The following is a 72,089-nucleotide window of genomic DNA, read 5'->3' on the forward strand; positions in this document are numbered from 1 at the left end:
TCTTTCCCTTTGTATGCGACGAGTGTGAGTTATCACTGTCGATACTTTTGGTTCTAATGGAATTGTTTTGTGGATTAGCAGAACAATGGCTGGAAGAGGTGGAAGAAACGACGATGCTATCGTTAAGGCTTTGGGCATGATTGCTGGTGTGCTGGGAGGGAATGCAAATGGAGCTGTGATTGGTGCTAACAGACAGCTGAACAGTTTTCAGAGGAACAATCCTCCATTATTCAAGGGTACGCATGATCCTGAAGGTGCTCAGAAGTGGCTTAAGGAGATCGAGAGGATTTTCAGAGTCATCGATTGTGCTGAGAACCTGAAAGTGAGGTATGGTACTCACATGTTGTCCGAAGAGGCTGATGACTGGTGGATGGCTACTAGGGCTGAACTGGATGCTGATGGTGTAACTATTTCCTAGGCTGTGTTTAAGAGAGAGTTTCTGAGGAGGTATTTTCCTGAAGACGTTCGAGGCAGGAAAGAAATCGAATTTTTGGAGCTGACTCAGGGTAACATGACGGTACCAGAGTATGCTTCGAAATTTGTTGAGTTGGCGAAGTACTACGTTCACTACAACAATGATGAAGCTAGTGAATTCTCGAAGTGCATCAAGTTTGAGAATGGTCTTCGTGATGAGATCAGGCAAGGAATCAGGTACCAGAGAATTCGGCAATTTGTCGATTTGGTGGACTGTAGTAGGATCTTCGAAGAGGATAACCTTAAGCTGAAGTCATCTCACTCTCGCGATTTGGTTGACAAGAAAGGTAAGAAGCCTATGGATAGAGGTAAGCCATATGGTAGAGGAAATCCTAGAGTTGGGAATTGGAAGAGGCCTAGTGGGGGAGATTCTGGTGCTCCCGTTAGGTGCTACAACTGTGGTGAGACTGGGCATAGAAGGAATGAGTACAAGAGTTGAGAGAAGAAATGCTTCAAGTGTGGTAAGGCGGGTCATCTTGCGTCTGATTGTAGGATGAATATCGTGACTTGCTACAATTGCGGCGAAGAGGGTCACATCAGTCCACACTGCACTAAACCGAAGAAGGATCAGACTGGTGGGAAGGGCTTTGCTTTGTCTGGGTCAGAGACTACTCCAGAAGATCGTCTGATTAAAGGTACGTGTTTTATCCATGACACACCTTTAGTTTCCATTATTGATACTGGAGCGACTCATTCATTTATTTCATTGGATTGTGCTAAACGATTGGGATTAGAAATATCTGTTATTCATGGAAGTATGGTTATTGACACTCCTGCGTCGGGTTCAATAACTACTTCTTCTGCTTGTTTGAACTGTCCTATTGACATATTTGGTAGAAAGTTTATAATGGACTTAGTGTGCCTTCCTCTTGAACAACTTGACGTTATTTTAGGGATGAACTGGTTGCAATTTAATCGAGTTCATATCAATTGTTTTACGAAGACGGTTATCTTTCCTGAAGAGGTTAGTGTTGAGGATTTGACTATGCCAGTCAAACAGATGAATTTGGTTGTCAATAATGGAGCGGTGGTATTTATGTTGTGCTCTTCAATGGAAGTGAAAGGGGGCGATAATACTGGTGAACTACGAGTAGTGAATGAGTATCCGGAAGTATTTTCAGAAGATGTTAGTGAGTTGCCACCTGAAAGAGAAGTGGAGTTCGCTATAGAATTGATTACTGGAACTAGTCATGTGTCGATGGCACCGTATCGCATGTCGGCATTAGAATTGGCTGAATTGAAGAAACCATTAGAGGAATTGTTAGAAAAGAAGTTTATTCGTCCTAGTGTGTCACCGTGGGGTGCACCGGTACTGTTGGTTAAGAAGAAAGAAGGTTCAATGAGGCTATGTGTTGATTATAGACAACTGAACAAGGTGACAATCAAGAATCGATACCCTTTGCCAAGGATTGATGATTTGATGGATCAGTTGGTTGGAGCTTGTGTGTTTAGCAAGATTGATCTGAGGTCTGGATATCACCAAATTCGTGTGAAGGCGGAAGATATTCAGAAGACGGCATTCCGAACGAGGTATGGACATTATGAATATTCTGTTATGCCATTTGGTGTTACTAATGCACCTGGTGTTTTCATGGAGTATATGAACAGGATTTTTCACCCGTATCTTGACAAGTTCGTGGTAGTGTTCATTGATGACATTCTAATTTACTCGAAGAGTGATGAAGAACATGCAGAGCATTTGAGAATGGTATTGGAGCTATTGAAGGAGAAGAAGCTGTATGCGAAATTGTCTAAATGTGAATTCTGGTTGAAGGAAGTAAGTTTTCTTGGCCATGTAATTTTGAAGAATGGTATCGTGGTGGATCCTATGAAAGTAGAAGCAGTATCTCATTGGGAGACGCCGAAGAATGCTTCAGAGATTCGTAGTTTTCTTGGTGTGGCAGGTTACTATAGAAAGTTCATTGAGGGATTTTCGAAGTTGGCATTACCAATGACTAAGTTAACAAGAAAAGGACAAGTATTTGTATGGGATTCAGAATGTGAGAAAGGTTTTCAAGAATTGAAGAAGAGATTGACAAGTGCTCTGATCTTAATTTTGCCTAATCCCGCGAAGTCTTTCAATGTGTACTGTGATGCTTCACTGATGGGTTTAGGTGGTGTGTTTATGCAAGATAAGCAGGTAGTAGCTTATGCTTCAAGACACTTGAAAATTCATGAAAGGAATTATCCGACTCATGATTTGGAATTGGCGGCTGTGGTGTTTGTGTTGAAATTGTGGAGACATAATCTTTATGGTTCTCAATTTGAGGTATTCAGCGATCATAAGAGTCTGAAGTATCTCTTCGATCAGAAGGAACTTAATATGAGGCAGAGGAGATGGTTAGAATTTCTGAAAGATTATGATTTCGGTTTGAATTACCATCCTGGTAAAGCAAATGTTGTTGCCGATGCATTGAGTAGGAAGTCATTGCATATGTCTATGCTAATGGTGCGAGAATTGGATTTAATTGAGAAATTCCGAGATTTGAGTTTGGTATGCGAAAGTACTTCTAATAGTGTTAAGTTGGGAATGTTGAAGTTGACTAATAGTATCCTTGAGGAAATTAGAAACGGACAGAAATCTGACGTTAGCTTGGTGGATAAGTTGACATTGATTAACCAAGGTCAAGGAGGTGAATTCCGAATTGACGAGAATGGTGTTATAAGATTTGGAGACTGAGTGTGTGTACCCGATGTTGCTGAGATCAGAAAGAGTATTCTGGAAGAAGGACACCGAAGTGGATTGAGTATTCATCCTGGTGCTACCAAGATGTATCATGATTTGAAGAAGTTGTTTTGGCGGCCTGGAATGAAGAAGGAAATTGCTGAGTTTGTTTATGCTTGTTTAATTTGTCAGAAGTCGAAAATTGAGCATCAGAAACCGTCTGGATTAATGGAACCGTTGTTTGTTCCGGAATGGAAGTGGGATGGAATTTCTATGGACTTTTTATCTGGTTTACCTTGAACGATCAAGAGATTCATCGAGGTAAGGGGGGACTCTTCCTTTTAGTATCTCTTATGTGGTCTTAGGTAATAGGTAGCTTGATGTATGGTTTGATTCAATTAGACATTGGGATTGTTAGGTTAGGGTGTTATAAATTGGATTGATATGATGATGATTGTGTGAACTTTTTGGTTAATATTGAGTTTAAATGATGTTTTGTGGTGTATAATTGAATGTATGATGATTATATGTCTGTATGTGATGTCTGGGGTCGATTTTGGACTGAAATTAGGTGGAATCGCAGGGTCTGTCGCAGACCTGAGAATTGCTGAAATCGCAGGTCCGCTGAGCGGAGGTCCCAACGTAGTTCGCTTCTGTTGGACGTCTCTAGAGGTCCGCTAAGCGGAGGTCTGAAGGATTCGCTTCTGCCTTGCGTCGCTGAGCGAACCTTGTTGTGTGTGAATTTTTCTAAAACTTTAAAATGACGTATCTTTTGATCCATGAATCATTTCTTAGTGCCGTTTTGGGCGTTGTGCAAGTAATTGAATGTTTGATGTGATGATGAATTGGTTGTGATTGTTATTATGATTGTGATGAATGCATGACTATTTGAATGATGTTGAAAACATGTACATACTTATTGGTGATGTGGTGTTGAGATGAGTTGTTCATCGTGATTTGGTGATGTTTATAAGTATGTTATGTGTGTTTCATTCATTCATATGCATTTGATGATGGATCCCGTTGATGAGTGGATCGTTGGTGGCTAATTCCCATGGTGCGGAGATTAGTAAGCAGTCATCGTGTGCCCATGGGGGTGTGAGCGATGAGGATAGTCGTGTGCCCATGTGGGTGTGAGCGATATTGAAGGGCAGTATCGTAGAGAGAAGTCCTGTGAATGTGATTCACGAATTTTGGTACCACATGCATAGTGTCAGTTGTGTCATATGCATTTTGTCATAACATGATTGTATGGATTTCTGTGTTTTGTGTTGTAATCTGTTATTGTGTGATTTGATGAATAATAGAGGTGAATCTGAATGTGTATAATTGGGTGAACGGTATATTATGATGCTTGTTACTTATGAATTGCATAATATTTACTAATTGAGAATGAGACTCACCCTTACATGTTGTCATTTTCAGATTGAGGAGTAACGGCATTAGTGATCGGTGAGGATGACTCGTAGAGTTTATCCGTTTATGTTGGGTCGTGTCGGTCATGCTCTGATCTTGTAACACTAGGGGGCGATAGTTATAGAGATTTATGAGAATTCTCTATTTTAATTGGTGTTGGATTATACTTCCATTTGATTATGTTGATGATGTTTCTTATTCTGCTGTGATAAACATAATTGTGTTTTGTTAAATCGTTTCCTAATGAAGCATGACTTGACCATGATTGGTTTATTTATTTTAAATAATTGTGGCACCCTTGTGTTTATGTTTTACTCTGATATAATTGTTTAAAATTGCCGCGGGGTTTAGAAGGGTGTTACATGACCAGGTTTATTGTAGTAAGTGCATATCTTGATACCTATGGACTTGGAAGTAATTGCTGGTTTGTTGGGGGAATCATTGGAGCGCCCCTTGTAATAGGGTTTCTGAACTTGGGCAATGAGCTTGTCTTCAAGGATAGGATTAGCAAGTTGTCTTTCTTGTTGAATTAACAAGGAGAAAACTTTATTTACGGTAGGGAGAGGGGTGAGTAACATGATTTGAGACCTAACCGGTGCATATTGTTCGTTGAGACCCTTCAAGAATCTGATAACGTATTAGTTGTCTCGGTAGGTTTTGATATTCGATCAATTGGCAGTGGCATGTTGGTTCACAATTACAGCTGGGAAGAGGTATGAAGTTGTCGAATTCTTGCCACAACTTCTTCAAGGTGGTGAAATATTGGGTGATACTTCGATCTCCTTGCTTTTGTGCATAAATATCTTCTTGCAGATCCGAAATTCTGAAAATGTCTCCTTGATGAAAGTGTTCAAGGAGTTTGTCCCATATCTCTTTAGCCGAATCCATTCATAGGACACTTTCGGAGATTTCTTTGTCGATTGAATTTATCCACGCCATTACCATGTTGTTGCAGCGAATCCATAGAAGATGGTTAGGATTTGATGAATCAGGTCGAATTAGGGTCCATCAATGAACCCTAATTTGTTCTTGGACATGAGAGCAAGTTTCAAAGATCGTGACCAAGAGTGGAAATTGGTGTTATTCAGAGGTGGGGTGACGATGTCTAAACCTAGATTGTCACTAGGATGCATGTAGTATGGATCTAACATGTCTTATTAAAAAGTGCGAGGACTGGATTGAGTATGGATGGTGTTCGTCGGTTTTGGAGAGTTTTCGGGTGATGATTCTTGGTCATCCGATTTCACCATGGTGGAAGGGACGGAGAATTCGGGTAAAGAGATTTGCGTGCAAAAAGGAAGGAAAAAGAAAAGATTGCAAGATTTTGAAAAACCAGAAAGCACAAAGAAGTAGACACGGGATTTGTGGAAAGGGAATTAGGGTTGGGAAATGAAAATTGAAGGGGAGAAGATGATAGGGTGTTCGTGGTGCTTTCTGAAAGGGAAGATAAGAGTGTAGAAATGGAAAGATAGAAAGGTAGGTGATGAGATATCAGAGCAATCTCAGAGCTCTTGATACCATGTTGACAGTTGGCATTGGAAGCATAGAATTATTCCTTGATGAAAAAATATGTTTATTATTGATAATGAAAAACTGTATATTACCAAATATCATTTAGCCTCTATATAATGGACTATATGACAGTTATAAAAGAGTGGAAAAGAAAATGGGCCTAAAAGAAAATAAAAGCATTAAGTGGGCTGGACAAGTATTTTGACATTGAGCACTAGCATAACTCCATCACATCTTCTCACAATCACAAATGTTAATCCTGCAAAAAATAAGACGTTAACTAAACCTGAGGCGTGTATGAACATTGTTCTTAAGGATTTATCCGCCTCATAAGCGCAAATCCCCCAGGATTCAACAGGCTATTCCCAAATTCTTAATATGAATTTGAGGTATCAGAACAACAAGAAATAATCTTTTAGATAGCTGGAAGATGCAACCAGAAGAAAAGAAATATATGTCATTCACGTTATTTGTTTCCATTTTTTTATCTTCGGTCCAAAAGTAGGATTAGGCGTTTATATAAGAAAGAGAGGAAAAAAATGTTTAATGACTTTGACTAAGTTAAGTCATTATTAGAATAAAATAATCATTAGCTAAATTAAATATTGTTATAAATCATAAATAAATTAAATAATAATAATAATTTTCTTTAAAAAACTATTTGTCACTTAAAAATTAAAAGTAAATTTCTTTAAAACTTTTAAAATATAATTAAAATTTACAACAAATTATTCTCATTTATATTTAAAAAAATTAACTAATGGCAAATCATGTGTCCCTACTCCCTCGTATGAATTGTATGCTCCAAAATGGAAATTCATGTGTGCCTCGTATGAATTGTATGCTCCAACAGACTTGATAAAAAAAAAAAGTGAAAAAATATAAAATAACAAAAGTGTGAGAAAAGTGAAACAAAAAAATATAAATTTTAGCTCCAAAAGAGTGAAATAACTCCATATAAATATTTGTTTTGTGTTCTACTTTTAAGTTATATTTTAATTGACTAATTATAATTATTTATATTTTATTTTGAAAGTTTTTAAAAATACTAAATTTTGCTATTGAAAAATATATACTGTGCCCTATATGTTCTACGTTCTACACTTCAATGACTTCTTTATTACTCTTTCTAAAAAATAATGTGACAAAATTAAAGTATGAAAAAGTATATAATTAGTGTATGATAATTGTTTTTCTTGTATTTAGACATTTTTACAAATAAATTGTGTTTTAAATAATTATTTAATGATATATATATTTGTCTCATGTTCACTTTTATATGCTTCAACTATTTCTTTGATTTCTTTTTAATTAATTTAATATTTCATTTTCGTTTCTTAATTAAATTTTTTTTATTAAGAGACGAAAACGAAATATTTAATATTTCGTTTTCGTCTCTTAACTAAAAAAAACTTTTGGAACAAAGCAATTCCATCAAAAGTACCTTGTTTGATTTGGATGTTGGTTCAGAACAGAATCGCAACAATAGATAACATAGCCAGAAGGGGTATAATGTTGCAGGGTCAAAATAGTTGCGTAGGAGGTTGCGGGAGGGAGGAGTCAACATCACATCTTTTTTCGAATGTAAGTGTTTTGCAGGTGTTTGGAGTAGCATATGCAATTGGCTAGGTGTTTCATCAGCTCTACACATGGTTGGTAGCACATGAGTCAGTTTGAAAATTTGTTGGGTAGGGGAAAATTGACGTCTTTAAAGCTTCTCGTGTTGTGGTCTATGTGTATTTGGTGCATATGGAAGGGTAGGAATCCCAAAATCTTTCGAAACAAAGAAATTCAGATCATAAAGGTGATAGAGGAAGCAAAGATTTATTCTTGGTAATGGCTTAAGATAAAATCTAATTGGATCAAGGATAACTTTGTATTGTGGTGTTTAAATCCTAAGGCCTGCCTCGGTTTAGTGGCAGTATGATCACCCGACGTGTGTGGGTGAAATGCATCGAGGGCTTCGGATTCTGGCTTTTTCGAGCAATATCAGATGATTTGTGTTATTTGAATTTAGGCGGCTGTGTAATCATGTAGGCAATTTTCTGGTGTGCTTATCTCTTGATCGTGCTGGCCTGCTAAGTGGTTCTCCATTTGAAAATTGATTGATGCACCGTCAGTAACAATTTTGGGTGTTGATAGCTTCTCAGAGGCCTTAATTCTCGAGCCTTCTTATGGCTGTTATTATTTGCAAGTCAGTTTTTTCAGGTCTCTTGGTACTAGTTTGGTTAAAGCTATATTGAACATCTCAGCTTGGTTGAATTGTAAAGGTTTTTTTTTGTGTCTGTTAGAGAATCTGTCTGGCGTGTTACCCTTTGGTGTGCTTGTCTGCGTCCGAGGCGGTGTTTGGTTATGTCCACTGTTTTTAGCCCAGCACAGCTCGGAGCAGCGGCTGTTCTTCTTCAAATTCGGGGATCGTTGTTGTTCTTCCACCGTCGAGAGGTTTGTGGATGGCCTGGTTGCTTGACGGCACTGCTATCAGATTAGAGTGGTCGGAAGTATTCAAAATGCTTGTTTGATTTGACCATTTTTTGTTCTGAAGTTTTCTTTTCTTTTATTGACTCTTATTATTGTATCATGCATCAGACTTGTTTAAGCACTTCTGGTGTTGTTTGTTAATATATATGTTTTGGTTGTTCAAAAAAAACTTTAGATACTTATCTATAACCATTGTTTCATTATATAAAAAGGTCTTTGTTGTTAAAAATTAAAAAAAAACGTCAATTTTGGGTATGTGGCGTGACAGATATGTAAATATTAGGAAGAGTGAAAAGAGAAAAGCGGCTAGAGTTTCCATTAAAATTACAAAAAGTATCCGATACAATGTTTACCAAATTAATATATAGTAAAGTATAAATAGACAAGGCCGTCTCAATTAATTAGGAGGCCCTATTCTAATATTTAAAAAGGGTTTTAATGGTTAAAGTTTGAGTCTTGAGGATATGCTTCTCTCAAGGTCTTAGGTTTAAATCTGACTAGGCACAAATTGCCTATAAAAAAAGGCCTTAATGAAATAAGTGTAATTTTTTTAAAAATATAATCATTCTTATTAATAACATAAGTGAAAGACATATTTTAATAAAAAACTTCACAATGCAATTCATTAATTTTTTTAAAGCTTTTTATAATTTAAAATTAATTTTTTTAATCTTTTTAAATTAAATAGACAACTATACAGTTAAATTAAGAATTAATTAAAAATAAGGTTTGAAAATTTTCATTATTCTATCAAATTTAAATTAAATAGACAACTATACAGTTAAATTAAGAGATAATTAAAAATTATAAAGTAAAATTACAAATTAATAAATTAACGAAAAAATAGAAGAAATTAACTATTAAAAGAAAACTTTATAGCATTAACAATAAAAAAATAATTTTTTTGAGTTTAGGGTTAAATATACAACACCCCCTTTAATATTATCGAGATTTAATTTTAGCCACTGATAAAGTCTTTTTTGTAAAACTCCCCTTGCAATTTCCAGATTCTCTCAAATTCACCCTTGATTTCCAAATTGACGCAAAGATTCTCTTTAATTGCCTACGTGGCAGTCCAAGTGGTAGTTTTTATTTCCACGTCATATTTTATGGTATTTTTTATTTACTCGTCATATTTTATGGTTTTTTTATTTTATTTTCACGTCATAATTTTTTTCTTATTTTTTATAAGTTTTAGAGTTAAATAAGTTTTTGGTCCTTATAAATATTGCAGTTTCATTTTTAGTCCTATAAAAAAGTAAAAAACCGTTGCCTAAAGGCAAGGAGGGACTAAAAATAAAAACTGCAATATTTATAGGGACCAAAAACTTATTTAACCCTAAGTTTTATTATGATTAAAGTTTTTTATATTCTTATTATGAATTTATATTTATAAATTAATTATTAAAATATTGTTGATGGGCTTAAACCCAAATATCTTCCATAGGCCCATTACTTAAGGGGATTTAGTTAGTGTTGTATAAAATAGGTATATAAACTCTTAAATTTTATGAAATAATTTCGATGTGGGACTCTTAAATTTGTGTGAAATAATTTCATCATTCTCAGTACATGATAAGGGTACTATAACAAAAATATTATTATATCTCTTACTTTTATACACTTTTCTTAATTTGTGTGAAATGGTGGACTGAATTACTCATTGTGGGAAGGAGGGAGTATATAACATCTCCCTTCAAACTCACGATACATGAAGCATTGAAAGTTTTTCAATCAAGAAACGAAAAATGTTTGATGGATTGAGTTTTTGTGAACAAATCAGCAATCTAAGAAACGGAAGAAACAAACAACAAAGCAACGGTGCCATGTTGAGAGTGATGATGAGTGAGATGACAATCAATCTCGATGTGTTTTGTACATTCATGAAAGAATGAGTTATGGGCAATTTGAATGACACATTTATTATCACATTACACAGGAGTCAGTTCAATAATAAAGACACCCATACCAGAGAGTACCAACGCAACCAAGTTATTTCAGCAGTGGTTGAAGTCATTGCAAGATACTCTGCTTCTGTAGAAGAGCGGGAAACAATATTATGCTTTTTACTCTTCCATGAGATGAGAGAGTCTCCAAAAAAGATACAAAACTCTATAGTAGACTTATGATTAGTAGGATCACTAGCCCAATCAACATTACAGTAAGCACGTAATGCTAAGGAAGAGGTTGACGGGAACAAGAGACTTTGTAACAACGTTTCTCAGAGATAACAGAGAATACGAAGAACAATTGCCCAATGTACTACAGTAAGAGAAATAACAAACTGACTCACAATATGAACTGCATAAGCAATACCAGGTATAGTAATAGTAAGGTACAAAAAAATTTCAACCAAAATACGATACAAGGTGGGATCTGGTAGAATAACTCCATCAAAAGAAGCATATTTTACATTTATCTCAAGAGGGCTATCTGCTGCTCGAGTATCAGATATGCGAGCTTGCTCAAGAATGTAAGAAATGTACTTGGGTTGAGAAAGAAGATTACCTCTATGGAGTAGACAACTTCAACCCCTAAAAAATGACAAAAAGTGCTTAGATAACCGTAACTTCAACTTATTAATCCCATCAACATCATCACCTATAATAATCATATCATCAACATACAAGGGGAGTATAATACGACCATGAGAAGTGGACATGACAAATAAAGCAGAGTCATGATCACTAGGGTGTGGAATCCAAGAGATGTAATCATAGTAGAAAACTTTTCAACTAAGCTCCTGGAGCTTGTTTCAAACATATAAGGCTTTTTTTTAACTTACACACTTCCCCTTGATCATGTGAAACACCTTGAGGAGGGATAATATAAACTTCCTTAAGAAGATCACCATTCAAAAATGAATTTTTTACATCCATTTGAGAAACATGCCACTGAAGAGTAGATGCAACAACAATAAGGGTACGAATAATGGTCATATTGGCCACATGAGAAACATTTCTTCATAATCCATACCATATTATTGAGAAAACCCCTTAGCTACAAGATGGGCTTTATATCATTCAACCGACCCATCAGATTGTTTTGATCTTGTATACCCAACGAGACGTAATAACACATTTCCTAGTGGAAGAGGTACTAAGTCCCAAGTATATGTCTTATGCAAAGCAGCAAGTTCCTCTTCCATAGCCTGCTACCAAAGAGGATCAAGTATAGCTTCTTTATAAGAAGATGACTTAGACAAACCTATGAATAGAAGTTAGAAAATAAGAAAAGGAATTAGAATAAGTGGAAGAAACATAATCAGGAAATTTAGTAGACTTACAATCATTGGAAGGATAACAACGAGAAGGAGAGGGAGGAGGAGGTGTTGTTGTTGTATGTGGAGTAGGATCAACAATCGCAAAAGGTTGTTAGGAATCCCAAGGGACAAAAGAGACATCTACATCTAGAGTAACAATAATATCAACCATGCAGTTTTCAACATTACAATTGCTAGAAATATCATCATCAAAGGAAAAATGATCAATATGATTACGCTCAGAGCTAGTATGAGTATGCAAATCAGAAGAAAGGGAGTAAAATGACATGTGTTCAAGAAAGACAACTTGACCAGAAACATACATTTTATTTTTAGTAGGATCATAACAACGATAAACCTTTTGACCATCCTCATAACCAAGAAAAACACATATTGGAGAACGAGGAGACATTTTGTTACGTTCTACTTGTGGAAGAAGAACAAAACAAGTAGAACCAAAGACTGTTAAATGAGAATAATCAGGAGTACATTCATATAAAGTTTCAAAAGGAGACAAATTTGAGGTGACCGATGATAGAATTCTATTAATGACATGGACAACGATACAAATTGCTTCACCCTAAAACTCACTTGGAACCAAAGAAGACAATAAAAGAGAACATGTAGTTTCAATAATATGACGATGCCTTCATTTTACAAAAGAGTTTTGGATCTTTTGTGAACACTTGCAAACGATTTCTTTCATCCTCTACTTCATTCTTTTTACATTGTTGCATGGATCTGAATCTCAATTTTGGAGATTCCTTATTGTTGAGGGGATTCGTTTTTGAATTTAACGTTTCTTTAAAGATTTGGTTAAGATTTCAGAGGTGTGCAAGGTGTGTGTTGTTGTGACAATTTTTGACAATTCCAGTGGAAAAGAAGGAGGTTCTTCTCTCCAAGTTAACATTGGTAGTGTTTTGGTATTATGATTGTACGAACTCTTTTAATTTTGGCACAAATTTTATTGGGAGACGAACAATTTTAATGGGCAACCATTGGAGAATGGATTAAGCTTAGCGAGGACAATAGCTAAACCACTATAAATCTCAATGTACACACAAAATCTCTCCCCCCTTTTAATTTCTAGAATTGTATGCCATTAGGACTTCTTTTTGTAGTGATCTATTTTAAAGGGGTATGTTTTGTTAGAATTGTTACTTCAATTTTGTCTTGTTGTAAATAAAGATGAAAATTGTGGTTGTAGAATCCATTTAGTGTTATTGTTGTTGTTGTTGTTAAATGACACCTCTTGTGTAATTTTACAATTGTTTAATACAATTACTAGTTTGTATATTTTGGGTTGAATTTTTATGTCAATCTTAATTGTGTTTTGAACTATTAAGTCGTTACATATCAATTCCAATCAATAAGCATAATCTTTTTTACGCTAAAATTTGCTTCCTTCATGCAAAATCACTTTTGTTTTAAAAACTATGATAAAAGCTTTTTAAACCATTTTCAAAAGAATTTTTAATTGGGAGGTTTATTTCACCCCATCTAGATCGTTTCTTATCCATATTCTCACCCAACATGGTAAATTATCGAAGAAAGGAGACTATCGCTATATAATTGATCAAGTGAATGCAGAGTTAGCCTCTTGGAAGGTCACCCAATTGTCGTCTGCACAGAGGGTAACTCTTTCCAAAAGTGTGCTAGAGGCCCTATCTATATATCTTATGATGATGGCCATGATCCCTATATAATGCATAGAATAAGTCCACAGGCTTCAGTGAATGTTCTATAAGGAAAATACAATCGAATTGCAACTCATGGGGCGATTACTATGAAGCCATCTGACCCAAGGTCTCTAGAAATGTATAGTCAAATTACTACTGAAGCTCAATGATAATTATTTTTGGGGAGATGATAAGTCAGCGGAAGTGTGGTCCTATAGTCCGATTGCATGAGGACTCAAGATTAAGGATTTGAATATCCGAACTCCATTTGCGCTGCAACATGTGAATATTGAATATTTATTGAATACTGAGGTGAGTAGAATTTGCCCTTGATGGTTCATTAGCTTCTTACGGAAGTTCTAAAGCACATTGCTTGTATATCCCCTCCTTGGAATAATGCAGACCCGGAGTCAAAATTGGATTTGCTGATGGGATGATTGATTTTATTGTGTCATATATACAGGTATCTCGATGAGGCTCAACATATTGCGATATATAATCAGTGGAAGAGGATTTGGAAAATGAAAGTTTCGGAACGAGTTTGTTATTTCATTTGGTTGTCATGCTATGACAGGTTACTCTCTCCAACTTGAATAAAAGTTGTATGGAGTTGGGTTCTTTTATATGCATGTTTTGTGGGAGTATTGTGGAAGACACGCTTCATGTTTAATAGAGGAATGCTTTATTCACTAGACATTTAGAGCAGTGTATTAAGGGCAACATGAATAACAACATGGGATGTAATATAGATAGAGATTGGGAAGCTTTTTGGGTCGTTTCGTGCCATAGCATTTGGAGTTAGCGCAACAAGGAAAAGCATGAGGATAACTTTGTTAGATCGAAAGATGCAGTCGTGTTTGTTGCAAATTTTGTGCGTGATTATGTTAACACTGATCTAGTTGCAAATAAGGTAGTTAGGCCGTACAAGGAGGTGAAATTGATTTTTTGGAAGCCGCCAAATCTGGGGTGGGTTAAGTTGAATACTAATGAAGCTTGTTTGGAGGATGTGAGAGTAAGGAGTGGGAGTATCATCAAGGATATCAATAGTGAGTGACTAAGAGGATTTGCAAAGAATCTAGGATTGTGTAGTGTGTTAGTGACAGAGCTTTTGGGGGCTTACAAAGGTTTAATGGTTAATAGAAGGTTGAGATTGAGTGTGATCGAGATTAATATTGATTCGATCAAAGTAGTAAATGATTTAAATAGTAGTAAATATGGTAATCCCATTGGTTGAGCTTTGATTAAAAGGATTCGATCTTTATTAGCACTGGAGTAGGAGATTGTCGTTAGACATGTTTATCGTGAAGAGAGTTAGTGTGCTAACACATTAGCTAGAAGTGAAATTGTACTTAGTGAAAATCTGTGTTTTTATGCTACGTGTCCGTCTCATATTAAACATTTGCTTAATGTTAATTTATTGAGGAATTTGGTTCTCCGTTTAGTTTCCTTTTGTTGTTGGGTTTAGGGTTCTCTTTGTATAAAAAAACAAAGAAAGTAAATTAGTGGGTTATGTGATTTTTTTTTTTGAATAACCAGTTTTTAAAAAAAAATTCCAGAAATAACAAGTATTTCAAATAAATTACCAAAATAGCAACTTTTTTTAAAAAATTACACGTTGTCGCCAGGGGGTGGCGACAACACTCCAATCTCAATGATGTCGCCAATGGGCCTGGCGACTATGTAAAAATGCTTAGTGTTGTCGCCACCCCCTTGGCGACAACACCTCCCCCCCCTTTTTTTTTAATTTTTTTGTATAATTTATTTTACCTATTATTTGTAATTATTTTTTTAGTTTGGAAAAATAATATCAATAAATAAAAAAGTACCAAATACATTAACCATTAATCATAATTAAAAAAACACAAAATACATTAATGATAATAATAAAATGTCTATTGACCGCCGCGTGGACCATGGTACGATCCGCACTCAGGTTGTCTAATAACTCGCGTCGAAGGTTCACGAGTTAGGAGTGCTCCACTATTCCTGCGACGACGCCCCCTCTATTTTGTTCCTCTTGTGTTTGAGTCGACAACCCCTCAATGCAATTCGGGTCTACAAAATCTGTGAGCCGTCCTTGACCTCTAGAATTCCCGCTATAGGAAAGACGGGTGCCCGCGGCGCCTTCAAAGCTTTGTCTTGGTGGGTTGAAATTTCTCCTAGTGGGTGCGGCCTCGAAGTTTGTGGTGGTGGGTTCGGTTTGGTTAAAATACATTGGTTGTGGTGGTGTATTGAAGTTCAATGGTTGGTTGGGGTATTGTGATGTTTGTTGGTCGAATGAGTTGTATGGCGGGTATTCTTCTTGTATGCCTATGTCGGGGGTAAGTGGTGGTGATCTGGAAGAGCCCGCCATATTGAGTTCTTGGAAGCGTAGGTGGTGGGGTTGAGTTTGTGGTTGAGTTTGAAATGGTTGTTGGTGGTGGTATTGTTGGGATTGTTGTTGTTGTTGGTAAATAGGTGTTTGTTGGTTTATTGGTTGTTGTTGGTAATTGGGTGGTTGTTGTTGTGGGTAATTTTGTTGTTGGAAATTTGGTTGTGGTTGTTGATGTTGGAAATATGGTGGCGGTTGTTGTTGTTGGAAATTTTGTTGTTGTTGTTGTTGTTGGAAAATATGTGGTTGTTGTTGTTGTCCTCCAAAATATGGTTGTTGTGCTCGCGGGTCTGCCAAATAGAAAGGGTCAGACACAAACATTTCGGTTCACATGAATGGTGAGACTTACCACTGCGACACAAACGGCTTTCTATTTAGAAACACTAACTTAACACGTTTTGCTCTAAATAGCAAAGCGGATTTCTCGTATCTCAAAAAAGAAAATCGAATCCAAAATTAGAGAACCAGTCTCTCAAATATTTTACCAACAACCCTTAGTCGAACCTAACAACTCGGTCAATTTTTATCAATCACAGATACAAACTGACATAGAGGTTCAAAACATGTTCCTTACCCATGAGTATTATGGTTATGATTATCTGGAGCTGTATATAGTGGTTGAACAAATTGTTCCGTCGCAAAATATGCAGTCACAGGTTATTGATCCGGTTGTTGATGACGAACAACAACCCGAAGATGTCATCGATGAGGAAACTGAAATAGAAGATGTCGTTGATGAGTTGGTGAACCGTGATTCCGAAGATGAAGAACAAGTTACAGTACCTGATACACATGCATATTCACCTCCAGCGCACTTCACAACACTTAATTTGGGAGAGGATGAGCCATCGTCTGATATGTTCTACAATCCATATATGAGGTCAGACGAGGAGTTAAAAGAGGGTAACACGTTTCGTTCGAAGGATGATTGTATGCTAGCTTTAAAAAACTGGCACTTAGCGAAATCTGTTTATTTCAAAGCTGATCGCTCAAATCCAGAGAGAGTCACTATTTTGTGCAGAAACCCGGAGTGTGGATACATGCTGAAGGCATCATTTAGGAAGAAATTTAATGCGTGGGTGATACGTTCGATTTCTCAAGGCCACACTTGCGTCAACACAAATATGGCGCAAGATCATCGGAAACTAAGTCATGACATGATATGTCATACCATCATACCTCTCATCGAAGCTGACCCATCACTGAAGGTGAAGACGATTATTTCCCATTGCGTTTCTGTGTTCAAATACAGACCTTCGTACAGAAAGGCTTGGTTAGCAAAGCAGAAAGCAATTGAAAAAATCTACGGCAACTGGGAGGAATCCTACCAACAACTTCCTCGCTACCTGGTTGCACTGCAATTGTATTCACCTGCGACTGTTACTATATTAGAGACACTGCCGGCACAATCCCAAGACGGAACACCTCTCGAAGGTAATGGAATCTTCCATAGACTTTTTTGGGCGTTTCGACCATGCATCATCGGATTTGGTTTTTGCAAGCCGATTATTCAAATTGATGGATCCTGGTTGTATGGGAAATACAAGGGAACATTGCTGATGGCGGTCGGGCAAGATGGAAACAGCAACATTTTTCCAATAGCCTTTGCTCTGGTAGAAGGAGAAACAACTGTTGCTTGGAGTTTCTTTCTGAAGAATCTCCGAGCTAGAGTTGCTCCACAATCTAATCTTTGTTTGATTTTGGACAGGCACGCTTCTATTGACAGCGCATACAACAATCCGGCAAATGGTTGGCACAACCCCCCGTCTAAGCATGTCTACTGTATTAGGCATATCGCACAAAATTTTATGAGAGAGGTCAAAGATAAATTTTTGAAGAACCACTTGGTGAACGCGGGATATGCCTTAAACCAACCTGGATTTCAATACTACCGCAAAGAAATAGCATTGTCAAATCCAGATGCAGGGAGGTGGATTGGCAACATTGACACATCGAGATGGACTAGGTCATACGACGATGGGGCTAGGTGGGGCCACATGACTACAAATCTTGTGGAATCAATGAACGGGGTTTTCAAAGGCATACGAAACCTACCTGTAACTGCTTTGGTTAGTGCAACGTATTTTCAGATGGCAACTTTGTTCGCCACAAGAGGTAAGCGGTGGAATTCAGTGTTACAAACACAACAGGTATACAGCGATGTCTGCATGAAATATATACAACAAGAATCTGCCAAGGGGAACACTCATCGAGTGACAGAGTTCGACCGTCATGGCCACACCTTCAGTGTCAAAGAAACAATTGACCACAACCAGGGGCTGCCACGACAACAGTATCGCGTCTCAATCCCAGATCGTTGGTGCGACTGTGGCCAATTTCAAGCCTATCGCATGCCTTGCTCCCATGTCATTGCAGCATCTTCACATACTCACTTTGATGCATTATCATTGGTATCAGAAATTTACAAGGTATCAACGTTGCTCAACGTATACGACAATTACTTCTCGGTCGTAGCGATGGAGGGATATTGGCCTGTGTACGAGGGGGAAACAATTTGGCATAATGATTTAATGCGTCGGAATAAAAGCGGTCGACCAAACAACAAGCGTATTAGAACCGAAATGGACGCCACTGAAAAAATGCAGAGAAAGTGTAGTATATGTCGTGAGGTATGACATAATAGGAACAAATGTCCCAATCGTGGATCTAGCTCCACAACATAGTTTTTAGGTGCAATGATATTTGTAATTTATTTTATCAATGAAATGGATTTTTTTTCCATTAATTATATGGGTTACAACACACATGACAAACAACAAAAACTAGGACTAGAAATAAATTTTTATCTAAAGGAAACATTTGAAAAGACAACACAACAAACACAACACCACAACAAACAACATAACAAATAATTAAAATCTAGGAAAATATAGCGGTTAAAACAATGTCATCTGTTCCATCCATTATTTGTTCAGTATCAAGGTCGGTTTTCACATCAACCCACCAACGGATCGTCTCTCCGGTCCTAAGTGACACCCTTGTTCTAAGCCTCTGAATCCTTTTTATTTCTTTCCCGGGACTGTACTCCCCTTCTAACTGTGACATCAGAGTCCGCTTCAGGTTGTTGAAGTCGCGGATATTCCAAAACGTCACCGCCATAGGGGGTTTGACCGGGGAAAAAATTAGATGCCCATAACATCTTTTGTATTCCGGCGCCGGCACAAGACGGCTGAATGATGTCTGTTGCCATGAGTGCGGCCTTATGCGAGACATGATCAATAATGTGAAGTGAAAATGGAAAAATTGAAGGAGAAAATAATGAAGATTGATTGCATGATGGGCTGCTATATAGGCAAAAATATTAGGTGTTGTCGCCACCCAAGAAGGCGACCGAGACAACTGGATGCAGCTAAAAAAATTATACAAAAAAATAAAAAAAAGGGGGGGGGGGGGGGAGGTGTTGTCGCCAGGGGGTGGCGACAACACTAAGCATTTGTACATAGTCGCCAGGCTCATTGGCGACATCATTGAGATTGGAGTGTTGTCGCCACCCCCCCTGGCGACAACGTGTAATTTTTTAAAAAAAGTTGCTATTTTGGTAATTTATTTGAAATACTTGTTATTTATAGATTTTTTTTTAAAAAAAATTGGTTATTAAAAAAAAATCGGGTTATGTTGGCAAATATAAAAAATTGATTATGTTTTAATTTAGTATTATAAATCTTCGCAAGGTATTTGAACCCCATCCATACTCACATTAATTAATTATATTATGTTTTAAAAAATATAACAATTAATCAATTTTTTATTTTATGATCCAACAATGGCAACAGAAATAAATCAAATATTTAGAATTTCGATAAAATATTATTTCTCACACAAATTTTAGAAAACTCTTGCACAATAAAAACTAGTACCAAAATACATTCAAAAGTGAACATATGTCGGCTAAAAGACAAAGTTTAGAGTGACCTAACATATTTAATACAGAATATGGTAACTGACCGAAAAGACCCTGCATCCAAATTCATTGACCCTTAACAAAATTCAAAATCGCATTCAATTTCTTATGATGACAGACTTTAATAGTAACAATGACCGTTATACCATACAACAGAAAGATTTAGAAACTATTTATGAAATTGAAAACTGCCTCTCAACATCTTCCTAATCTATTTTCAAACAAACTAAAACATTATTAAATTAGTTGAAACTCAAACAAAAAAAAGTTGCAATTTCATTTTTCTTATCAAACATTACTTCCAAACCAAAGGTAACCAAACAGTTTCTGCTTTTTCTTTTTCTTAAAGCACATATGTTAAATTCTTGTTTTGTCCTTCTCAGAAAAATCCATGTTGTTGTAAGATGTGTTATGAAGTATTCTTCTAATGTTACTTCACACTTTCTCTATACTTACTCCATACAAGATTCCCATACATGCTATAAAATGTACTTTTATAAATTATAATAGAAAAACTATTACAATGTGATTTACTTCATTTTTTTGTTTTGTTTTGAAGAATCATATTTATTGAGAATTTGATTTGTTAGTGTTGAGTATGACTCATATTCGCGGATAAAGTGGGCAAACTCATACCATACGAGATAGAGTAACCATGCCGTTTGGCTTGGTCTCGGCTTGGAACAAGCGGCGAAGAAGCAAGTCTGAAGATCTTTCAGACCCTTGTACGATTCCCTCTTTCTACATTTCTCATTTTTGTTAGGTTTTACTAAATGGTGTGTCCCTATAGCATCAATTTCGTAACATTTTAGACATTCAATGAATTTTTCAGGGATTTATAAACCGGCCGAGTTTTGGCAACTTGAAGATCAAACACCGCCACAATCTAGTAATAGGATGCATGGATCATCTGTTTTCACACTCAAAGAGATGGAAGATGCAACTTGTTCATTTAGTGATGATAATCTTGTTGGGAAAGGAGGGTTTGGTAGGGTCTATCGAGGCATTTTGAAGTCAGGAGAGGTAATATGGTTTTAAATTGCGGTTGAAATTCTATTGAGAGACATCTAAAAATGTAACAGTGCGGTCACAATTATGGTTGCAGACAAAAATTTAAACTAGTAGTAACAATAATATACAATGTTTTTCCCTATGAAGGTTGTAGCTATCAAGAAAATGGAAATGGAAGCAATTAAAGCAGCAGAAGGAGAGCGTGAATTTCGAGTGGAAGTTGACATATTGAGTCTGCTAGACCACCCGAATCTTGTTTCTTTGATAGGTTATTGTGCTGATGGAAAGCATAGATTCTTAGTATATGAATATATGCATAATGGAAACCTGCAAGATCATTTGAATGGTTTGTCATGTACCCAAAATCTACAGGATCTCATAACTTCCTACATTACATGTAACCAATCTTTAATTTTAGGAATGAGGGAAAGGAAAATGGACTGGCCTCAAAGATTAAGAGTGGCATTAGGAGCTGCAAAAGGCCTTGCTTATCTCCACTCAAGCTCTTGTGTTGGAATTCCTATTGTTCATAGAGATTTCAAATCCACCAATATTCTTTTAGATGCCAATTTTGAAGCAAAGGTATAAATAGTTACTTAACTTCCAAGATTGCCAATTTCGATGCAGAATACGGTAACTAACTAACGAACATTTTGTAGATATCTGATTTTGGATTTGCAAAGCTAATGCCAGAAGAGCATGAAATACATGAAACTGCCAAAGTACTTGGTACATTTGGCTATTTTGACCCGGAGTATACATCGGTGCGCGCATAGATAGATTTCATTTGCAACATCATTTTGTTCTTGTCATTTATTAAAGTAGCATTCATAGCCATTTTTATTTCATGAACAGACGGGAAAATTGACTCTACAAAGCGATGTTTATGCTTTTGGTGTTGTTCTTCTAGAGCTTTTGACAGGACGTCGAGCTATAGACCTAAACCAAGGTCCAAATGATCAAAACCTTGTACTACAAGTAAGTGTTCTTTGTTAAAATAAAAATGAATGTTTTTATAAGACAAGTGATTTTAAAATGGTTGGCATTGATATATAGGTAAGGCACTTACTGAATGACCGCAAGATGCTCCGTAAGGTGATTGATCCAGAGATGACTAGAAATTCATACACCATTGAGTCGATATTCATGTTTGCGAATCTTGCGTCACAATGTGTTCGTCCTGAGAGTCATGTGAGACCTTCAATGATTGATTGTGTTAAAGAAATTCAAATGATTATGTATAGAAATGCAAAAGGGTTGGGAATGGTTATGCATAGTTTGAGGATGCTCTAGTGACAGAAATACTTTATTAATTACTATACATACCATTATTTGTGAGTTAGATAATTCATGTTATCAAACTGAATGAATAATGTTTGTCAGAAATCTTTGGCAAATTTGTCCATAAAATAATATTGGAATTTGATAGTGTTATAACAGAATATGTTCCTGCCTTGATTTCAGAGATCCTGCAAAACTAAGAAAACTAAGACTAATCTTGAATCTTAGCCCTTTCAAAATGAGACTAATCTTGTAATTGAAAATTAAATCTGAAATTAAAAACTTAACACTAAAATTAATTTTAGTTTTTGTTGCGGGCTGCTCACAAGCCTTGCAGATCAGCTCATCCCCAGCGTACCGGAAGTTCAAATCCAGCGTAAACAATTCCAGTTCTATCACAGAATAGTTTTTAAATTTTCAAAACTAATAAGAGAAAACCTCTGCAAATCAGTCCGTAATAAATTTAGATTTGACTTTGATTGTTGTTGATTAAAGTGAATTCTTAATTTTAAAAGTTTCTAACAGAAACAAAATTGTTACCACTGAATATTTTTGGTACCCAACCAAACTTCAAGATGGCAAGTAAAAGTAAGACTTGGATGCTACAAAGGTGATAACTTTTTCATCACGTTCAACATAGAAAAGCATAATAACGAGAGATTAATCTGATTCAATTATACTTTGTCCGTAACTGTTTTCATAAGAAAGGAAAAGAAATAAGCCACCTGTGACTGCCGCTACTTATCTGCAGAATATGAAGGCTTGACGACACTGCACGACGGTAGGATCATGATATTTTAAAGGAAATCGATCTAAAAGCCTTAATTAAAAAACTGGGAGTTTCTTATTCCATCCTATTCTTTTCTAACGCATGACACATGCGCGAAATTCTAAAAATACTGAAAACCGAAAATACATTTTCGAATGCGCACCTCCACTCATAATTCATTCCTTTTTAAGAATCGTCCACTTTTACGGTAAAAATAAAATCAGAAATATACTTCCGATATAAATCAAATGCACTTCCGCTTGTCTTCAGAATCCTCTTCATCATCAGACATGACCATATACTCTGGGCTATATGGTCTACTCTCCATCTTACATTAAGGGTACGTTTGGATATCACGAAATGAACGGAGCGGAATGGAATGGAGCGGAACGAATGTACCATTCCATTGTTTGGAAATTTTAGAACGGAATAAGACAAATTATTCATTCCGCCCAAATCGGAGGGGAAGGAATATGGTGGTAAGTGATGGAATGGAATGAAATCCATACCACTCCTTTCTGCTCCGCTCCATCCGTTTTTAAATTATCCAAACAACGGAATATCATTTTATTCCATTCCGTTCCGCTCCGCCCCATCCGATTCCATCAATCCAAACAAAGCCTAAGGTTTTGTTTGGATTGATGGAGCCGAATGGAGCGGAATGGGATGGAATAAAATGATATTCCATTGTTTGGATAATTTAAAAACGGATGGAACGGAGCAGAATAGAGTGGTATGGATTCCATTCAATTCCATCACATACCACCATTTTTCCTACTCTCCAATTTGGGTGGAATGAATAACTTCCCCTTTTCCGTCCTAAAATTTCTAAACAATAGAATGATATCTTCGTTCCGCTCCGCTCTGCTCCATTCCGCTCCGTTGATTTTATGATCTCCAAATATAGCCTAAATTTTATATTCCAAAATGTTCACTTTGTGTTAATTTTCATGATGTTCATGTCTTTTGTACTTTGGCTCTAAAAGTTAGCTATAATTTAATAGCTTAAATATTATCTTTTACACATAGACTTTCTTAATCTCAATAAACTTAGCCAATCTGGATTAGAAATAATAATGATCATAGTAAAGTATCGCATGTTATTTCATATTTACATTTCTATTATTAGGAACTGTAAGTGCATTTATGATTTATATGGGAAGTGCATTGTTGGTTTTACGTAAGTGCAACTTAAAAAAGGTGTATACTAGAAATATACTTTCGGTTTATGAGGGGTAATTTTGGAATTGCAAAGGATTTATCTTTTAGATATGGGGTGAAATAAGAAATTCCCAAAAATTTTGATATGGAAAATGTTGGGCTTTTCTCAATTATTTGGAGAGGCCCAAATAGATATGGGTTAGTGACCCATGTGTGTGTAAGTCTTTGTTGTTATCCAACAAAGAGAATTGGGTCATTCTTTCATTGTGTGAGAGAAACAACAAGAAAAGTTAGAGAGAAAACACTATTCCCGCAACCCCTTTTGTGCATAAATCAGTTCCAGAAAATCCGAGCTTGCGCAAAAACCAACGGTCGAATCGTCCTAAAATTTTGGCTTAACGTTCATGACTCATAGGAGCAAATTCTGAACAGTGGAGATTGAATTCTTAGCTTTGTAAGTCAGTCTGTCGAGTCGATCTTTGAGGTCAGAATTTATTGATGTTTTTGGATTGTTTTGTCTCTTTTTGTTCTTATTGTATTCCAAGATTGATTGTAGATCTTAATGAAGTTTATGTATTGTTCTGGACTGACCCAATTATCAGAATTGGCCAAATCCAATCGTAAGCATGAAAACGGCCCATTCAGCATTGGTCCGCTTACTCAAGCCAACAGGGACCGCATGTCCTCTCTCGCCCTTCTACCGAACACGTTGAACGTTGTCCTTCCCTCATGAAGGGACCATCTGAGCACGTTAGCTCTCCCGTCCCTGCCAAGGGCTAGTTCAACCTGCCCGGATTTATGAGGACTTACTATCTCCTATATTTTGGGCCCTAGAAATGCGCCCAGCTCAAAATATGGCTTGACTAAGTCACACACAAAAGAGAACACTATAAATAGCCCTCTACATCTATAGAGCAAGGTAATTTAAACCTTACCCAAAAAATCTCATACTTTCTGTTATAAATTTGTTCTCTTTCTTACTTTGACATCAGAGTATCTTGTAGGTACAACCCTTTTTTCTCTCAACCATCATTGAAGATCACGCCGTCGTTGCTGGCCATCTGTTCCGACTCTACACGAACAGTGGCGCCGTCTGTGGGAAACATTGCTTCCCCGTTTTCTCTCTCTTACACCTTTTAGATTGTTTTCTTGCACGACCAAGAACCTAGAAACAAAAGCTATCACCTTTCATATCTCATGGCTAGAAACAACGAGAATCTATCTGCTCAGGACACCACACTCAGTCAAATGGGTAAAATCGATGTTGAAATAATTGTGCCTCCACCAAACAATGACATTTCTCAGCCCCGCAATGGCCTCAAGGCATCTCCCTTTTCAGAAGATTCCCGGGATACTCCCACTTTCCATCGCAGAAACACCAGTAGTAAGAATCATCAAGATCCTCTTCCCGAGGACACTTCTCTGATCACAACACCATCCAACGATGACCCCACTGTGGCTGCCATCTTCGCAGCCTTGAACCAGACTAATGCACTAATCCGTCAGCAGAACGACCAGATTAGGGCATTGGAGAAGAAACACTATGCTAAGACCCCTCCCTGCAGACATTCTCGTCCCGAGCAGGAAGCCTTAACATCCAAGAAGCGTCACCATTCTCCACCCCGGTGCGAACACCGTTCTACCCTTACCAAGAAAACAAAGGAAGATCACTTTTCTCACCGACGCACTCCATCACCCTGGTCGAAGGAACGCGCTAGAACGTCTTCCCCTCAGCCCTCAGATCGTCATCGGCAGAGTTTTACTAAATGGTGTGTTCTGTAACATCTCAATTCTACCCATTGAATATTAATAAAATCAGAGTGTAGAAAATTTAATCATACAAGGGATGTCACATTTACTTCACATAAGAAACATACATTAATCATAATTATGCAGATACATAACACTTAGAACCTGGATGAACTTATAGCAACATATTTCAATTCAATTAATCAACTAAACAGCGGAATCATAATTTCTCAACGGTTACAACATCACATATTTTATTAATTGAAAACACTTCGCAACTATTAATATTATTCAACTTCTATTCGCTTAACATATTTTTATTCGACTAAACAACTTCAAAATCAACATGATAATTCATAATTCAACTTAAGGTAATAACAACATTTAAACATAACAACAATCGTCCATCCCCCGAGTGCTACGTATCAGAGCAAGACCCTCTTGACTTATTATAGAGCAACATGAAGACTTCATAAATTAACTTAAAACTCCACAGTTATACTTGAGTACCTGCCCATTTCACATGGTAGGGGAAACATCAGCAGAAGGGGTGAGATATATAACAACTTTCAAATAACAATTATAACAACAAATATAATAACAAATAGCAACGACAATTATAACAATAGCTATAATAGCAATTAGCAATAACAGTTATAATAATAGTTATAATAACCATTACACATCTTTCCAACAATATCTGTCACAACAAATCGTTAGCATAATTTCACACTAAGTCATCGGCAATGCATTACAGCAAAATCATCAATTTAATACAACACTTATCCATCATCACAACAACATCATCAACAACAATTAATCAACTTGAAATGCGACTCATGACAATGCATATGCATGTGGTACCATTTGGAGTAAAACTCCCAACTTAAACATTTGACATTCAGGCCATCGTCACTTTTGCCATTTTCAGGCCGTCGTGTTTGCCACAATTTTTAGGCCGTCGTGTTTTCCATAATTTTTAGGCCATCGTGTTTGCCATAATTTTCAGGACATCGTGTTTGCCATAATTTTCAGGCATGCATTGTAATGGATGCGACTCAATGAATGCAACAATCACATACAACACAACAAAAATCTCATCACGAGACATACGCCTATATCACTGTTATTACCAATTATTAGAGGTAATCATCATCACGAAATGCATAAGCCTATACCGTCACTACAACACTAGTCATAGGCCTACAACATCATCATCGTATCAACAACATAATCATAACAATAATATAATCCAATCACATCACCAACATCACAATATCAACAACGTATTATTACCACAACATAACAACTATACCAACATCAACATAGAACAATTTTTAACAATAGAGTCATTGACAATAGAATAATTTCAAAAATATCAGAAACAACCACCACAAATAACCACACACCACAACAATTTCACACAACCACAAACAGAGGCGATTATACAAATTCAATCCCACATACAATTCATCATAAATCTCATTATAGAGTCAGAACCTCACCCTTACCTTGGATTGGAGATTACTCTATAATTCTACCGGTCGAAGCCTTCTAGCCTTAGCTTCTAACCCTTGCCTCTTTTAATCAGAATCAAAAGCTGAAAATTTTCCCAAATATGCAGCTACAGTGCAATGATGATATCTCGTAGCTCATACCTTATTTTGAAGATCCCAACGATAAAAAGTTAGATATAGGTGTTGCGAACCTACCCTGAAAATTTGGCCATGATCCAACGGTTAACTAATCGGGGATCTTCGATTTAGTGAGATTGTTGCAAGAAAAACGGGAATGAATTTCTCTCATATTTTCTCTCTTCTCTGTAACTTCCCATGACCAATTCCCCAAGACTTTTTCCCTTCTAATTAACCTAATCCCTATCTTAACCTAATTTCATTAAACCTATTGGGCCTAACATTCTCACCCCACCTTTTACTACCACCATCACTTAATTAAGTCCATATAATAAATCTAGTATTTCTTCAATACTATTTCTACAACTTAATTAATTAATTAATTAATCGACTAATTAATCATAACAACCCATGTCAACAATTCTCAACACTCTACAAATTCAACAATTAAATTCGAAATAATTTGAAAATATTTAATTGAATAATTAATTAAATACCGGGCGTTATATGTTCCTATAGCATCAATTTTGTAACATTTTAGACATTCAATGTCTTTCAAGGACTTATAAACCGACAGAGTTTTGGCAACTTGAAGATCAAACACCACAATCTACTAGTCGAATTCACGGATCATCTGTTTTCACACTCAAAGAGATGGAAGATGCAACATGTTCATTCAGTGATGATAATTTTGTTGGAAAATGAGGATTTGGGAGAGTCTATAGAGGCATTTTGAAGTCAGGAGAGGTAATATGGTTTTAAATTGCGGTTGAAATTCTATTGAGAGACATCTAAAAATGTAACAGTGCGGCCACAATTGCGGTTGCAGACAAAAATTTTAAACTAATAATAACAACAATAATATACAATGTTTTTCTCTATGAAGGTTGTAGCTATCAAGAAAATGAAAATGGAAGCAATTAAAGCAGCAGAGGGAGAGCGCGAATTTCGCGTAGAAGTTGACATATTGAGTCTCCTAGACCACCCGAATCTTGTTTCTTTGATAGGTTATTATGCTGATGGAAAGCATAGATTCTTAGTATATGAATATATGCATAATGGAAACCTGCAAGATCATTTGAATGGTTTGTCATGCACCCAAAATCTACCCGATCTCATAACTTCCTACATTACATGTAACCAATCTTTAATTTTAGGAATGAGGGAAAGGAAAATGGACTGGCCTCAAAGATTAAGAGTGGCATTAGGAGCTGCAAAAGGCCTTGCTTATCTCCACTCAAGCTCTTGTGTTGGAATTCCTATTGTTCATAGAGATTTCAAATCCACCAATATTCTTTTAGATTCCAATTTCGAAGCAAAGGTATAAGTAGTTACTTAACTTCCTAGAATGCCAATTTCGATGCAGAATACGGTAACTAACTAACGAGCATTTTGTAGATATCTGATTTTGGGTTTGCAAAGCTAATGCCAGAAGAACATGAAATACATGAAACTACCAAAGTACTTGGTACATTTGGCTATTTTGACCCCGAGTATACATCGGTGCGCATAGCTAAATTTCATTTGCAACATCATTTTATTCTTATCATTTAGTATTAAAGTAGCATTAATAACCATTTTATTTCATGAACAGACGGAAAAATTGACTCTACAAAGCGATGTTTACGCTTTTGGTGTTGTTCTTCTAGAGCTTTTGACAGGACGTCGAGCTATAGATCTAAACCAAGGTCCAAATTATCAAAACCTTGTACTACAAGTAAGCGCTCTTTTTCGATAATATATACACCTTGGTTGTTTTTTTATAAGACACGTGATTTTAATATGGTTGGCATCGATATATAGGTAAGGCACTTACTGAATGACCGCAAGATGCTCTGTAAGGTGATTGATCCAGAAATGACTAGAAATTCATACACCATTGAATCGATATTCATGTTTGCGAATCTTGCGTCACAATGTGTTCGTCTTGAGAGTCATGTGAGACCTTCAATGATTGATTGTGTTAAAGAAATTCAAATGATTATGTATAGAAATGCAAAAGGGTTGGGAATGGTTATGCATAGTTTGAGGATGCTCTAGTGACAGAAATACTTGATTATACATATTATTATTTGTGAGTTAGATAATTCATGTTATCAAACTGAATGGATAATGTTAGTCAGAAATATTTGGCAAGTTTGTCCATAAAACAATATTGGAATTTGATAGTGTTATAACAGATTATGAAAAAATATTGGAATTGAGAATATTGGAATAAAACAATATTGGAATTTGAAAAAATTTGGGAAAACAACACCACATATTTAAAAAAAAATTGATTCCTACAGTAGATACATCTACCTTGGAATTTTTCCAATTAATTGGAAAAATCACAAGTTCCGCAGATGCATCTACGAAACTCTCTATTGTCAAACCCTGTCAAACCTTTCTGTAGATGTAACTACGGAAGATTTTTCTCAATTAATTGAGAATTTGGGATTTTCCCAATTAATCAAACCCCATCAAACTTTTTCGTAGATGTAACTACGGAAGATGTTTCTTAAAACATAGTGAAATTTGGGATTTTCTCAAGGCAAAATCCTAAATTAAGTTACAAATTAATTGGGAAAATCCTAAATTATTTTCTCAATTAATTGGGAAAATATCAAATTAATTAAGTTCATGAAATATTTCGTAGATGTATCTACGGAATATTCTGATTTTTCCAATTAATTAAAAAATCTCACATTTCACTATGTTTTAAGGAGTTCCGTAGATGGATATACGGAAAAAACAATTTTTTTTAAAAAAGTGCTTCCGGAGATGCATAAGCACGAGAGCAGTTTTGTCAATTCGATGGTACGTAAGTAGGACATGAAGTGGGTTAAGAAATGGTCTTTAAATTATTCAAATCGATTTCAATATATTTTAAACAATTATATATGAATATCTATTTATTTTTAAAATAGATCGCTATATATTTTTAAAAAATTATAAATTGATCTCTAAATTTTCAAAATTGTAAATTGATTTTAGTAAATTTTCAAAGTTATTAATTATTATTAGTGGTTAGTTTTTTCGAATTTTTTTATATTTTGAAATTGGTCATTTTAGCATTTAAAACTTTAAATTTGACCATGTTCATGTACAAACATAGTGGTTATGTAGACTCCAAGTCTTTGAACTGTTGGGTAATTATGGAGAGCATCCACATATCTCCCCCTCAAATGTGAGTTCATCCACTATACTCCCTCTTAAGGGAAGCTCTTTCATGTGGACCACTATAAGAAAACAGCTCACATGCGAAGTGTTTTTGTCATGTGATTATCACGTGGCAAATAATTGACAGTTGCGACATGATAATCACGTCACTACATAATTTTGACCTTTAAATAATTTAAATGACGTAAAGTCTATAGGAGTCAGATGTTGTTTTTTGAAAAAAAGGTTGCAACGTGGGAAACCCGTCACTACGTTAAAGTAAAAATAATAAACAAAAAATGATGTAACGTTCACATGGAGGAAGATTCAAAATTTGAAAACATTATTTGTGACGTTTCAAACACGTCGCAAACTTTAAGAGGAAAAATCACATTTTTGTGAAGTGATTGGTGGCAGGGTTTGCAAGCAAACTGAGTAAATAATATTACCATTGGTTTGTTTGCGACGTGAATATCACATGGCAAGGTTGCAACGTAATATTCACGTCACTGATTAACTTATAAAGAAAATCCCTTCGTTTTTCTTTCTAGAAACCAAAGGCTTCATAATTTTTTCTCTCTTCTCTTTCATTCCATTTCAATTTCTTCTCATATCAATTCCATTTTTCCATTCAAATTACTTCCAATCTTGTATCAAAGGTAAGTTTGATTCAATTTCTTAAAATAATTTCATTTTATCAATATCTTATTTCAGGTATAATATTTTCAGTTATTAATTTTATGTTAATTTTTTTGTAAGGAATTGAAGAGAAGGTTGAAGGAGATTGAAGAATTAAAGAGGTTGAAGAAGAAGGGTTGAAGGATATTAGAGAAGAGGTATTTTTGCAATTTTTATGTTAAATTTAATATATTAGTAAAAATAAAAATAGTTTACATTTTTTATTTTTTGAAAAAAAAATTATATATTAATAAAAAAATCTTTTTTTATTAAAGATGCATATAATAGTTATGTATAAAAAATATATTTAATTTTCAAAAATAGAATTATAAATAAAATATTTTAAAAAACGAAATATATTATATATATGTTTTAAAATTGAAAAATACTTTAAAAAAAATATTAAAAATATAATATATTATATATGTATATTTAAAATAAAATAAAATAAAATAATATTTATATTTCTTTAAAGAATAATTTATTGGTTAAGAACAAAATAGTGTGATGTAATATTTTTTTAAGCCTAACATTTAAAAAAAAGAATAGTTTATGTTTATTATATTTTGTTTTAGAAAAATAGAATATAGTAGTGAATATACAAGAAACATTAATTATTATATGTTTATAAAATGTTTACTTAAAAAACAAAAAATTTATGGCTAATATATATTCAATATGTTTATTAATATGTTTAAAATAATTATAAAATTTATTTATAGTTAATATAGTTAAATGTTTATTTATAGCTAATAAAAAGACAATGATTGTATAAATGTGCAGTATGAAATATTATTAGTATTATTGTAGTTGGATGTACGATAGATTGTATCCAAGAAGATGTACACTTAAACCCAATTTTATAGAAGTTAATGGGTTTATCACGTGGGCGTTTGCTCAGGAATATTGTCAAAGCGACGGAGGAGTTAGGTGTCCTTGTCTTAAATGTGAATGTAGACCTTTAATTAGTAACCTAGAGGAAGATGAACTAGATTCTGATAATGAGTTCATAGGAAATAATTATGCTCTTTGTAATGATGAAGGCCTGAAGATATATGCAAGAAAAGGATGGAGATTTTGCTATGATGAGGGAGGAAGCGCTTTCAAGTAATCTTGAGTATGACATCAGACATAATGTTCAACACATCATTCATCTGAAGGAAGCTGTTAGGGAAAGATTCTCTGCTAAGATATCTGAAGTTCTCATTAACAACATCTTTTGGAGTATGTTATATAGGGAAAGTGTATGTACCAAAGGAGGTTGGCTTTGGAAAGTGAGTTTGGTAAAGATACTTTAGACTTCAAGAAAGTCAGTTAGACGAGGAATATTGCTGATTTTGGAAAATGCTATGAGGTGCTGGTAAATGAATTCATTGTTAACATTTCTAAGGAATATGTCAGTAAGATAAGATGGTTTTCTTATTTTCCTTGCTCCTGGTGATTTTTTAGATGTTTTTTGGTCAAAATTATGGCTAAACAGGGGGATAAATAGAATAGTTGTTGGTTTGTACTCTGGAGGGGAGTTTTGGATGCATGATACATGGGAAGTGCTTCTGACAGAATTATTGTGACAGGGGGAGCATAGTGCCTGTGTGCTGAGGTTAACTTTTTCTCAGTTGTGTTTGGGTTTTGCTATGATGTTGTTTTTGTGATGTCAGACAAGATGTCATGACATCTGGTCTCTAGTGGTATTCTGAATTATGTGAAAGTTTCAATTATCTCTGTGTTTGAGGTTGGGTCTCTCTGTAAGGGTTTATTGTGTGCAACTCTGATTGTTTTTGTTTGCTGGATTTTCAAGTTTGTATGATGTTTATGTATCTTGTATTTTGTATTTGTGGCTGTTTTTGTTTGTATCTTCCAAAGGTTGTTTTAGCCAAAATTTGGCAAAGGGGGAGATTGTAAGTTCCTTGGTTTTATTACTGACAAAATTTTTTCTAAAATATGGTTCACAGCAGATGTTGTGACAGATGTCTGGACATGTTGGTAAGACATCTCAAAAGACAGATGTTCTGAAAGATGTCGTAACATGTTATACCAAAACATCAGGACAATTTAGGTTTTTAAATCTTAGAAGAATTTTTTTGTTATTATGAAGATTCTGTATGATGTTTGTACTCATACAGTCGCAGCTAAGGAATGATTTTTTAGGAACATTGCAGATTTGATTTGGTTTCATAAAAAAGATATTGGAGATTTTTTAGGAAACTTTGAAGATTTGTTCCTATTTTTGTGGAAAAGGTTTTGCAGAAGATTTACGACGGGGAGATTGGATTTACGTGAAGAGTCCAAGCCCATACTGCAAGAGTCTATTTATAAGGACTTGCTAGACCTAAAAACACTTGGAGAAGCTGTGTACATGAGATAAGGGTTTAGTGTTTTTAGTATGTTCTTTGTTTATTGTAATCCACTCGATTATCTCTTTGATAATTAGAGTTGGACTGGTTTTTATTGTTCATTGTCAATCACTCACGAGCTCTTAAGCAAGAGTGGATTGTGTGCCAAGTTTTTTATTGTTCATCAGTCAAATGCTTTTAAGCAGAATTAATTTTGTCTTGGAAGAGTGTCTTCTATCTTTTGGTTATTGTTGAGAGTTTGTCACTAGTTTGTGACTGTCAGGAAGTGAGAGTGAGTTCTCATATCTAGGAATATCCTGGGTAGAAATTGCATTAGTAGTGATTAGGTGAGAAACTTGTAAACAGGTGTTGTTTAAGGTTTCAAAATGATACTATTAAATTGGACTTCCTTCATGGCTTCGTAGCCCCCAGATGCAGGTGATGTTGCACCGAACTTGGTAAACAATCACTAGTGTTATTTTACTTTCAACAACCTATTTTATCTGCATAATTGTTCTTGTTCTTGTTGTTACTGATTTGATCCCAGTGTCGTAACATCTTGTTCCACATCTGGTATTTGTGTGCTAGAAATTTAAGATATAATTGAATATATGATCCATTATTTATGCAGGATTAAATTAATTATATTAGCATAGAAGAGTATTAACATAGATGTGTATTTTCTAAGAAATGCATGGTAGTTGAGACGTACACAATTTATTTTTGGTTTATTTATTCATAATAGAAAAGTGGAGCCCTAGTTATAGTTACACCAGAATGATATTTCATCCTTTGCTCACTATGAGCTACACCTCTTTATAGCATACATGCATAATATCTTATCACTTATTAAAAGCATCCAAAATTAAAGATGGAGGACCCACTATTTGCTGGCGGCTTCTTTACTCTTTTTGAAGAGGATGAGCATTTGCAAAGTAAGATTGTTTTTGATTTTTTAGGAGTCTGTCAACCTCTTGAGAAGATCCAGGAAATGCAAGCTCTTTCACAGGTCTCTGTATTTGGCTTATGACATTGTCCTCCTCACCTTAAAATTTTTAATCACCCAAAAAATTAATATTTAATTAATTAATTTCATTATTTATTCAAGTAGAAGAAAACATATTAGCACACATATAAAAAAAATTCTACATCAAATTTAATTAAATTTTTGTTTGCTTGGAAAATAATTTTATTTCTATTTTCTTTTCAAATTTTAATATTATATTAATTTTTTTAATCAATTGTAACCTTATCTTATCAATTATCATACATATATATTAATAAAAAAATAAATGAAAGATACGATTAAATGTAAGAGCATAATTATAATTTTTTTACAAAGAGAATAAATAAGAATATAGTATACCTGCAAGGAAGTTTCTCTGGTTGTTCTCGGCATTAATACCAAATCCAATCAATTTGAGATCCGAGGAGGCATTTATGGCAATTGGATGACCTGCTGGAATCACAAAAACATCACCTGGAGACAATCTAGCTTTGTACCTTTGCACTTGTTTGCTTATCTCTTCTTCTCTTTGTTCCTCTTCATCATCATTTTCTCCTCTTTGTTCTTGTTGATTCTCATTTCTTTGACCCACAAGTTCAAAATCTCCTTTTCCTTCATTAACTGTTACTATCACAATGGCCCTTGAATTGTAGTTTGGCAACAATAAAGATCCCTAAAATAAAATTTGAATTAAAAAAATGTAACTATAGCTCTCAGTTATCTAAATAAAACATGATATGAAATATATAAATATCTTGTCAATGAGATGTCAACTTAATGATATGAGTTTGATCTTATAATTTATACAAACAAAATTCAAATCCCTAAAAATAATTAAATTATTATCAGTATCTTTTTAATAAATAATAATATATAATTTATTATCTAGTTAATTTGTATATGTTATAAAATAGTTTTGTTATACCTCCTTAATCTCCACGGAATTGACAAATATGTCTATGTCTTGAAGTTGTGGATTTTTCTCTGGGGTGATCTCAAAGAATTTACCAAACTTGTTGGAATAGATAGGATTGCGACTTTTCAAGTTGAATGGTTCAGATTCTGATGATACACTTTTTTTGGAGCTAGACTTTGCATTTTTGCTAAGTTCCTCAATTTGTTCCCTTGATACTTTGACTATTACATCTTCTTCGTTGATCTTTTGCCTCCTATCCCTAAGGATTCTTCGATGTTGTGGATCTTGTTCCTTCTCTTCTAAAAGAACCTTTTCTATCTCCTCGTAATCGGTCTTTATTTTCAACGATATAAAATAGGAAAAAGTGAATATTTACATGAAGTAAATAAAACTAGTACATAAAAAACGAATAAAGGATGTGTGTTGCATGCTTACGTTGAAAGCTGCCTCTAAAATATTCTTGCTGAACCCAGATAAAAATGACGGTTGATTTTGAGTTCCAGATATTAAGAAAGTCTATTAAAAAATACAAATAAACAATGGTAAGAGTAGAAAAACATTACAATATAATGTGGCAAAATGGAGTCATAACTTTTGTTGTGATGCTATTGTAGATCTCTAAAATTGTTTTATGTGGTGGCATGCAGACAATGTGTAATATGAAAAAAGATAAGCTCTGACTTTATTACCTGCAATTGACCGGGTCTGTTTACTGGGATGGCGAGCTCTAATACTCTAAGATCCTCGTTGTCATCTCTGTTAGCCAAATAAGCAACGGTGCCAGCAGAAAATTTGATGGTATCACCACGTTCAAGATTGAAGGAGTTTCGATCATTGGAATTCAACACTGTGAGAATGGCTTTTCCTGCATATTGCAATTAAGATTAAATCTCTATTTTCAACTTGATTTATCTTCGTAAAAAACAAATTTATAAAGTAAGAAATATCATTATAAAAAAATGTTGATGATCATTTTATAATCTATAAATTTGATATGTAATACATTACCACTAAGGACTACAAGGATGGAGTCAGCATCGGTGTATTGTGGAAGAAAAAGAGTGTGAGGTTTGGACTTATATTCCAAAAGACGGTAGTTTTGAAGATTTTCAAATATTTGGGAACGTTCATCAAACCTTTGGAGGAGACGAATGTGTCCGTTTTCATTCTCATAAAGAGTTTGAAACCTATTAGATTTAAAGATAAAGGGGTTCTGTCGATCAGATCTAGAAGAGACACAAACTGAGGCCAAAAAAGCAACTCCTAAAAGCATTAAGAGTTTGATGGTTGTAGCAGCCATATTGATTTGAATTTAAGTGTCACTTTGCTTACTATGGATGATGAGATGATGGAGTAATACACTGAAATGAGAGAGTATTTATAACTAAATAAATGAAAGGCGCAAGATTAACATGCACCAACATTTGGCCATAGTGTACCATGCATGTGGACTAGTGTTGAAATGAACAAAATTGAGGTGGATAATTAAAATGAAAAGATTCGTATACGTGTTACTGAGTTTGGGTGGTGGAATTTGTTTGAATTTGATGAACATAGACATTCTTTTGGCTATTATACAATTCCAAGAAATCATACTGCAATCAATCACTAAAAAGCATTATGTAAGTACTTATTTTAATTAACACTGCTATATACATCAAACATAATTCCAAGAAGCTATAATGACAGCTTTGTGTTGTTAACAATTAACTCTCTTCCACCGATAATGTTGTTACAATTATTTAACTATTTACTTTTATTGAAACGAATGCAGATTCTTCTCATTATTTTTGTTTGACCAAAAATTGTATGCACATAAAGTTGCAAATTGAATTACACTTTACAAAAATTACAAAATTCAAACTAATCCTCCAAAAAAAAATGATTTAACCCCCTCACATATATGCCATTACAATTATGTTAATGAACATTGCTAAGAGATAATTTCCATAATTTATTATAATACTAAACAATTATGAATTTAAAATAAAAAATACGAATTTAAATTCATTCAGACAAAATGGTAGTTACTTTACATTAGATCTATATTAGATTATGTTGTTAATATTTTTAATGATTAATACTTAATTTATTAATTAATATAGTAAACATTTACTTATTTATTTAAATAATACATAAATTTAAAAATAAAACTAATAAAATATAAAATCTAAATATAATTAATCAAATAGAAATAAATTAGTTAATATTTAATTGAATTACTATTAAATTAATGTATTATTATTATTTTATTTGAATTAATTAAATACTTTAAATATAAATTGATTATTTTATTTGAATTTATTAAATGTTTTAATAATTAATTTAGTTACTATTAAGTTAATTAATTATAATATAATTTTAAATAAGTAAATATTTTTTATGTGTTATTTAATTCAATTAAATATCATATAATTTATTTCTATTAGATTAATTATATTTAAGATTTACATTTTGTTAATTTTATTTTTAAATTTTTGTATTATTTAAAATAAATATCTTATTTGTATGTTATTTAAAATAAGAATAAGTAAATATCTATTATGAATTATTAAGTGAAGAATTCATCATTAAAAATATTAACAACATTTGGTCTAAGTCTAGATATAAAGTGATTACGATTTAAGACTTGAGTTCAAGCCTCATCAAATTTTGTATTTTTTGTTTATTGTTTAATATTATTTACAAAAAATTTGTATTTATTATTTAATATTATTATAAATCATGGGAATTATCTGTCACCAGTATACATTGATATATATTATTGTTCTAAATTTTGAATTGTCTAATATTAATATAAACCATGAAAATTATTTGTCCCCAATGTACATTGACCTATTGGTAAAGGCATAAGACGTGACTTAAAGTCCCTGGATTCAATTCCTACCGGGAACAATTTTTTGTTTTTTTGTTTTTTTTTTTTTTATATTTTCAAATCTAAATTGTTTAAAATAAAATTAAAATAAAAAATAAAAAATTAATTTTAGTATTTAAAAAATGATAAATAAAAAATAATATCCAACGTGGCAGTCCATTAAAAAAAATATTAATAAATTGACTAATATGATCCGGTTAAATTTTGTAAGTAATTAAATCGAATTTTTTTTATAAAAAATTAATTTAGATTCTATAATTTTTGTGAAAGACAAAATGGATCTTCACTCTTTAATTAAATATTAAAATTTTATTTTATTCATGAAATTTATAATGAGATAGGAGATTAGTTAGTTGGATCTTCACTAATCTTCCATTGACTAATTAATCCATATAGTATTTGTACGTTGTACTTATTACTAAGGGTTCCTCCGAAACCTTAAATTAAAAGATCAAAATTTCATTAATGGCCTACTCTAGAATATAAGTCCTTTGGGACCAAACTTTATTCTAGCATGTGAAAGATTGCAATTTCATAAAATGTGTTCAGAGTAGTAGGGATGTCAACTTGCCTCCATTAGCGGGGATCTCCGTGGGGATTCCCCATTTGGGGCCCCAAAGACGGGGAATTTTTTCCCGCGGGGATGGGGAACAAAGTCTCCTCGAAGGACTTCGGGGACGGGGGTGGTGTAAATATCCCCCGCCCCGTGGAGTCTCCGCCCCGCATAAAATAGTCAAATGTCCTTAATTTATTATAACTATATAATTTTAAATTATTATGTAAGTCTATTTGTCATTTCATATAATTAATCTTATACACAAATTTAAAATATATATGCATTGTTAATAAATGAGTGAGATCTAAATGATTATTTCAAAGCTAATGCCAGAAGAACATGAAATACATGAAACTACCCAAGTGCTTGGTACATTTGGCTATTTTGACCCGGAGTATACATCGGTGCGCGCATAGATAAATTTCATTTGCAACATCATTTTGTTCTTATCATTTATTAAAGTAGCATTAATAACCATTTTTATTTCATGAACAGACGGGAAAATTGACTCTACAAAGCGATGTTTATGCTTTTGGTGTTGTTCTTCTAGAGCTTTTGACAGGACGTCAAGCTATAGATCTAAACCAAGGTCCAAATGATCAAAACCTTGTACTACAAGTAAGTGTTCTTCGTTAAGATCAAAATGAATATTTTTATACGATAAGTGATTTTAATATGGTTGGCATTGATATATAGGTAAGGCACTTACTGAATGACCGCAAGATGCTCCGTAAGGTGATTGATCCAGAGATGACTAGAAATTCATACACCATTGAATCGATATTCATGTTTGCGAATCTTGCGTCACAATGTGTTCGTCCTGAGAGTCATGTGAGACCTTCAATGATTGATTGTGTTAAAGAAATTCAAATGATTATCTATAGAAATGCAAAAGGGTTGGGAATGGTTATGCATAGTTTGAGGATGCTCTAGTGACAAAAATACTTGATTATACATACTATTATTTGTGAGCAGGGCCGTCTTTGAGGGTGTGCAAGACGACCTACAACACAGGGCCTCACATTTTTTCAACATTATTCTATGACAAAAAGGGGCCTACATACACATATTACACGTTTAATTTACGGTTAAATAGGGCCCATTAAAAAAAAATTCATATCTAAACTGAAGCTAGCTTCAACTTCTTACACAGGGCCTCTCAAAAGTTTGAGACGGCTCTGTTTGTGAGTTAGATAATTCATGTTATCAAACTGAATGAATAATGTTAGTCAGAAATATTTGACATGTTTGTCCATAAAACAATATTGGAATTTGATAGTGTTATAACATATTATGTTCCTGCCTTGATTTCAGAGATCCTGCAAAACTAAGAAATCTAAGACTAATATTGACTCTTAGCCCTTTCAATTGAGACTAATCTAGGAATTGAAAATTAATTCTGCAATTTAGAACTTAAAACTAAACTGATTTTAGTTTTTGTTTTGGGTCGTCCATAAGACCCAGGACGATGTTTTTAAATGGACCATTTCTCAACCAATCTCATGGATCTCTTATACACATATTTTTAAAAAAATTGATTCCTACCGTAGATACATCTACCTTGGGATTTTTCCAATTAATTGGGAAAATCACAAGTTCCGCAGATGCATCTACGGAACTCTCTATTGTCAAACCCCGTCAAACCTTTCCGTAGATGTAATTACGGAAGATTTTTCTCAATTAATTGAGAATTTGGGATTTTCCCAATTAATCAAACCCCATCAAACTTTTTAGTAGATGTAACTGGCAAAATCCTAAATTAAGTTACAAATTAATTGGGAAAATCCTAAATTAATTTTTCAATTAATTGAAAAAATCTTAAATTAATTAAGTTCATGAAATCTTCCGTAGATGTATATACGGAATATTCTGATTTTCCCAATTAATTAAAAAAATCTCACGTTTCACTATGTTTTAAGGAGTTCCGTAAATGGATATACAGAAAAAACAATTTTTTTTTAAAAAAATTGCTTCCGGAGATGCATAAGCACGAGAGCAGTTTTGTCAATTCGATGGTAAGTAAGTAGGACATGTAGTGGGTTAAGAAATGGTCTTTAAATTATTCAAATCGATTTTAATATATTTTAAACAATTATATATGAATATCTATTTATTTTTAAAATAGATCGCTATATATTTTTAAAAAAATTATAAATTGATCTCTATAAACTTTCAAAATTATAAATTGATTTTAGTAAATTTTCAAAGTTATTATTAGTGGTTAGTTTTTTCGAATTTTTTTATATTTTGAAATTGGTCATTTTAGCATTTAAAACTTTAAATTTGACCATGTTCATGTACAAACATAGCGGTTATTTAGACTCCAAGTCTTTGAATTGTTGGGTAATTATGGAGAGCATCCACATATCTCTCCCTCAAATGTGAGTTCATCCATTATGCTCCCTCTTAAGGGAAGCTCTTTCATGTGGACCACTATAAGAAAACAGCTCCCATGCGAAGTGTTTTTGTCACGTGATTATCACGTGGCAAATAATTGACAGTTGCGACGTGATAATCACGTCACTACATAATTTTGACCTTTAAATAATTTAAATGACGTAAAGTCTATAGGAGTTAGATGATGTTTTTTGAAAAAAAGGTTGCAACTTGGGAAACTCGTCACTACCTTAAAGTAAAAATAATAAACAAAAAATGATGTAACGTTCACATGGAGGAAGATTCAAAATTTGAAAACATTATTTGTGACGTTTCAAACACGTCGCAAACTTTAAGAGGAAAAATCACATTTTCGTGAAGTGATTGGTGGCAGGGTTTGCAAGCAAACTGAGTAAATAATATTACCATTGGTTTGTTTGCAACGTGAATATCACATGACAAGATTGCAACGTAATACTCACGTCACTGATTAACTTATAAAGAAAATCCCATCGTTTTTCTTTCCAGAAACCAAAGACTTCATAATTTTATTTTTTTCTCTCTTCTCTTTCATTCCATTTCAATTTCTTCTCATATCAATTCCATTTTTCCATTAAAATTACTTCCATTCTTGTATCAAATATCAAATGTATGTTTGATTTAATTTCTTAAAATAATTTTATTTTATCAATATCTTATTTCAGGTATAATATTTTCTATTATTAAATTTAGGTTAATTTTTTTGTAAGGAATTGAAGAGAAGGTTGAAGGAGATTGAAGAATTAAAGAGGTTGAAAAAGGGTTGAAGGAGATTAGAGAAGAGGTATTTTTGTAATTTTTATGTTAAATTTAATATATTAATTTAGTTTTTAATTGGTAGTATATATATATATATATATATATATATATATATATATATATATATATATATATATATATATATATATATATATATATATATATATATATATATATATATATATATATATATATATATATATATATATACATATTTTATAAGAAAAAAATACATATTTTTATGTTATTGTTTTAAAATCAAAATATATTAATAAAAATAAAACTAGTATATATTTTTTATTTTTTGAAAAAAAGAAATTATATATTAATAAAAAAGTCTTTTTTTATTAAAGATGCATATAATAGTTATGTATTAAAAACATATTTTAATTTTAAAAAATAGAATTATAAATAAAATATTTTAAAAAAACGAAATATATTATATATATTTTTTAAAATTGAAAAATACTTTTTTTAAAAAATATAATATATTATATATGTATATTTAAAATAAATTAAAAAAATAATATTTATATTTCTTTACAGAATAATTTATTGGTTAAGAACAAAATAGTGTGATGTAGTATTTTTTTAAGCCTAACATTTAAAAAAAAGAATAGTTATGTTTATTATATTTTGTTTTAGAAAAATAGAATATAGTAGTGAATATATAAGAAACATTAATTATTATATGTTTATAAAATGTTTACTTAAAATATAAAAAATTTATGGCTAATATATATTCAATATGTTTATTAATATGTTTAAAATAATTATAAAATTTATTTATAGTTAATATAGTTAAATGTTTATTTATAGTTAATAAAAAGACAGTGATTGTATAAATGTGCAGTATGAAATATTATCAGTATTATTGTAGTTGGATGTACTATAGATTGTATCCAAGAAGATGTACACTTAAACCCAATTTTATAGAAGTTAATGGGTTTATCACGTGGGCGTTTGTTCAGGAATGTTGTCGAAGCGGCGGAGGAGTTAGGTGTCATTGTCTTAAATGTGAATGTAGACCTTTAATTAGTAACCTAGAGGAAGATGAACTAGATTCTGATAATGAGTTCATAGGAAAGAATTATGCTCTTGGTAATGATGAAGGCCTGAAGAATATGCAAGAAAAGGATGGAGATTTTGCTATGATTAGGGAGGAAGTGCTTTCAAGTAATCCTGAGTATGACATCAGACATAATGTTCAACACATCATTCATCTGAAGGAAGCTGTTAGGGAAAGATTCTCTGCTAAGATATCTGAAGTTCTCATTAACAACATCTTTTGGAGTATGTTGAATAAGGAAAGTGTATGTACCAAAGGAGGTTGGCTTTGGAAAGTGAGTTTGGTAAAGATACTTTAGACTTCAAGAAAGTGAGTTAGACGAGGAAAATTGCTGATTTTGGAAAATGCTATGAGGTGCTGATAAATGAATTGATTGTTAACATTTCTAAGGAATATGTTAGTAAGATAAGCTGGTTTTCTTATTTTCCTTGCTCTTGGTGATTTTTTAGATGTTTTTGGTCAAAATTATGGCTAAACAGGGGGATAAATAGAATAGTTGTTGGTTTGTACTCTGGAGGGGAGTTTTGGATGCATGATACATGGGAAGTGCTTGTGACAGAAGTATTGTGACAGGGGGAGCATATTGCTTGTGTGCTGAGGTTAACTTTTTCTCAGTTGTGTTTGGGTTTTGCTATGATGCTGTTTTTGTGATGTAAGACAAGATGTCATGACATCTGGTCTCTAGTGGTATTATGAATTATGTGAAAGTTTCAATTATCTCTGTGTTTGAGGTTGGGTTTCTCTGTAAAGGTTTATTGTGTGCAACTTTGATTGTTTTTGTTTGCTGGATTTTCAAGTTTGTATGATGTTCATGTATCTTGTATTTTATATTTGTGGCTGTTTTTGTTTGTATCTTCCAAAAGTTGTTTTAGCCAAAATTTGGCAAAGGGGGAGATTGTAAGTTCCTTGGTTTTATGACTGACAACAATTTTGCTAAAATATGGTTCACAGCAGATATTGTGACAGATGTCTGGACATGTTGGTAAGACATCTCAAAAGACAGATGTTCTGAAAGATGTCGTAACATGTTATACCAAAACATCAGGACAATTCAGGTTTTCAAATCTTAGAATAATTTTTTTGTTATTATGAAGATTCTGTATGGTGTTTGTACTCATACAGTCGCAGCTAAGGAATGATTTTTTAGGAACATTGCAGATTTGATTTGGTTTCATAAAAAAAGATATTTGAGATTTTTTAGGAAACTTTGAAGATTTGTTCCTAATTTTGTGGAAAATATTTTGCATAAGATTTACAACTGGAAGATTGAATTTACGTGAAGAGTCCAAGCCCATACTGCAAGAGTCTATTTATAAGGACTTGCTAGACCTAAAATCACTTGGAGAAGCTGTGTGCATGAGATAAGGGTTTAATGTTTTTAGTGTGTTCTTTGTCTATTGTAATCCACTCGATTATCTCTTTGATAATTAGAGTTGGGCTGATTTTATTGTTCATTGTCAATCACTCATGAGCTCTTAAGCAAGAGTGGATTGTATGCCAAGTTTTTTATTGTTCATCAGTCAAATGCTTTTAAGCAGAATTAATTTTGTCTTTGAAGAGTGTCTTCTATCTTTTGGTTATTGTTGAGAGTTTGTCACTAGTTTGTGGCTGTCAGGAAGTGAGAGTGAGTTCTCATATCTAGGAATATCCTGGGTAGAAATTGCATTGGTAGTGATTAGGTGAGAAACTTATAAACAAGTGTTGTTTAAGGTTTCAAAATAATACTATTAAATTGGATTTCCTTCATGGCTTCGTAGCCTCCAGATGCAGGTGATGTTGCACCGACCTGGGTAAACAATCACTAGTGTTATTTTACTTTCAAAAACCTATTTTATCTGCATAATTGTTCTTGTTCTTGTTGTTACTAATTTTATCCCAGTGTCGTAACATCTTGTTCGACATCTGGTATTTGTGTGCTAGAAATTTAAGATATAATTAAATATATGATCCATTATTTATGCAGGATTAAATTAATTATATTAGCATAGAAGAGTATTAACATAGATGTGTATTTTCTAAGAAATGCATAGTAGTTGAGACGAGGTACACAATTTATTTTTGGTTTATTTATTCATAATAGAAAAGTGGAGCCCTAGTTATAGTTACACCAGAATGATATTTCATCCTTTGCTCACTATGAGCTACACCTCTTTATAGCATACATGCATAATATCTTATCACTTATTAAAAGCCTCCAAAATTAAAGATGGAGGACCCACTATTTGCTGGCGGCTTCTTTACTCTTTTTGAAGAGGATAAGCATTTGCAAAGTAAGATTGTTTTTGATTTTTTAGGAGTCTGTCAACCTCTTGAGAAGATCCAGGAAATGCAAGCTCTTTCACAGGTCTCTGTATTTGGCTTATGACATTGTCCTCCTCACCTTCAAATTTTTAATCACCCAAAAAATTAATATTTAATTAATTTATTTCATTATTTATTCAAGTAGAAGAAAACATATTAGCACACACATAAAAGAAATTCTACATCAAATTTAATTAAATTTTTGTCTGCTTGGAAAATAATTTTATTGCTATTTTCTTTTCAAATTTTAATATTATATTAATTATTTTTTTAATCAATTGTAACCTTATCTTATCAATTATCATACATATATATTAATAAAAAAATAAATGAAAGATACGATTAAATGTAAGAACATAATTATAATTTTTTTACAAAGAGAATAAATAAGAATATAGTATACCTGCAAGGAAGTTTCTCTGGTTATTCTCGGCATTAATACCAAATCCAATCAATTTGAGATCCGAGGAGGCATTTATGGCAACTGGATGACCTGCTGGAATCACAAAAACATCACCTGGAGACAATCTAGCTTTGTACCTTTGCACTTGTTTGCTTATCTCTTCTTCTCTTTGTTCCTCTTCATCATCATTTTCTCCTCTTTGCTCTTGTTGATTCTCATTTCTTTGACCCACAAGTTCAAAATCTCCTTTTCCTTCATTAACGGTTACTATCACAATGGCCCTTGAATTGTAGTTTGGCAACAATAAAGATCCCTAAAATAAAAATTTGAATAAAAAAATGTAACTATAGCTCTCAGTTATCTAAATAAAACATGATATTAAATATATAAATGTCTTGTCAATGAGATGTCAACTTAATGGTATGAGTTTGATCTTATAATTTGTAAAAATAAAATTTAAATTCCCTAAAAATAATTAAATTATTATCAGTATCTTTTTAATAAAAAATAATATATAACTTATTATCTAGTTAATTTGTATATGTTATAAAATAGTTTTGTTATACCTCCTTAATCTCCACAGAATTGACAAATATGTCTAAGTCTTGAAGCTGTGGATTTTTCTCTGGGGTGATCTCAAAGAATTTACCAAACTTGTTGGAATAGATAGGATTGCGACTTTTCAAGTTGAATGGTTCAGATTCTGATGATACACTTTTTTTGGAGCTAGACTTTGCATTTTTGCTAAGTTCCTCAATTTGTTCCCTTGATACTTTGACTATTACATCTTCTTCGTTGATCTTTTGCCTCCTATCCCTAAGGATTCTTCGATGTTGTGGATCTTCTTCCTTCTCTTCTAAAAGAACCTTTTCTATCTCCTCGTAATCGGTCTTTGTTTTCAACGATATAAAATATGAAAAAAGTGAATATTTACATGAAGTAAATAAAACTAGTACATGAAAAACGAATAAAGGATGTGTGTTGCATGCTTACGTTGAAAGCTGCCTCTAGAATATTCTTGCTGAACCCAGATAAAAATGACGGTTGATTTTGAGTTCCAGATATTAAGAAAGTCTATTAAAAAATACAAATAAACAATGGTAAGAGTAGAAAAACATCACAATATAATGTGGAAAAATGGAGTCATAACTTTTGTTGTGATGCTATTGTAGATCTCTAAAATTGTTTTATGTGGTGGCATGCAGACAATGTGTAATATGAAAAAAGACAAGCTCTGACTTTATTACCTGCAATTGACCGGGTCTGTTTACTGGGATGGCGAGTTCTAATACTCTAAGATCCTCGTTGTCATCTCTGTTAGCTAAATAAGCAACGGTGTCAGCAGAAACTTTGATGGTATCACCACGTTCAAGATTGAAGGAGTTTCGATTATTGGAGTTCAACACTGTGAAAATGGCTTTTCCTGCATATTGCAATTAAGATTAAATTTCTATTTTCAACTTGATTTATCTTCGTAAAAAAACAAATTTATAAAGTAAGAAATATTATTATAAAAAAAATGTTGATGATCATTTTATAATCTATAAATTTGATATGTAATACATTACCACTAAGGACTACAAGGATGGAGTCAGCATCGGTGTATTGTGGAAGAAAAAGAGTGTGAGGTTTGGACTTATATTCCAAAAGACGGTAGTTTTGAAGATTTTCAAATATTTGGGAACGTTCATCAAACCTTTGGAGGAGACGAATGTGTCCGTTTTCATTCTCATAAAGAGTTTGAAACCTATTAGATTTAAAGATAAAGGGGTTCTGTCGATCAGATCTAGAAGAGACACAAACTGAGGCCAAAAAAGCAACTCCTAAAAGCATTAAGAGTTTGATGGTTGTAGCAGCCATATTGATTTGAATTTAAGTGTCACTTTGCTTACTATGGATGATGAGATGATGGAGTAATACACTGAAATGAGAGAGTATTTATAACTAAATAAATGAAAGGCGCAAGATTAACATGCACCAACATTTGGCCATAGTGTACCATGCATGTGGACTAGTGTTGAAATGAACAAAATTGAGGTGGATAATTAAAATGAAAAGATTCGTATACGTGTTACTGAGTTTGGGTGGTGGAATTTGTTTGAATTTGATGAACATAGACATTCTTTTGGCTATTATACAATTCCAAGAAATCATACTGCAATCAATCACTAAAAAGCATTATGTAAGTACTTATTTTAATTAACACTGCTATATACATCAAACATAATTCCAAGAAGCTATAATGACAGCTTTGTGTTGTTAACAATTAACTCTCTTCCACCGATAATGTTGTTACAATTATTTAACTATTTACTTTTATTGAAACGAATGCAGATTCTTCTCATTATTTTTGTTTGACCAAAAATTGTATGCACATAAAGTTGCAAATTGAATTACACTTTACAAAAATTACAAAATTCAAACTAATCCTCCAAAAAAAAATGATTTAACCCCCTCACATATATGCCATTACAATTATGTTAATGAACATTGCTAAGAGATAATTTCCATAATTTATTATAATACTAAACAATTATGAATTTAAAATAAAAAATACGAATTTAAATTCATTCAGACAAAATGGTAGTTACTTTACATTAGATCTATATTAGATTATGTTGTTAATATTTTTAATGATTAATACTTAATTTATTAATTAATATAGTAAACATTTACTTATTTATTTAAATAATACATAAATTTAAAAATAAAACTAATAAAATATAAAATCTAAATATAATTAATCAAATAGAAATAAATTAGTTAATATTTAATTGAATTACTATTAAATTAATGTATTATTATTATTTTATTTGAATTAATTAAATACTTTAAATATAAATTGATTATTTTATTTGAATTTATTAAATGTTTTAATAATTAATTGAGTTACTATTAAGTTAATTAATTATAATATAATTTTAAATAAGTAAATATTTTTTATGTGTTATTTAATTCAATTAAATATCATATAATTTATTTCTATTAGATTAATTATATTTAAGATTTACATTTTGTTAATTTTATTTTTAAATTTTTGTATTATTTAAAATAAATATATACTTATTTAAAATAAGAATAAGTAAATATCTATTATGAATTATTAAGTGAAGAATTCATCATTAAAAATATTAACAACATTTGGTCTAAGTCTAGATATAAAGTGATTACGATTTAAGACTTGAGTTCAAGCCTCATCAAATTTTGTATTTTTTGTTTATTGTTTAATATTATTTACAAAAAATTTGTATTTATTATTTAATATTATTATAAATCATGGGAATTATCTGTCAGTATACATTGATGTATATTTTTGTTCTAAATTTTGAATTGTCTAATATTAATATAAACCATGAAAATTATTTGTCCCCAATGTACATTGACCTATTGGTAAAGGCATAAGACGTGACTTAAAGTCCCTGGATTCAATTCCTACCGGGAACAATTTTTTGTTTTTTTGTTTTTTTTTTTTTATATTTTCAAATCTAAATTGTTTAAAATAAAATTAAAATAAAAAATAAAAAAATTAATTTTAGTATTTAAAAAATGATAAATAAAAAATAATATCCAACGTGGCAGTCCATTAAAAAAAATATTAATAAATTGACTAATATGATCCGGTTAAATTTTGTAAGTAATTAAATCGAATTTTTTTTATAAAAAATTAATTTAGATTCTATAATTTTTGTGAAAGACAAAATGGATCTTCACTCTTTAATTAAATATTAAAATTTTATTTTATTCATGAAATTTATAATGAGATAGGAGATTAGTTAGTTGGATCTTCACTAATCTTCCATTGACTAATTAATCCATATAGTATTTGTACGTTGTACTTATTACTAAGGGTTCCTCCGAAACCTTAAATTAAAAGATCAAAATTTCATTAATGGCCTAGTCTAGAATATAAGTCCTTTGGGACCAAACTTTATTCTAGCATGTGAAAGATTGCAATTTCATAAAATGTGTTCAGAGTAGTAGGGATGTCAACTTGGCGGGGATCTCCGTGGGGATTCCCCATTTGGGGCCCCAAAGACGGGGAATTTTTTCCCGCGGGGACGGGGATGGGGAACAAAGTCTATTCGAAGGACTTCGGGGACGGGGGTGGTGTAAATATCCCCCGCCCCGTAGAGTCTCCGCCCCGCATAAAATAGTCAAATGTCCTTAATTTATTATAACTATATAATTTTAAATTATTATGTAAGTCTATTTGTCATTTCATATAATTAATCTTATACACAAATTTAAAATATATATGTATTGTTAGTAAATGAGTGAGATCTAAATAATTATTTCAAATTTATTTTAAGTTTGAAATTTTGGTGGTCATGACACTCAATATTATAGATTAAATATTGTTAAAACAATATATTTATCGTAAAGGAATAATTTATAAATTTCTTGTGGTTACTTTCTGAAACTTTTACTGTTAATTTGGTTTAAAAAAATAATAATCATGTCTATGGATCTCCGCATGGAGATCCGTGGGGACCTGTGGAGATCCATGTGGACAGGGATGGGGGACAAAATTTCCCCGTAGCGGAGACCCGAAGCGGGGATGGAGAATAGATTCGATGGTGGGAATTATGATGAGAATGTATCCCCCGACCCTGCCCCGCGCCATTGACATCCCTAATAGATGCAACCACCACGTGATTTAAATTATACATTGATTTCCTTTTGTTTCAAACCTATTTTCTCATTATATATACGAGAGTCAAACTTTGATAAGCATAACATATTCAATACATATATATTTTCAGCTTGATTTTATTTTTTCACTTAACAATGGCTACCAATGGAAAGCTTGAGGTAGAAATTGAAGTAAAGTCTAATGCTGATAAGTTCTGGAGTATTATTAAGGAGTCTGCAGCTATATTTCCTAAGGCTTTCCCAAATGATTACAAAAGCATTGAGATTCTAGAAGGTGATGGGAAGATTGCTGGTTCTGTACGCCTAATAACTTTTGGTGAAGGTGTTTTTAAACTTTATATCCTTATAAATATTTATTATAATGATTAATAGGATATTTGTTGTTTGCATTTTGAACTATTTGCGGTAATTTTTAGGGTCACCACTTGTGAAGATAATCAAAGAGAAGATTGATGTTGTTGATGACTCAGAGAGGACACTAACTTATAGTATCATTGATGGGGATCTTCTGAATTACTTTGAGAAATTTAAGGGATGCATCATTGTAACACCTAAGGGTGATGGAAGCTTGGTGAAATGGTCTTGTGAGTATGAAAAAAATAGTCAAAAGGTTTTTGAAGCAGAAATCATTAAGGAATTTGCTCTTAATTAAGGTTGATGATTATATTCTAATAAACGTGTTGTATGTGTTGGATAACTTAAATTACAAGATATTTTCTAATTGAGTATTAATCTTTTTATAAACATGTGCTACATATATATATATATATATATATATATATATATATATGATCATACTACTAACAAACTAATTTCTAAAATTAACTTCTAGTTAGTAGCCACATACATAGTTAGCATCAAGGTTGTTTGCGAGCCGGTTTGGTTCGATTTTGAGAAAATCCGATATCCGAACCGATTAAAATTATATGAATTGATTTGGATTGGATTTGCAAGTTTTTGCGATGAAATCCAAACCGAACCAAACCTAAAAATAACGGGTTGGTTTAGATTGGATTGATCGGGTAGATTAAAAAATACAAAAATATTTGAAAAAATAACTTATTTACGAAATCTAATTTTCATTATAATATAAAAATATATGGTATTAATTGTGTTTAATCGTAAATATTAGACTAGCAATTTCTTTCTAATTAATAGGTCAAAAATATCAAACAAGAAAAATATTTAACATAAAAGCTTTTGAATTTATAATTAATCACTTGAGTTATTATGATAATAAATGTGTTTCATAGCTCTATACTCATTTACTACAATACACTAATAATTTTTTAATAACAAATTAAAATATAATAATTTGTCCAAATAGAACATTTCAATTTTTTTCTTGAATGCGTGGTAGTAATTTTTATGATAAATAATTATGGTTGGTTTGGGTTGGGTTGGGTTGGGTTGGGTTTGCGGATAGAAAATTGAAAATCGGATACCCGAACCAATTATCATTGGATTTCATTGGTTTGGTTCGGTTCTTGCTCGAACTAAAAAAAGTACAACCCAAACCCTATGGGTTGGTTCGGATTTCAGTTTGGTTCGGATTTACCCGAACCAATGAACACCCCTAGTTAGCATTAATCACATGCATAACTACCATTAATCACATGTTGAATAATTAGTAATCACATACTAAACTATCAGCAACATATGTTGAACTATAGTAACAACTTACTAAACTATCAATAATCACATGATGAATTATCACTAACCACTTACTGAACTATTAGTAACCACATGCTGAACTATCAATAGCCGCATGCTGAACTAATAGTAACTACACATTGAACTATTCGTTTTCACTTATTGGACTATTAGTTACGACATGCTGAATTATCAATAACTACTTAACTACCAGTAACCTCATGTTGAACTATCAGTTTCCACTGACTGAACTATCAGTAACCACATGTTAAACTATCAGTAATCACTTATTGAACTGTCACTAACCACATATTGAATATCAATAACCACATACTTGTTAAATTGAAATTCCTTGTGTCGAAAAGATTTGATTTGATTTAGAAGTGTGGAAACAGCTTGTTACACACATATTTGATTTAGATCTAAATTAGATAGATTTGATTTAGGTCTAAATAGATTAGATTTGATTTAGTTTCAAAATAGATATTTTGGGCTTTTATAGTTTTGGGCTTTTGGCTTAGAGAGAAAGCTAACCTAAATCTATAAATAGAGGGAGTAACCCATATTTTTTGTAATCAAGTCAATTGAGTTGTATTCACAGAATTTGTAGTTGCAAGTGAATAATAAAATTTTCCACAGTTTGTGGGCAGAGAGAAACTCTGCAGAAACCCTAATTTTTTCTTTCTTTAAATTTCCTTTTTTATTTTCATCATTATTATGTGAGTGATAACAATCTTGTTCATTAAGATTGATAGAAATTCATCATAGATATTGGTGGATTTCAAACAATACTTACTTAGTAGTAACCATATGTTGAAAAATTAATTACACTTCTAATACCTTTCGTAATTCATGATTTCTTAAGTTCCTCATTCCCATAAGTTCTTTGAGACCTTCAAATCTTTTCTTCTTCAAGGGTTTTGTTAGAATGTTAGCCACCTGCAAATGTGAACTATTTCCTCACTCACTCACATTTGCATTATTATTCTAACACTCTTTATCTATATCTCTTCAAATGACTGAAAATATCCATAATATCATCATTCATGATCTGAAAAAATTAAAGTAAAATAATTAAAATAAGATATAAAAATACTTGTTTCTTGTTCTATTCTTACAAAATATTATTTCTTACATAAGTACTGATAAAAGTTGTTAATCAGGGAGTGTTCTTAATAACTTTAATCAAATACCTAGGTGAACAAGATACACATATTGAAACTTAAATGAATTAAATTGCTTTCATAGGCTAAATAGTCATTATAATTATTTCAACACTACATGCCACTAGATAACTAGAAAATCCCCTGTTGCGTGGGGGCAAACCTGCAGCCCTAAGAAGAAAGGAGGTTTAAACATCATTGACTTGACCTTATGGGTGAAAGTTGACATTTTAAGAATGCACTGGAACCTGTGTGGGGAATCTGACAGTTTATGGATTAAGTGGATCCACTACTACTACTACGTGAAACAGCATGACATCATGATTGTTCCCATAAAATCCTCTTGCTCCTGGATTCTTAGAACTATATTGAAGCAAAGGCAACATGTGGATCAGCTTCCCAGCTGGAATGACATGAGGCAGAAAAAAGTATTTAAGGAAAATCGTGTCTATCAGGAGCTGAAACCGGACCAACTTGATATGGAGTGGAAGAGTGTGTTCTTCAAAAACTTAGCCAGGCCAAAAGCTAAATTCATTCTTTGGGTTGCTTGCCGCAACAAACTCGCTACAAAAGAGAGGTTAAACAGGTTTGTTCTCATCAACAATAGCAACTGTTGCTTTTGTCGTGCTCAACTTTTTTTAACATAGGTTCAATATAGGATTAAGTCTTTGGTTTGGCGGCGGTCTTTCATTAGTAATATTACATATCCCAATTGTAATTTCTACGAGTTCTGTAAGGATCCAATTTTATTCCTATCGTAGTTCAATTAGTTTGTAATCTTACTCTTTTGTATTCGATTTCGAGAATCTTTAGTTCTCTTCAATATATTTTTTGTTTATTAAACAAAAAACAACATCAACTGTTAAATAGGCTCAATATAAAACTATATTTTTTTTAACATCATGTAATTTGGAACAACTTGTGAAATCTTCATTTCTGTAGCAATATGAGATTTTAGTTATACACCTGAGTAATTGTAAATGATTTAGCTTGGTAGAAGAATATGCTTTAACAAAAAAAAAACATATACTCCAAGAGCACAAGTTAATAAGCTATATATAAAAATATTTTCTTAGAACATGTGCATTTAATATCTTGAAATTTTAAATATGATTTTATTATATTTAATTTTTTTAACTATAGTATCCTTAACATGTGCCCTTAGGGCACATGTTAACATGACCCACAAAACAAATTCTTCATTAAGGGAAGGAGAATGTTTTCATACAACGAAACCACCACCAAGAAAAGAGAATGAGCCAGGTTGAAACTAAACCCATTACAAAATAAAAGTGTTATTAATATAAATTATTAAATAATTTAAATGCAGCATCTCTATATTAGTTATAATTTCTTCAAAAACATTATAAAAAAACTTTAGTTTTTTTAATATAAAAGCATTACATATGTATAATTATTTTATTTTGACTTATTTATCATATGAAATTAGTAATAATTTTATATTATTGATAAATTAAAATTAAAAAGTTAATAATATTTTAATATCTTGACAAAAAAACATTTTCATTAGTTTCTCTTTCAATTTTTTGTTTTTTCTAATTTTCATTTTCTATTTCTTTCATGGTATGAATAGAAACTTTTTATTTTAAGGCGGTTTCTTCTTCTTTTCTGACTTTAATTCTTAATTCTAAAAATATTTTGAGCTTAGATGATTATAGACTTATATTCTTGGTGGGATGTATGTATAAAGTGGTATCTAAGCTTTTGGCGGGAAGATTAAAAGGTGTGCTCAATTCTACTATCTCCATGTGTCAAAGTGCTTTTGTGCCCGGTAGACAATTGTTGGATGGTGTTCTTGTGGCAAATGAGGTGGTGGATTTTGCTAGAAAAGAAGGTAAAAATTGTGCTCTTTTTAAAGTGGATTTCGAGAAGGCTTATGATAAGGTTAGTTGGAGTTTCTTACGATACATGTTTAAAAGAATAGGGTTTGGGGATAAATGGATGAAGTGGATGGCATTATTGGTTTTTAATAGTAGTATGTCGGTGCTTGTTAATGGGAGTCTGTTAGCTGAAGATTTCGTTTTATGTTGATTATCCTTCGAAGGAGTTGAGAATCGAAGGAAAGATGGTTACTGATGGCCATCCCTTAAAAAGTAAAAAAATGGCTACTGATGGTCATGCTTCGAAAAATAAAGACTTCTAAGTTCGATGAAGATAAGTGAACGCTGAAAGATTAATGAAAGCATATGTCTTCGGGACTTAGACAAAATTCATAGAATATGTATTCAAGTATTACTACTTAGCGTGTTTTTTAGTAGTGTTTGTTTAATACACTGCCACGCGTCGAAGATGGACTCAGGCGGGAAGATTTGAAATTCGAAGACGGTTTCGTAACCGTTCAACAACAGATGGCTTCGCTGGAAGTTCTGATGAGAAACGTGGCAGCAGATTAGTATAGGACCGTTAAGGTCGAAACTAGTATAAATAGGAGTCTTAGTGTTAGGATTCTGTGTGTTCATTTTGTACAAATCACTCACATATTTACTCAAGTATCAAGCGTTAAGAGAAAGAGTTCGCTGAGAAAATGTACGTATGACACCACCATTTTAATACATGTGTATTATCTTTTTATTTTTATCTTTCAGAATTACTGCATTTCGTTTACTTCTTGCCATTTGCGTTTCTGCATCTTTACTTTAACGTCATTTACTTTCGAATTACTTTCATGCTATTTACTTTCAAAGTCTTTTATATTTCTGCAGTTTAAGATTCTTTACGTTTCAATTGTCCTTTTACTTTTTTATGTCATGTCACTTCGATGAAGTCACATTTATATGTTACAAAGTGATTGTCAAGAGTATTTGTTCTGTTAATCGAACAACGCTTATTGAAGAAGACAAATAATGAATATGGTTCGAACAAACATTGATAACAATCTTCTTGACTATGTGTCCTAGGATCAATCTAGTCGATCCTGCAAGTAACCAAATCATATTTATTATAGTTTGGAAGACTAGCGGTTGTTTACCGGAAATCACCGTAAACAAATTGGCACACCCGGTGGGACAGTGTCAAGCAGATTGTTTTAATCAATTGCTTTATTTTTGTCTAGACAATATCAAGATCTTGTATGAACCTTAGGAACGGTAAATTAAGGAACAGTGCACAACCGATTCCCAAACGAAGGTACAACAGGAAAATGGTCGTTACGGCCAGTGCAGGGGGTAATCAAGATCCCCCACAAGGTTCAGGATCAGGAGCGGCAAATTCGACTTCTACTCAAGAAACACGAGATGCAACGGGTCCAAATGGATCGAGACCCGCAGATAATTCCCAGACTATGCCTGAAAATAATACAGCACCCTCAGGGACTGTTCCAGTTTCATTTTCGACAACCGCACCCTCATCCACAAGCGCAGAGGACGTATTGTTTGCCTCGACAAATGCTGCAAACAATTTATTTGGTCAAGGCACGAACTCCGCTTTCGAATAGAGACCAAATAATCCATACGGAATGCCATACCCACATGGAACAGGCGTACGAGGGGCAGGACATATATATGCCCCAACTAACAATGCGACATTTTCACCAAATGTTAGTTCAGTGGGTCGAAGTGCACATAACACTGGTTTCTCTACCCAGATGCCTCACTTTACCACAAATAACCAAGCAGCATTTCGACAAGAAATGGATGCAAGCAACCATGATATGGTAGGGGTTTTGGCCAGAGAATTGACTTCAGTTTTAAGCCCACTAATGGCAAATGTTACTACTACGAATAGAGAAAACATGGAGACTTTCCAAAAGATATCATCTCAGATGAATCGAATGGCAGAATTCATGGGAGTAACGCCACCTAAAAGGAAAGACAAACAGCCTTCGAATCAAGAAGAGAGGCCCATTTTAGAACGTGTACAAGACATAGTTCCATCATCTAGGACGGCTACTAGGGATGTAGGCCCCTCACGAAGAACAGAGGTGTTCGAAGGGACTCCAATAATTAACTTAGAAGCTTCAAATCAAAGAACTGTCCCCGTCCGACAAGAAACGGAGGAGGAGCAACCCAGATTAAGGATTGTGGGTAGGAACGAACACCCAGATGAGATTGTTCAAAGAGTCAGAAGAGAAAATCTGGCTACAGAAAATAACTTAACTGCCATGATAGAAAGGGTTATGGCCAACAATGGCCTTAGTACTGGGCTTAGACATCCAAACTATACATCCCCTATATCAGATTATATTATGCAAACAGAATTTCCTAGGGGCACCAAGGTACCCAAATTTACAAAATTTTCAGGCGAAACGAACGAGTCAACGGTGGAACATATTGCTAGATATTTGACGGAAGCAGGAGACTTAGCGGGAAACGAGGATTTAAGGATCAAATATTTCCCTAGTTCACTGACAAAAAATGCCTTCATTTGGTTTACTACTTTGCCACCAAATTCGATAGATGCATGGGCATACTTGGAAAGACTTTTCCATGAGCAATTCTACATGGGCCAAACTAAGATAAGTTTGAAAGAATTGGCCAGTGTTAAAAGAAAATTCACAGAAACAATTGATGATTATTTAAATAGGTTCCGTCTGTTGAAATCAAGGTGTTTTACAACAGTCCCAGAGCATGAACTTGTTGAAATGGCTGCAGGTGGTCTAGATTATTCAATAAGAAAGAAACTAGATACCCAATACCTTGGGGACATGGCCCAATTAGCAGATAGGGTTCGACAAGTCGAACGTGTAACACCCTTCTAAAACCCTGCGGAAAATAGAATAATAATCAGAGTAAACATGAAATACAAGGATGTCACAACTTCTTTAACAGAAAAATACCATAGTCATTTGTCATGCTACACGAGGAACCACTTAACATAATTACAATTCATGTTCAACACAGCGGACAATAATCCATAACATTGCATATTCATTATCCATGCAAGTTATTCTAAAACAATCATAAAACAACAAGACCGACATAATAATTCGTCTCTAAACTATCGTTCCCCAGTGTTACAATCAGAGCATGACTCGACACGAACTACGGGCTAGCTTACAAGCTATCTTCACCCAATCAAGACGCCGCTACATCCTTAATCTGAAATCATCAAAGTAAGGGTGAGTTTCATTCGAATTAATAAGCATTATGCAATCATAAGCAATGAAATCTCATAGTAATTATCATCCACTCAATCATACATATAATCGGAATTATTACAACAAGCAAGCATCATCCAACAATATTGGCCATCGGCCCACAACTCATCAATTTCATCAAGGATCAAGTCATATTAACAACATCTTGTTAATACATCAACCATGTAAAAACACACCAAGGCATAACACTGGATCTCATCCAATCATGTTATAACCAATGCATATGATTCGACTGACACTATGCATGTGGTACCAAAAATTCGTGAATCATATCACAGGACTTCTCTCTTTGATACTGCCCTCTAGTCGCTCACACCCCACATGGGCACACGACTACTGCCTCATCGCTCACACCCCACATAGGCACACGATGACTTCCCGCTAATCTCCGCACAATGGGAATTAGGCTTCCAATGCAAATGATTTATGAATAATGCACACATGACACATACTTACATCTTTATACATCATCATCATTCCGATGCTTAACATCGCTTATCACCTCTTACCAATAAGGTCACAACAAGTATGTACATGTATAAGCATCATTCAATCATTCACATCCATACATCACATCATCACAATTAACATACACATCATATTAATGTTAATTGCCACCATAACCAACATTTTAATATTAACAATATAATAATATTCACAATCACCAATCATCATCATCATACTTCGTACATCTATCATCATTACACACCACGTATTAATTATATAAGACAACTCAACAGTAAGTCACACAGCATGTATCATTTACGACATGTTATACACCAACATCATTCATTGGATATTATAATCCCATCACCAACATAAATACATGCATCAATAGTCATATGAATAAGCACATATACGTATACCATGTTTCAATCATCAATAATTAATTTGAGTTCTTAAAGTAAAGTCGGCTACTGCCCATTTATCAATTCATCAGTTAAAGCATCTCATTAGCTTCGCAACGCCCAAAACGGCACATAAATCGGATACTCAGATCAAAAGTTATGAGTTTTCAAAGATAAAACATTTTTAGAAAAATGCTGCAGGAACCGGGTTGTCCCTACATGGGAACCGGTTCCTGGCAGTCTCCAGAATCACGCCTCGGATTTTTACTATGGGGAACCGGGTTGTCCCTACATGGGAACCGGTTCCCAGCTGCCCAGAATCCATACTTCTTTGTTTTTACAAGGGGGAACCGGTTCGTCCCATACGGGAACCGGTTCCTACGTACCTGCACAGCAAAATTCTCTATTTTGACAGCATTTCCCTATCCCATTTTCCCTAATTTCAGGTACATAGAACATATGACACATATAACATCAATTTTCATATAAACACATAATTCAGACAAATTTTATACAAGTATTAACAACACATAACATGAGCATCAACAGAATCATGTAGTTCATACCAATTCATCAAAACCTAACAAAGTCCCAAACCCGACACGTACGATTGAACTAGACAACAATCCTAATCAATCATACTACCTATAATCACATAAGGAATACTAACCCGAAGAATCCCCCCTTACCTCAGAGTCGAGTCTTCGAAGATCTTCTTCCCCTTTGGCTCTTCTCACTTCACGTGTTCTCCCTTTCTCAGAGTCTGTCTCCTTTCCTCTCCTCTTTTCCCAATTCCTTTATTTTATGAAAAATAAAATAAAATATTATAATGGGCTTGCTTAGTCAACACCCCCTCTTCTGCTAATCACCACTCTAGGCCCAATGCCAATAACTCATCATTTTCCATATAATTCAACCAAATACTAAATTATCTCTAATTAATAATTTAATTTCCAATTAAATTAAAATTAGAAAATATGGGGTGTTACAACTCTCCCCCACTAAAATAGTTTTCGTCCTCGAAAACATACTTCTAGTGAATAGTTCCAAATAGGAGTCCTCCATCTGGCCTTCCTGTTCTCAGTTAACACTTTCTTAGTCGAACCTCCAAGTTCATCTGACATAACCAACATAAGCATACCTCATGCATTCAATCTCAGCTCTTACGTTGCTTTTGACCATCCCTAGATGTACCACTCGCTATAATTCCAACGGCTAACAACAATGAAACTTCGAGGTGTGATCCATACAATACACTCAATAACTGAATAATACAATTACACAATCCATGGTATGATCACAACTGATCAACACTGTAGTAATGGATTCCATTTACCCATGTACTAACCTTAGGCACACTCTTCCAATTGAGCGATAAAGTAATACTTACACTCTTTACCAACTGCTTCCTTCAAGAACTCAATACTCATATTCCTATACCATTGAATTCCAATTGTCTGGCTCCTCTTAGGTCACACCAGAATTACCCAACACGCTACATTCTGCTTTTGCTGCACTATCCTGATTACTCATTGCAACCATCATTATCAATTAGACTTCTAGGTTATACCCAACTCTGGCCCTCTTTACTCATTCGTTCAAGAATCATTCTTTACCATCCATGGTTCTAACTCACCACTCGTCAATACTTACTCGCACTCAAAAACAAATTCCTGATTTACTTCATCTATTAAACATTCCAACTATGGAAATGAGTGCACATCAGTAGTTATAATTACATAGCTCATCATCCTCAATATACCATTGCTTACAAGATAGCTCAACAGAGTCCCACTCTTCACTAAGAATGAAATCCACTTCGTCCTTCGTAGAGTATAATCCTTCATTTCAATTAGAAATCCACACAATACCTTACAACATCACAAGATTATTATAGCATCATGTAATATCAATTCTTCTTCTTAACTTCTCCGAATACCTACTCGTTAACTACGTACAACCGTAAAAGGATATCCATCATCTCGGCAATTATTCAAAAGGTCATAATCCTTTGGCACGACATCCTTACTTCCACGAGATTCTAAACCCAACATATAGATAAACACATATTCCCCATGTAGGACCCCGACATATTAATTCTCACTGCTCACGAGTAGCACTCATAACACCACTTTACATCATACTTTCGCTGTACGACTACGACTACTCGTCTTAAGTCACCGTCCAATACTTTGCACTCCTTCATAATCACTTCCTCATAAGTTCCCACAATATGGTGAGTGGTCATTCTCACATCTCAGCATTCATCACATCTTATACCATTAAGGTAACAAGCAACCTTATACCATCTATATGATTCCGCCTATTATCAACAAGAGATTAAGGGTGATCAAGTCCTCAATTTGTCAATAGGTAGCCGACAATCATATTTAAGCATAAACCGTTGTTACTACATAATAGTGTCTTTTCCGAGTTTGCACCCAAACTCATTAACATTGTCATAGTCTAATAATTCTCTATGGTGTCCTTCTTCTAGAATATTCCTTTTCAGCTCGGTAACATCTGGAACACAACTGCGACTTCTAGACCTCATTACACCATCCTCGTCAATTCTGAATTCACCGTCTTTACCTTGGCAATTCAAGGCCGACTTATCGATCAACTCAACATCAGCTTTCTGAGTTTCTCTAATCTCGTCAAGAATACCATTAGTCAGTCTCAGCATACCCAATCCAACATTAGTAGGAGCACCTTCACATACCAAACTTAATTCTCTGAATTGTTCAATTAAATCCAACTCTTTCACCATCAGCATCGACATTTTTAGGGGCAATCTTGAACCATACCAATAATGTTACCGCAACTTCAAACAAAACCATGGCTGCCAATTCTAAATCATGAGTCAGATAATTCCTTTCCTGCGCTTTCAATCGTCCCGACGCATAAGTTACGACTTACTGGTTTTACATCAATACACCATCCAAACCCATCAACGACGCATCACAATATACCACAAATGGTTCCAAAGTCTATGTCGCTTTTTTTTTCCTACTGATTCCCTCATCACTCAAATCCATTAATACTTAAATCATCCTGATCATCTTATTCATCAACGACATATTCTACTCGACTTCGTTCCGAACAATCGCGGTAATAGGCATTCTTATTCAACACTTGTTCATGCTTCTTTAACTGACATCATCATATCTCCTCTTAGGATCTGTCTATGGTATTTATAACTCTTCCACAATGTAGAACATAATCTCTCCTCTTCGTGGATTCAAACGGTACATTAATCTGACACTCAGAGCTCAAGACATGAATGTTTCCAATCGTTATCCAAGATACAATACCGACACCATGCAACAAAACCCTATACGACATCTCCAAAACTTCTCAATTGGCACATTTAATCTCTAAGATTGCTTCTCAACAAGCCTCCTCATTATTCCTTTATTCTGTTTAACTCTGACACTGACATCCCATGCCGCACCAACGAACAATCTAGTTCTAAGGACAAGTGTAACCGTACTTCACCTCTTTCCAACAGCACCTGGTCACAATTAAATATTGTTACAGCTGCTGCAACCATTTTTATAACAAACTCCATCTCTTTAGCTTTCCGACGCTTCAAACGGAACTCAAATCGGATGTCCAGGACTCCAGTTATGAATTTTCGAAGTTTCATAACGATTCAGCAATCTTCCTGCGATTTGCTTATGGAAATTCTGCTCCAAAACTCATCCTTTCCAAATTAATCTCATTATTAACATTATCTCATCACATCTCTTCGCTTCCAAACTTCTTATAACTTAAACAACACGTTTCATCGCTGAAACTCGATTTCTACAACATCCTGAAACCAAATTCATGTACGCCATCATCAACCTTCTTATCCTTGAGATCACACTCGTCTCTTTGCATTACTCGCACTTCGAAACTTTCTCAACAATATCGATAACCTCTACTATCATCTCAATTACTTACTAGTAATCCTACGACAAGGTCTACGTCAATACTTTCTTTAATCACTACTCCGACAGCGACCTTTCACATAGGCTACTCACACGACAACATCACAGTACGTCAGTAGCACTTGAAGCATCACAACTTCGAAATTCCATTTCTCAGAAATAACCATCATCTACTCCGAGACACTCCAACTGAATAACGACCACAGTCTTCAGCCCAAGTCACCTTCACTTCAGAAAACAATAAGTCTACACTCTTGTACTGCTGCCCTACGCATCACTCTAACATCTTGCATCTGAGACATATCCGAGAAGCATAGCTTCTCCCCCACTAGTCTCAATCCCACTTCTACAGGCAAACAGTTAGAACACATTGAGTACCGACAGTGTTTCACACACATGTCGCATACCGAAAGGACATTAACAACAAGACTCTGGTCACAAGGACCGACTATGCTCTGATACCACTATTGTAACACCCTTCTAAAACCCCGCGGAAAATAGAATAATAATCAGAGTAAACATGAAATACAAGGATGTCACAACTTCTTTAACAGAAAAATACCATAGTCATTTGTCATGCTACACGAGGAACCACTTAACATAATTACAATTCATGTTCAACACAGCGGACAATAATCCATAACATTGCATATTCATTATCCATGCAAGTTATTCTAAAACAATCATAAAACAACAAGACCGACATAATAATTCGTCTCTAAACTATCGTTCCCCAGTGTTACAATCAGAGCATGACTCGACACGAACTACGGGCTAGCTTACAAGCTATCTTCACCCAATCAAGACGCCGCTACATCCTTAATCTGAAATCATCAAAGTAAGGGTGAGTTTCATTCGAATTAATAAGCATTATGCAATCATAAGCAATGAAATCTCATAGTAATTATCATCCACTCAATCATACATATAATCGGAATTATTACAACAAGCAAGCATCATCCAACAATATTGGCCATCGGCCCACAACTCATCAATTTCATCAAGGATCAAGTCATATTAACAACATCTTTTTAATACATCAACCATGTAAAAACACACCAAGGCATAACACTGGATCTCATCCAATCATGTTATAACCAATGCATATGATTCGACTGACACTATGCATGTGGTACCAAAAATTCGTGAATCATATCACAGGACTTCTCTCTTTGATACTGCCCTCTAGTCGCTCACACCCCACATGGGCACACGACTACTGCCTCATCGCTCACACCCCACATGGGCACACGATGACTTCCCGCTAATCTCCGCACAATGGGAATTAGCCTTCCAATGCAAATGATTTATGAATAATGCACACATGACACATACTTACATCTTTATACATCATCATCATTCCGATGCTTAACATCGCTTATCACCTCTTACCAATAAGGTCACAACAAGTATGTACATGTATAAGCATCATTCAATCATTCACATCCATACATCACATCATCACAATTAACATACACATCATATTAATGTTAATTGCCACCATAACCAACATTTTAATATTAACAATATAATAATATTCACAATCACCAATCATCATCATCATACTTCGTACATCTATCATCATTACACACCACGTATTAATTATATAAGACAACTCAACAGTAAGTCACACAGCATGTATCATTTACGACATGTTATACACCAACATCATTCATTGGATATTATAATCCCATCACCAACATAAATACATGCATCAATAGTCATATGAATAAGCACATATACGTATACCATGTTTCAATCATCAATAATTAATTTGAGTTCTTAAAGTAAAGTCGGCTACTGCCCATTTATCAATTCATCAGTTAAAGCATCTCATTAGCTTCGCAACGCCCAAAACGGCACATAAATCGGATACTCAGATCAAAAGTTATGAGTTTTCAAAGATAAAACATTTTTAGAAAAATGCTGCAGGAACCGGGTTGTCCCTACATGGGAACCGGTTCCTGGCAGTCTCCAGAATCACGCCTCGGATTTTTACTATGGGGAACCGGGTTGTCCCTACATGGGAACCGGTTCCCAGCTGCCCAGAATCCATACTTCTTTGTTTTTACAAGGGGGAACCGGTTCGTCCCATACGGGAACCGGTTCCTACGTACCTGCACAGCAAAATTCTCTATTTTGACAGCATTTCCCTATCCCATTTTCCCTAATTTCAGGTACATAGAACATATGACACATATAACATCAATTTTCATATAAACACATAATTCAGACAAATTTTATACAAGTATTAACAACACATAACATGAGCATCAACAGAATCATGTAGTTCATACCAATTCATCAAAACCTAACAAAGTCCCAAACCCGACACGTACGATTGAACTAGACAACAATCCTAATCAATCATACTACCTATAATCACATAAGGAATACTAACCCGAAGAATCCCCCTTACCTCAGAGTCGAATCTTCGAAGATCTTCTTCCCCTTTGGCTCTTCTCACTTCACGTGTTCTCCCTTTCTCAGAGTCTGTCTCCTTTCCTCTCCTCTTTTCCCAATTCCTTTATTTTATGAAAAATAAAATAAAATATTATAATGGGCTTGCTTAGTCAACACCCCCTCTTCTGCTAATCACCACTCTAGGCCCAATGCCAATAACTCATCATTTTCCATATAATTCAACCAAATACTAAATTATCTCTAATTAATAATTTAATTTCCAATTAAATTAAAATTAGAAAATATGGGGTGTTACAGAACGCCTGAAGGCAGAAAAAGCTAGGGCAAATAAAAGTTATAAGAAAGAAAGAGTGGCATACGTCGAAGCCAAGGATGCTGAGAATGAGTCTTTCGATGACTCATATAGCCCTGAAGAAGTCGAAATAGACTTGGCTGAATTGAAAGAAGCGCCACCTTATGCTTGCAAACTGCTAAATCCTGCCAATGGAAAAAATCCAGTAGAAAACGATAAGAATGATAGGTTCCCTAAGAAAACTTATACATTCGACATTACCAAGTGTGATGAAATATTTGATTTATTGGTAAAAGATGGCCAAATGATACTACCTCCAAATTCAAAAATTCCTCCGTTGGAACAACGGAAGAAAAGAGGTTTTTGTAAATATCATGGGTTTTTAGGCCATAAAACTTCTCAATGTTTTCTTTTCAGGGATCTAATTCAAAATGCTCTCAATGATGGAAGGTTGAAGTTTGCTGACAAGACCAAGAGTCATATGAGGGTCGATACCAATCCCCTAAACATTGCTGACGCTAGCCTCTGCGAGGTAGAAGATATCAACATGGTGGAGGTTTCTGAAATCGAGGTTGTGGAGACTAAAGCAATGTTCAATGGAAAGCAGGCTACTAAAAGCCCAAATAGTGACATAATCTTCAATACTGATGTTGAAGAATCTTCCAAGGCAGAAATAACCGAAGCCTCGAAGGAAGAAAACAGCGAGGCCACTGAAGACCTCAGGATGAAACTCCAGAAAATCTAGATCTCTGAAGTTCCTCCAGCAGCGGTTAACATGGTTAGCGCCAGACGACCAGCGTCTGAATTTGGCGAACTAGAGACATGGCTGACGAGGAAAAATGGGGGCATCGAAGTTCCTCCAAGAACTGAAAGCCTCAAAGAATATCTCTGGAATTGCCACGAGAGAAATGGTGGTAAGCAATGGATGTGTCCAAGGTGTTCGATCATGCTGAATCGAAGGGTCGAAGCCAACTTCGAAAGGGTTCGACGTGAAAGGTGGGAACACCCAGGAAGAGAGCCAAATCCCCTACTACAACTGTACCCAAAGATGGAGGAAAGCTTGGTAGGATTTTTGGTCAGATGCCACAAAGAGAACACTGAAGTTGCTCTCTGCCCAAGATGTGGGGCAGTCTATGACGAAATGCTAGCACGGTCATTCGAACGTGTGTATTGCTACATGAGTCAAGAAACTCAGGGGTTGCGTCCCAACCTGTACGGTTTCGACATTTGGACTCCAACAAAGAGGCCCGATAGCCCACATCCTAGGACTCGAAGGGTGACGTTCAAAGTCCCTGCAAATGCACCCAGGGATAGGTGGGTACAAGCTGATGCAAGAACTAACAAATGGCGAAGTTGGGACCAAGGTGGTAGAACTGCAATGGCATATAGGAAACAATTTCAAAGGTCAAATCGAGAGGCGTATCGGTTGGAGAATTATAAAGGAAAAAATCCTATGTCTCGGTCCCAGTGGAGAAGGCATCAGAGAATAAAAAAGGCTCAGAAGGAATACAGGCCAAGAGAAGCTGGAGACTCTAGTAGCAACCAAGTCCCATACCAGGGGGCAAAGTCGAACAAACCTCCGGTGGAACGCAGACTATTCGAAGCTGAAAAACTCTTGGATGAAGAAGACAAGATGCGTTCAAATTCTTGGAAAGAAGAGGATAGAATGACAAATGATTTTGACTCTGATGGAGTGTCATCTATAAACTTGAATTGCAATGTTGTCTCGGTACTCCCTCACGAGTTTAATCAGGAAACTGAAGTAGAAGACTGTGAAGAGGCTGATATCGAAGAAATGGCAAAACACAGACCCGTGTGTTACTATGTGCTGAATAACGGTGCAGTAGAAGAACAGAATGCTTTCTTCGAAAGGCCTGATGAGGGTATGCGAAATCATTTGAAGCCACTCTATATCAGGGCTAAGATTGAGAACGTGGGCATAAATAAAGTCCTAGTTGATGGGGGAGCAGCAGTGAACCTAATGCCTCAATACATGCTAAAAAGAATTGGTATATTCGATACGGATATAAGGCCACATAACATGGTTTTATCCAACTACAAAGGCAAAATAGGACAAACTCTGGGAGTTGTTCAAGTCAATTTGACAGTAGGCTCAGTTACCAGGCCAACCATGTTCATGGTTATACCAGCAAAGGCAAACTACAACCTTTTGCTTGGTAGGGAATGGATTCATGGAGTAGCGGCTGTACCCTCAACCATGCATCAGAGGGTGACAATTTGGAGAGAAGATGGTATAGTGGAGAATATCGAAGGTGATCAGAGTTATTACATGGCTGAGGTCAACCAGGTGAACAAAAACAACTTCGACAGGAACTTGGCAAACATAGGCCCTTGTCATGCTGCTGAAGAGATGTATACCCCAAACAAAAATGCAATGTACTATTTGACTTTACACCCAAATGGATTCCAATGGGATAGGGAGATCATGGATGGTCCACCAGATCCAGCACCATCGGAGAATTATCCAGCAGTACGGCCAACGGGCTGGGTCGATGACATTAATCATGTCTGAGTCTGCGTTCTTCGAAAAGATTTCGGCCTATGTGGCCGAGAACAAAAGAAAAACGGCTCTCGAAGCCGAACTATCAAATACAAAGATAGATACAGTCCTAACCAAAGAAGGAATATCAGAATTGGAAATACGTACGAGTTTCGAACTCCCTGAAGATACGGGTCCAGTTGAAGAGATCATAGGAGAAGAACCAAGTCAAAGGTTAGATGCAATATACGACGAAGAACCGTTGGGATTTGAAAAAGACCCGATGGCGTCGAACATAAAGATGTTGGCCCAAGATCCACTTGAAGAAGTCAATCTTAGAGACAATGATCAAAAGAGAATAACATATATCAGCGCGAAACTAGAACCAGAATTGAAAGCAACGGTCATCAAAATGTTGAAAGACAATAGAGATTGTTTTGCTTGGGATTATGATGAGATGCCTGGTCTCGAAAGAGACTTAGTCGAATTGAAATTACCAATAAAAGAAGGGGAGAAGCCAATAAAACAAACTCCCATAAGATTCGCGCCAGAGATTCACTCGAAGATTAAAGCAGAGGTCGAAAGACTCTTACGGTGCAAATTTATCCGAACTACAAGGTATGTTGAGTGGATTGCTAATATAGTACCTGTAATTAAAAAGAATGGCTCATTAAGAGTATGCATAGACTTTCGCGACCTTAATGCAGCTACTCCGAAAGACGAGTATCCCATGCCTATAGCAGAAATGCTAGTAGACTCGGCCGCAGGTTTTGAGTATTTGAGCATGTTGGATGGATATTCGGGATACAATCAAATTTTTATAGCAGAAGATGATGTATCCAAGACAGCATTTCGTTGCCCAGGAGCAATAGGCACTTACGAATGGATTGTGATGCCTTTTGGTTTAAAAAACGCAGGGGCAACTTATCAAAGAGCAATGAATTCTATATTTCACGACTTCATAGAAACATTCATGCAAGTTTATATAGATGACATTGTGGTAAAATCTACCTCGGGTATGAGTCATCTCGATCATCTGAGCCAATCATTCGAAAGAATGAGGAAATATGGCTTGAAGATGAACCCCCTTAAATGTGCTTTCTTTGTGCAGGCAGGCGATTTCTTGGGTTTCGTAGTCCACAAAAAAGGGATAGAAATCAACCAAAACAAGACAAAAGCCATTATGGAGACCAAGTCTCCCTCCACGAAGAAAGAATTACAATCATTGTTGGGTAAGATAAATTTCTTAAGAAGATTTATCTCTAACTTAAGTGGGACGCACGCAAGCTTTCTCACCTCTACTTCGGCTTAAGCAAGGAAAATTCGAATGGCGTGCTGAACATCAAGAAGCTTTCGATCAGATAAAGCAATACTTGACTTGTCCACCAATTCTATCTCCCCCAAATGGGAAGAAGCACATGCGCCTATATATTTCAGCATCAGATAAAACAATAGGCAGCATGCTTGCCCAGGAGGATGAGAATGGCATCGAAAGAGCCATTTATTACTTAAGTAGAGTACTCAATGATGCAGAGACTAGATATATTGATATAGAAAAACTCTGTCTTTGTTTGTATTTCTCCTGTATCAAACTCAAGTATTATATAAAGCCAGTTGATGTTTACGTTTCATCTCATTATGATGTTATTAAACATATGTTATCTAAGCCAATACTACATAGTCGAATTGGCAAATGGGCTTTAGCCCTTACTGAATATTCATTAATATTTCAGCCTCTCAAGGCAATGAAAGGTCAGATTGTGTCAGACTTCATTGTCGACCATGCGGTGGTTGAGAGTCATCAGCATTGTGTAGATTTGAAACCTTGGAAGTTATATTTCGATGGTTCAACGCATAGAGAGGGAACTGGTATTGGAATGTTGATAATTTCTCCTGATGGAATTCCAACAAAGCTCAAGTATAAAATCGAAGGTCCATCATGCTCCAATAATGAAGCTGAATACGAGGCTTTAATTGCTAGACTTGAGGCTTTGTTAGAATTGGGGGCAACCAGAGTCGAAATTAAAGGAGACTCCGAATTGGTCATCAAACAATTGACAAAGGAGTACAAGTGCATCAAAGAGAATCTGATCATGTATTTTATCATCGCAAATAGGTTGCTCAAGAAATTCGAATACGTAGAATTAAAACATGTACCAAGGGTGAATAACCAGGAAGCAAACGACTTGGCTCAATTAGCTTCGGGATATAAAGTATCAAAAGAAAAGTTGGAAGAGTTGATTGAAGTAAGAGGAAGAGCAATGTTTACTAAACTTTCGCCAAGTGATCTGGAAGATTCACAATTGGGTTATGCCAATAAAGAACAATTCGAGGTACTAAATATAGATTCATTGGCTGACACAGACTGGAGGAATCCAATTATTAACTATCTGAAAAATCCTTCGACGGATACAGACAGAAAAATCAAGTATAGAGCCCTGTCATATTTTCTGATGGGAAATGAATTGTTCAAGAAAACTCCTGAAGGGGTATTGTTGAAATGCTTGGGAGAAGCAGAAGCATACTTGGCTCTGTCGAACGTACATGGTGGGGCATGTGGTGCACATCAAGCAGGGCACAAAATGAAATGGCTCTTGTTTCGTTATGGGATGTATTGGCCTTCGATGCTAAAGGATTGCATAGAGTTCGCGAAAGGGTGCCAAGAGTGCCAAGAACATGCAGGTATCCAACACGCTCCAGCAAACGAACTAAGTACAATAGTAAAACCATGGCCTTTCAGGGGATGGGCACTAGATTTGATTGGAGAAATTCACCCCAAGTCATCCAAAGGGCAAAGATACATTTTGGTAGGAATAGACTATTTCACAAAATGGGTTGAAGCAATACCACTGGCAAATGTGGATCAAGAGGCGGTGATCGAGTTTATTCAGAAACACATTATATATAGATTTGGAATCCCAGAAAGTATAACAACTGATCAGGGATCAGTCTTTACTGGACGAAAAATGCAAGATTTTGCCAGAGAAATAGGTTTCAAGTTATTTACTTCTACACCTTATTATGCCCAAGCAAATGGACAGGTTGAAGCAGCAAACAAAATAATAATTGGCCTTATCAAGAAGCATGTAGGAAAGAGACCCAAGAATTGGCATAAGACTTTAGATCAAGCACTTTGGGCTTGTCGAACATCTCCAAAAGAAGCTACGAATACAACTCCTTTCCAGTTGACGTTTGGACATGACGCAGTACTTCCAATTGAGATATGTTTGCAATCAGTAAGGATACAAAGACAAGCAGACATTCCTCCCAACGTATACTGGGAATTAATGATGAATGAGTTAGTAGATTTGGACGAAGACAGACTTCGAGCACTGGAAATGATAAAAAGGCAAAAGGAAAGAGTGTCCAGAGCCTATAATAAAAAGGTGAAAGGTAAAACTTTTGTTAATAATGACTTAGTCTGGAAAGTTATTTTACCTATAGATCGAAAGAATCAGGCACTTGGTAAATGGTCCCCACATTGGGAAGGACCCTTTCGAATCTTAAAAGTATTCTCGAACAATGCTTATGAAATCGAAGAATTAGCAGAAGATCATAGGATCTTGAGAGTAAACGGGAAATATTTGAAGAGATATAAACCAAGTATGCACGAAGTAAGGATTGCAAAGACGTAGATACCCAGGGTACTACGAAAAGCCAAAATGGTCA

At 34.3% G+C, this 72,089-nt stretch overlaps 5 protein-coding genes and 1 pseudogene across 5 annotated transcripts; 4 read left to right on the top strand and 2 right to left on the bottom strand.

Moving 5' to 3' along the window:
- Nucleotides 1-20,399: 20,399 nt before the first annotated feature.
- Nucleotides 20,400-22,244, top strand: LOC131626042 (probable serine/threonine-protein kinase PBL28). Its single transcript, XM_058896859.1, has 7 exons — nucleotides 20,400-20,504; nucleotides 20,612-20,802; nucleotides 20,938-21,136; nucleotides 21,209-21,372; nucleotides 21,450-21,554; nucleotides 21,646-21,768; nucleotides 21,847-22,244. The coding sequence occupies exons 1-7, from the start codon at nucleotides 20,435-20,437 to the stop codon at nucleotides 22,081-22,083; spliced, it is 1,089 nt and encodes a 362-aa protein (XP_058752842.1). The 5' UTR covers nucleotides 20,400-20,434; the 3' UTR covers nucleotides 22,084-22,244.
- A 2,954-nt stretch (nucleotides 22,245-25,198) lies between these two features.
- LOC131626053 (probable serine/threonine-protein kinase PBL28) lies at nucleotides 25,199-29,539 on the top strand (annotated as a pseudogene).
- A 4,698-nt stretch (nucleotides 29,540-34,237) lies between these two features.
- LOC131626071 (provicilin) lies at nucleotides 34,238-36,811 on the bottom strand. Its single transcript, XM_058896887.1, has 6 exons — nucleotides 36,467-36,811; nucleotides 36,148-36,323; nucleotides 35,894-35,974; nucleotides 35,468-35,791; nucleotides 34,903-35,215; nucleotides 34,238-34,581 (listed from the first exon to the last, which is right to left on the bottom strand). Exons 1-6 carry the CDS (start codon nucleotides 36,756-36,758, stop codon nucleotides 34,439-34,441), a joined length of 1,329 nt encoding a protein of 442 aa, XP_058752870.1. The 5' UTR covers nucleotides 36,759-36,811; the 3' UTR covers nucleotides 34,238-34,438.
- Nucleotides 36,812-39,197: 2,386 nt separating this feature from the next.
- On the top strand, nucleotides 39,198-39,855 carry LOC131626054 (probable serine/threonine-protein kinase PBL28). Its single transcript, XM_058896869.1, has 3 exons — nucleotides 39,198-39,293; nucleotides 39,385-39,507; nucleotides 39,586-39,855. The coding sequence occupies exons 1-3, from the start codon at nucleotides 39,198-39,200 to the stop codon at nucleotides 39,820-39,822; spliced, it is 456 nt and encodes a 151-aa protein (XP_058752852.1). The 3' UTR covers nucleotides 39,823-39,855.
- Nucleotides 39,856-45,172: 5,317 nt separating this feature from the next.
- Nucleotides 45,173-47,749, bottom strand: LOC131626043 (provicilin-like). Its single transcript, XM_058896860.1, has 6 exons — nucleotides 47,405-47,749; nucleotides 47,084-47,259; nucleotides 46,830-46,910; nucleotides 46,403-46,726; nucleotides 45,837-46,149; nucleotides 45,173-45,512 (listed from the first exon to the last, which is right to left on the bottom strand). The coding sequence occupies exons 1-6, from the start codon at nucleotides 47,694-47,696 to the stop codon at nucleotides 45,370-45,372; spliced, it is 1,329 nt and encodes a 442-aa protein (XP_058752843.1). The 5' UTR covers nucleotides 47,697-47,749; the 3' UTR covers nucleotides 45,173-45,369.
- A 2,874-nt stretch (nucleotides 47,750-50,623) lies between these two features.
- On the top strand, nucleotides 50,624-51,141 carry LOC131626055 (MLP-like protein 423). Its single transcript, XM_058896870.1, has 2 exons — nucleotides 50,624-50,811; nucleotides 50,906-51,141. Exons 1-2 carry the CDS (start codon nucleotides 50,625-50,627, stop codon nucleotides 51,139-51,141), a joined length of 423 nt encoding a protein of 140 aa, XP_058752853.1. The 5' UTR covers nucleotide 50,624.
- Nucleotides 51,142-72,089: the final 20,948 nt, after the last annotated feature.

This window comes from Vicia villosa, unplaced genomic scaffold (genome assembly GCF_029867415.1).
Source record: "Vicia villosa cultivar HV-30 ecotype Madison, WI unplaced genomic scaffold, Vvil1.0 ctg.000256F_1_1, whole genome shotgun sequence".
NCBI lineage: Eukaryota > Viridiplantae > Streptophyta > Magnoliopsida > Fabales > Fabaceae > Vicia > Vicia villosa.

What these genes read in the sequence shown, in the direction of transcription:
- LOC131626042 (XM_058896859.1), top strand. Translation starts at nt 20,435, where the DNA reads ATGCCGTTTGGCTTGGTCTCGGCTTGGAACAAGCGGCGAAGAAGCAAG. An exon ending in ATGCCAATTTTGAAGCAAAG is followed by an intron (nt 21,373 to 21,449) that starts GTATAAATAGTT and finishes AACATTTTGTAG; the next exon opens with ATATCTGATTTTGGATTTGC. An exon ending in ATCAAAACCTTGTACTACAA is followed by an intron (nt 21,769 to 21,846) that starts GTAAGTGTTCTT and finishes ATTGATATATAG; the next exon opens with GTAAGGCACTTACTGAATGA.
- LOC131626071 (XM_058896887.1), bottom strand. Translation starts at nt 36,758, where the DNA reads ATGGCTGCTACAACCATCAAACTCTTAATGCTTTTAGGAGTTGCTTTT. An exon ending in ACAGACCCGGTCAATTGCAG is followed by an intron (nt 35,975 to 36,147) that starts GTAATAAAGTCA and finishes ATTTTTTAATAG; the next exon opens with ACTTTCTTAATATCTGGAAC. An exon ending in ATTCCGTGGAGATTAAGGAG is followed by an intron (nt 35,216 to 35,467) that starts GTATAACAAAAC and finishes ATTTTATTTTAG; the next exon opens with GGATCTTTATTGTTGCCAAA.
- LOC131626054 (XM_058896869.1), top strand. Translation starts at nt 39,198, where the DNA reads ATGATTATTTCAAAGCTAATGCCAGAAGAACATGAAATACATGAAACT. An exon ending in TTGACCCGGAGTATACATCG is followed by an intron (nt 39,294 to 39,384) that starts GTGCGCGCATAG and finishes TTTCATGAACAG; the next exon opens with ACGGGAAAATTGACTCTACA. An exon ending in ATCAAAACCTTGTACTACAA is followed by an intron (nt 39,508 to 39,585) that starts GTAAGTGTTCTT and finishes ATTGATATATAG; the next exon opens with GTAAGGCACTTACTGAATGA.
- LOC131626043 (XM_058896860.1), bottom strand. Translation starts at nt 47,696, where the DNA reads ATGGCTGCTACAACCATCAAACTCTTAATGCTTTTAGGAGTTGCTTTT. An exon ending in CATCCTTGTAGTCCTTAGTG is followed by an intron (nt 47,260 to 47,404) that starts GTAATGTATTAC and finishes TGCAATATGCAG; the next exon opens with GAAAAGCCATTTTCACAGTG. An exon ending in ATTCTGTGGAGATTAAGGAG is followed by an intron (nt 46,150 to 46,402) that starts GTATAACAAAAC and finishes TTTTTATTTTAG; the next exon opens with GGATCTTTATTGTTGCCAAA.
- LOC131626055 (XM_058896870.1), top strand. Translation starts at nt 50,625, where the DNA reads ATGGCTACCAATGGAAAGCTTGAGGTAGAAATTGAAGTAAAGTCTAAT. An exon ending in CCTAATAACTTTTGGTGAAG is followed by an intron (nt 50,812 to 50,905) that starts GTGTTTTTAAAC and finishes GGTAATTTTTAG; the next exon opens with GGTCACCACTTGTGAAGATA.